Here is a 60948-nt window from a genome sequence, read left to right as displayed (position 1 = left end):
CCACTTTTACACTAGCTTTCTATGCGACCAGTTCTTTGGTTATGTAATGTACTGAAAGTGTACACACTTTGATATCGTACACATTTTGGCAACACATCACATTCTTACGCAATATGTTATATGTACCACGCATGTTTGTCATCATTCATAATTTTTTAAGTTTGTTTTATTGCATTTTAAGTCTCACTGATAATTTTAAGTCAAATGGAGACTTCCTAGTTTTCAGTGGTGGCAGAAGTCCCGATGAGTCCTGCAAGGCAATATTTCGGAACGGACAGGTACCTGGTTAGAACCCCGACCTAACTGATCCAACTACCGCGCTGCACTTTATAATCCACTAACTAAACAAGATGTTATCCGCTTTGTTTTTATTTTTGCAAGCAGTATGTTATTTTAACAATGCAGTTGTTTTTGTTTTGATTTATGTATATAACCACGTGATCTTGATTCAGTATTTTGATATTCAGGAAATTTAAGTCACTGCTAACTCATTAGGTTCATAGTTATTTGCTAAGGTAGCAGATTGGCAGATAGGCCTGTCTTAGATCTGCTGTTTTTAATGTAACTGTCGTTGTGCAAACCGTCTGTATCCTTGTACAATGGACAAACCCGCATTGGGTGCACTGTCTTGTATGTCATATTTGAAAACAAATTACATTGAAATTGAGACAGCTGTAACTGTATGAACGGAATTAGTGTAAACTAACATTAAACAAGTGTCTAATTAGGTTGGTGCATTTGTTTTCATAGACAAACACGTATTCGAAAATAATACCATTTTGTCTGCTCTAACCAGATTTATTATGTAGGCACCTTAGGGACAATAGTAGCGTGTTTATTAGTACATAATCATAATTGTTAGTAGTATTTCATATCGTTATGATTGCTGTAATTTGATTTAAACTTGGATGTTTTATTATTGTTACTCTTTGTTAATTATTATACTGAATATACTATTATCCAGTTGTAATAGGTAAATAGAAATAAACATTTCTTAAAATTGTTTTAATGACTTTTGACTATCGATTTTGATCTATTGTATATATAGCTGGACCATACTCTGCAATCATAGTCAGCAAGCAGCCTGTCAACGCAGACTAAGGCTTACATATAATTTCCAACCTGACATGGTTGCTGTATTTGCATCGGAGTAAGTGACTGTTACAAGGGCATGCACATTTATCACCTACTCGAGCTACTGGTTGATAAAGGACATTTTGCCTTTATTTTGCACAATCCAGACATTAATTACACATCTTTTCTTATATTTTGCAGCATGGTACTAGAAAACATTTTGAAATTTTAAATTATTTTTTGAATACTATGAATTTTATGGCCAAAAATGTTGTACCCTTTGTGAAATTGTTGTGCACTAAATTAAATACGCCTTCATATTTATCAAAATGTACCCATAAATAAAGTCAAAATTGTAATTTTAAAGGATTTTCAATGAAACTTGTCCAATATAGTTTTAAAACTATTTTTGACAGTTACTTTGTAACTTATAAATATATTATAAAAATTTGAAAAAGTTCCTATTACCTTCTTTGGCGTTTGTTAGGATGATATGTAACATGAATGAGGAAACCTTTTCACAGATTTTATCATATTTAAAGAGGAATCAAGACAATTCCTTTTTACCTAAAAGTAAGTAAAACATAACAATGATGCATATAATAAAAAATTATTTTCATGTAACGTTAATCTTGATGAGACCCAAACTAATGTTATCGGTGCAAATTACCTTCATTGGAATAAAACATATTTTGGGTATATGCATATCGGTATGCTTATGAAATATCAGTATGGCAATATAACTAAATATTAGACTAAACAAGATGTATAACTATAAAACCCGCATTTCAGTCTAATCCGGCGAACAATATAGTTTTGTTACTTATTTAATTCAAAAGGCGGCTTTTTTCGCTTTTGATGGTGGTTGAAGAATGCAGGTGTTCAACGGGCATAGTTTAATGTAAGGAAAGGCAACAAGGTAGAACCAGCTACCTTCCTAAGTCAGCTGGATGACATTTTCATATGAAGCATTCAATTAAAGGTAACAAGTAACGAAGAAACGAAAGTCTGAATGTTTTATCCTGCCACCTTATCTCAGAATGTCATTTTAACCCTAGAAAGGATTCAAAGAAAAAAATCGGGAGTTTTGGGGCAACTGTTTTCTATGCTTTGAATTAAGGATCGCGGATATATACAATCCATTTGGTAAACCCTGATAATCAAACACTCCGCAAACAGATAAGTTATAAAGAAGTCACACCACAAATATGCAAAGATAACACGAAGAGCTCATATTAGATATCTGGATACATGATGCAAAATTCTGACAGCCATAGACAAACTCATCCAAAACGTAAAAATCTCTAAAAACAACAGAAACTCGGTGAACACAGAGCGCTTTAGCTGTTATGGCAGTAACCTCACGACGCACTTCGTAGTCTTTTTCTTGACTTAAAGAATAATCTAGATTTTTTCTTTTCAAATTTATGTTGAGGTCTCTTAGGGTCCCTATGAAATGAGTAATGCAGTTTAAAAAGCTATTTTCAATGGACAAGAGAGGTTACTGTGGAAAACCGGTCAAGGACAGTAAAAGGGAAGGGAAGCAATCCACTGGCCAGAGGGATCTTTCCCCCATTTTCGAATTCAAGGTACCTACAAACTATTCCCTGTCTTCTACAGATCAACCTGATCATCACAAGACTGTCTAGACTTAAAGGCTGATCAGTCAAATGCAGATGCATCATTTGCTCTCTTCCATTCAACAATAATATACTGGCGTCCTCATTCAGAGGAAAAATTTGTAGTCTCGAACACTGCGAATCTTTGTGAACACTGTAACAGGTGTGGCAGTACGCAGCTGAATGTGCCATCAATATCAAACATATTACGGCCATTCATCATACAGCGTAATCAAACTATACATCATTATATTTTAGTTTAGAAAACAACCCCGGCTCTGCGGAAAAACGAGTGCTGTGATGATCGAGTATGGAACAATTTCTTAACTGGTATGAAGGACACACGAGCTATAAAATATACCAACCAAAACACTCTATGAAAACGGAGGCAATTAAAGTTCACCACACACACATTTTTTTAAAACTGTTTGGCAGGATCAACTGTATAAAATTAAAAAAAATAATCTTTTGAACTGTACGTAACTTCACCGTTTCCGTGGCAGTCGAAAACCTTATAGATGGTAGTCCTTCATACCTTTTTCAGTTTTGTTGATGAAACAATAATAGTGGTACAAAAATAGTATCAATTGAATAAAATAAATTGCATATTCGTGAATCAATTGAGAACGTTACAAAATGACAACATTTTGTTAAACGTATTGTTCTAAGTTTTAATGTACCAGACGGTTTTTACCTCGTCTTAAAATCCATATGTACCATTTGCAAAGTATAAAAGAAGATTAAAGGAAGTTAAACAGAAAATGGATGAGCTGTCTATTCATTAAAACACATCAACTACGGCACTAGAATGGCGTTAACAACAATATTGTTACTTTTTATACAATAAAATGTAATGTAAGGATCTTTAAGTTGAACAATTCCTGAACGATTCAGTAATTGAAATATCACAGAAAAACACATGTAATTTTAAACAACCTCTTTATCAGCATTTAAGCAAAATCATATACTAAGTATACATTATATAATGAGAAGTAAAACACTTCCATTACTGAAAGAACTTCACAAAAAAATCACACGCTATACAGTCACATGACTATTATAGCAAATTTGAATATGTCATGAAAAGTCAAGTGACTGATACTCAAAAACTGATCCCGACGGCGACGATGTCAGAGAAAGCTGTGAATCATCATGCAGTAATTCCTGCGAGTCGGTTACGTCACATGTTTTAGCACCTATATCAACGGAATCATTCTGACTTGATAAATCAAGACTTGCGTCGTACTTTCTATTAAACGTTTCACTTTGACAGTCCGTTGACAACGATAAGTCAACATTTATAGTGTCAGCATCTACAAGGTTACAAATGGTATCGGTATCTTCAGTCTGGCTGGAAAATGTTAAACTTTCCCCCTTCAAACTCCTTAGAGCGCTTAAACTTTCATTATTCAATTCTAGGCTTAAATTGTCGTATTGTGTGTCAAAGTTTAAAGTATTTACAGATTCGAATTCTAACTCTTGACTTTTCAGAGAAAGCTGACTGCCAAGATCTAAACTTTGACTGCTAAAGCACGACACAGGTACATTTATACCTTCAGTATTTATGCCATATTCAGAATCAAATCCCAAGTCCGCATCAACAGATTGTGGTTGAACAGTATTATCTTTGACAGCATGTGGAATTGTACGGTCGGACTTCTTATTCTTATCATTTACTAGATAATTATATGTTACAGCACAATCTTTACTCAGTTTCAAATCATTTTCGGGTAGTGTAACATCAAGTCTAGTTCTTTTCTCTGGATTGTCTAAACTAACATCTGATTCTCCTGAGAAATGCATCCTTTTAACAGATCTTCTTTTATTCAAATTCCCTGCATTTATTTTTGCTGCTATTATGTTTTCATCATTATTTTCACGAGTGGATATGTTATTTCCTTTATTACTCCTACTTACTATATTTACGTGATCTACAAAATAATGGTTGCCTTTAGTCTCTTTATCTCTTTCAGCAAACAAATTAATATCTGACGTTATAGTTGCTTCATCTTCTAGTGACCCATCTTTATTACGACAATCACCATGTAGTGTTTCGCTTCTGAGTTTGTTTTCATCGTTCTTTTCTGACATTCCACTGCACTTAGTAACTACATTTGTGTCAGACAAATTTATGTTGCTATTTCCTTGGCTGTTCTGTTCTAATTTTCCTGCCTGGCTGTCATGATCAAAGTTGACTTCTACTTCCATTTGAGGGTCTGAAAATCAAAATAATTATTTCTTTGCAGAGAAATCTTTTATGCATGTATGAAAAGTCATACAAGTCATTATGCAATATAGTTACATCCACATCGATCTTGGTTCCTAACCGAAACAGCAAATTGCTACGTTGTTTGTTAAGTATATTTAAAGTTTTTGATAATCAAGAAAATGACGAGACAGTTATCAATACTGAGAAGTTTGTTAACACTAATCAATACAGTATATCCTTAAAATATGACAAATGTAAGAGATATGGCCCTTACTTTATCAACATGGTAAATATAATTTTCGAAAATTTTAGACTTATCGCATTAATAAAAAGAATCAGATCCTTGATATAATTACTTCTGACACAGTCCATTAAATGTTACTGTGTTAGAGTTCCGCTTAATATGGTGCTATGGGATCATGGTGTCCATTAAAAGTTAATTATGACAATATAGTGCTTGGAGGGCATGATGGTTGTTGCACAGTCCATTGCCTCTTTTGAACAGACATAATCAAACAGAGTGGTTGCGTTCTGTATTTCCATTTTAGGGCTCACTGCTTTTTTCAAAAGTTTTATGTAACGGAGGACAGTTTATGTGAATTAAAAATCCTCAAAGAAGAATCAATGATGAAAAGCGAAGAGAAGAGACACAATGCCAATGCACAAATCTACAAATCTATATCGTATACTAACAAAATCATAAAAGGGTCAAAACCCTCGACTCTAAAGTACTTAAGTAATTTTTTAGCTCATAGTTAATCGACTGTATAAGTTTGAAGGAAATCCCTTAAGTAGTATTTGGTGAATACTAGAAGTACAAAACTATAAGCCCCAACTCGCGCAAAACAATAAAAGAAGTATAGCTCTAATAAAAGTAGCCTTATTTAAATTATGTTTCTTGGATATTCATATCTCCATATAATGGCTGATCTAGCTGGAAAAAAGCCTCATAACAGTTACAGTATAAGAAAGACAAGAAGTGATGTAATAAGAGCTGCACTGAAAACGTCATTAAAGGAACATTTAAGATTTTAGGTTCCAAGTACGACTGGAAACAAAGGGTCAAGACTTTGATCAGACCCATTATTAATTCTGGCTGTCATGAGCTTTGGATTTACATAATAATGCACCTAAAAGCGTTCGGTACACAATACAACGCTGTATGAATAATGTACAGGGTACACTAGTACACTCACTACGTACTTAGTATTTTGCTTTTGATTTTTCGTTGTTTTTGCAAAACAAGATAAAGTAAATGCATTGGTGAACCCGAGCGTTCCTAGACCAGTGGTAGATCAATTGATAGACAAGAATAATAAGTCTTTTGCAGGAGTTTTTATGTTCACAATGAAAAACATAATGAAAGAAACCGATATAAATACGTAAAAGAAAGTACACTGTGATTGTGGTGGCTTCCTCATACTACACTCATACCTTCATGTGTTGAAAAGAAGTCATTCAATGAAGATTGTTTAGTGGCAGTAAAAAGCTGTTTTGGGGGTGGTGAGTTTGTGATCCGTATACACGTCGATTTCACTGGCTTTAGATTAGATGACCTCATTTTCTTTATCCGGTGTTGCGGTTTTGGTACCTGTATCAAAATAATAAAAAAAAACAAACACACTACAGAATTATTCTTTTTCTTCTTTCAGTATCATTCAACATCTTACTAAGGGCCTCTGTAGAAATCTTAGATTACCTACCATTTACAATACTGGGTAAACGTGTTCATATATTGTAAACATTGCAGTACTGAGTTTTGTTTTTATAAAAGAACTGCAAGCGAGTTTTCCCAGAAGAGATTAAAACATTCCCATGACCTGACCCTTATCACAGGTGCTAGTAACTAAATAGTTTTTCTTATGTTCTATAGTCCTATATATTTATATACGTACACATATCTAGGACTACAGAACAGAGCTAAAAATTTCCAGCTCAGAGATGTTTATATGCTGTTACGGATCTCTGACCATCAGAAAATAAAAACAGCGTCAGTTAAGTTATGGTAGCCAGAACTATATAGAACATAAAATTCAAAGGATCCCTATATATGTATATACGTATAAATATACACAGATAGGACTAAATTTGAAAAGGGATTTAATTACTAGCATCTGTGACCCTTATGCTACCTCATTCTTGTTATTTCAGCATTTTAACATTATCAGGTCCCAGAAAAGCCAGATATTAACTATATAGCTAAATCTAGCTATATATTGCTAGAAGCAGCTATAAAACCAATAACAATTGTTCAAAATATGTCAGTATCAAATAGTTATTATCCCATTCAAATGGTTTATGAGACAAAAGACAATCACAAAGAATGGAGATCTATGTATTTTCAGTTTCAATACATGTTGCGAATTTCTGCGATAAGTCATTTATAATTTTGAAAATTTGTCTTATACTATAACAATTTTTTTTTGTAATTTAAATTTCATTTCCAGAAAAACTCCTTTTACATGTTCACATAATATAGCATGAATCTTTCAGTAAATCAATAGCATGATATGTTGAATTACTAACAGATGACTGCACATAATACATAGTGACAAAGTCAGTGAATAACAACAACAAGTCGTGAATATTCTATTGCCAGCAAAGATATCATCTAATATTATAGATTTTCCTACTTTGTCTTATACTATAATAATTATCACAAGTGAAAAATTCAATAATAATTTATCACAAAATGCCAGATGATATTTCAAGTCAGTAGTCGACTCCCTGAATAACCATATAGTTTAGTTTGGTCGCCAATAGCGGATCTTCCCTATAGCGGATCACTTTTGATAATTGTTCCTGCATCTTTTTTTTTTTAAAAGTTTACCTATGGTAATGAAACTTTGTGGTCATGAATATTAATGTTTTACAATTATGAATAAAAAATCTTTATGTAGTTTTATTGCGTCATCACAATCAAGGTTAATGAACCACTTGACCAAGCATTTGCTCAACACAGAAATCAACCCTCATTTTGAAAGTGAAATTTTGCAGACGACTCTCCCATTTCTTTTCAACGAAATAAGGTGACCTGAAACCTACATCAACTAAGAGGTAAACCATTCTAGACCAGTATTACCAAGTCAAGTTAACTGATGCACAAGACTTGCCGGCTCTTGGTAAGAAAGGTGGTGGTGTTGTGCTGCCATGTAACTACATCAAAAAAGTAGATATATTGATCTTTAATTTGCCAAACTCAGTCAGTTAGCTCTGTTTAAAATTATCAAGGCAGGTGGTGTAATGGAACTGGAAAAAATGGATTAGATTACAGTATTGGTTAGACTAAAACTGGTTTCTTAAAGGTTATTTCCATTGTCTTGTTAATTAAAGAATGAAAAACGGCTGATTTCTATGGAAGCCCTGGAGGGACAATTGATTTCCGTACTTCCCACTTCTGACTTCTAACTTTTGCACTTCTCACTTCAAACTTCTTGACTTCCTACTTCCAACTTCCACACTTCTGACTTCTAACTTCCGCACTTCTGACTTCCAACTTCCCGACTTTCGACTCAGACTGATTTCCAACTTCCACATGTACTTCTTACTTCCGACTTCTTACTTCCTTCTTCTAACTTTCGCACTTTTGACTTCTAACTTCCGCACTTCTAACTTCTTACTTCCGACTTCCACACTTCTTACTTCCAAAGAGGGAAAGTTGGAAGTCAGAAGTATGGAAGTTGGAAGTCTGGAAGTTAGAAGTCAGAAGTGTGGAAGTGAGAAGTCAGAAGTGCGGAAGTTAGAAGAGGGAAGTAAGAAGTCAAGAAGTTGGAAGTAAGAAGTGTGGAAGTTGGAAATCAGAAGTCCAAAGTCAGGAAGTTAGAAGTCAGAAGAGCGGAAGTTAGAAGTCAAGAAGTTTGAAGTGAGAAGTGCAAAAGTTAGAAGTCAGAAGTGGGAAGTACGGAAATCAATTGTCCCTCCAGGGCTTCCATAGATTTCTGTTTTAAGATGATCTCCACTCTACACTACTCACTAGCACGTGATCCGGTATTGGTGAATATGATTCGCTATTGGAGAAAACACCGATGACTCACATATCAACACTTCTACACTGTAAAGAAATCTTTTAAAATCTTTTCTATTTGTTTTATTTAGGGGATAATAATGCATATTTGAAGACCAGATGATAAACAGTTTTTGTGAGATGAAATGAATTATCGCTAAAAAAAACTCGTAAGTGATCCGTTATTGGCGACCAAACTGTATTGCATTCTAATTTTCAAGCTTTATTTTGTAACATTTAACTTTCAGACAAAAAATTACAATTATTCTCACCTTCTTTTTGTTCCTTGTTGATAACCAGCCGCTGTCGTCCATAATTAGTAACTATTTCCCTGTGCCGTTGTCTAATTGTTTTGATCGTGAGCAAATGGCGTATTGTAAACAAAGGGAGGTTACTCTGTAACTGGTTAATATTACTTGTACTTCCTCCGTTGTTTGCAAGGTTTTAATACTTGATTTTGTCGATGTAGAGTCAACGGTGGTTAGCAAATACTAATGAATTGACTACAAGCTTTAGTTAGGGGCACAAATCAAAATCAGGATTTTGGTCTTGGGGTTGGAACGAAATTTTAGGCTGTTGGAGAGGGCATCCCCCATCCCTTGGACATTTTTTGCCAAGTAAACATAAAATGGTGCTGTCTGACATATATTTGATATAAACTGAGCAAACTATCTGTATTTCAGACATATTGTCATCTTCAAAACATGTAAATTTGAAAAAAAAAAGCAATTTGAACCGAATGAAAGAAATACTGCGTGAGCTCGCCTCTTTTTGTGTGTGTGTGAATGTAGGCCTACCCTCTTTGTTTGCTTAGCAATTGTAGCCTACTTAGAAGTGGTCAAAAACAAAATGATTCAGTACGTTCCAAACATAATTTATTTACAAAAAAAGTTTTTAAATAAATAATGTAGTTAAAGATATCTGTTGAGATTGTCATTGTAGTATTTAATTGTGGTAAATCTTCAATCAATTAATATATTTAACTTTACATCAAACCTATTTCAAAACAATGTGCACCAACTTCATAATGGTACTACTAATAATCATAATGTAGTTGATATATATGCATTGTATTGATACCTTATAAACAATACTTTGAAAATGATATTGTATCGGTTACGATATAAATTTTGGTGACGTATTTTGTATAATTTTAGGCTGAGTCACGGTAATATATGTCACATTTTTTAGGAACATCATAAAATGTCTCAGAGGCGAGGTAGCTCAGTAAGTAGAGCATTGGAATGATGTTCCGAGGCACGTGGCTCACTGCATATTTTTCTCACCCTGCAACATTTGACATTTGAGCGTAGGCGTTTGGACGTCGTCGACAAGAAATATATATAGTTTAAATACCGAAACCGTTTGAATCGTATTAAACTTAAGCATCGCAACTTTTAGACAGAGCTTTATATTTTCCTAAATATCGTCTGGCAAGTCTTGACTCTGATGCATTGAAGCGCGGGTCTCCTTAAGCAAATAAAATCCGCTAGTCCAAAGGTGCGCGAATGAAAACAAACAAGAGCATGGCATGTGTAATCTTCTCCGACCTCCTTGGTGCGTGCACGTAGCGGAGAGGGCACATATGGCGCTAACTGGGTCAGCGCCCTAACTAGGTCAACGCTTGATCTAGTTAGCGTCACATGACTAAAACCAAGGAGTGTGGCCTTAAAAGGGGGATCATCTAGTCTGCTTGCCATCGTGTTGGACCTCTCTTCTACAACCGGGGTGCCGGGTCTGGTTGATCCCGGCCAACTCGATGCCGGATTACCATCTCTGAGGGATCCTGATACCTCAGCTGGTTCATCGACGAGGCTGATGTCGGCTCGGAACCCCCGACTCGATGCCGGATTACCATCTCTGGGGATTTTTATATTGTTTTACTCCAGCTGGTTCATCGACAAGGTGGGACATCGGAACCAGGCTTCCGGATGCGGCACTTCGGACAAGACAGTTGGTGGAGGCGACGTACAACGTGGTGGCGAGATCCTTCAGACTGGAGATCAGACCGTTTAAAATGTAGACGTAATAACAACGTTGTCAACAACACTTAAGAAGAATCACACAACAGATGTCACAGAAACACGACGACATATACAATAGATGACACATAACTATGAAGACATATAACTACGATGTAATATAATTGATGTTCTATAACGGGAGTGAAGAAAAGACGATGTGACGAAGGAGGAGGGAATAATTGCAGCAACAGTCGCCCATATGGTATTAACCGGTGGCGACTATAAATAAACTCAACACACACACACGCATGTGTAATCCTTTCTCCATTTATTTTCTACATTTGTGAGAAGATAAATTAAATACATGTATAAATAAATCGCTGCTTGTGATTAGAGCAACTGTTAACACAAACAGAGGTCAGTATATTCATCCTTTAATCACATGGTGTAACAGAAATCAGTTGAACGGACTCTTAGATACACAAGTAACCAACGGAAAACTTTCACATTGAACGCAGGGTGTGGAAGAACTAATGAATGTGCTTTGAAACAATATGTTACTATAACGAGCATTTTTGCTCTTTCAGTTTTGTGTGTGTGTGTGTGTGTGTGTGTGTGTGTGTGTGTGTGTGTGTAATCACACAAAATTATGAAGATATTTTTTTCAGGAGAGAATAGCTGATAAAACAGCCAGCCCAGTTAACCTTTGGGTCAGACCTGTCTGTAGCACTAAGAAATGCTGTTAACTCAACAGTATTATTATGATAAAGGCTTACAATACAAGTACGTTTAATAAATTAAAGCCTTATGTAAGTGGAAGTTTTGCCTTTCTTTCAAAGCGTTTTTCTTTATTGTTTTATCTTTTGCAACATCTTTATTTGATACACAGTCAGTCACATAACTCTTTTTCACAATGTGTGTGCAGATAAACTACACTCGCCACTTTCAAGCAAACAAAAATGGACAACAAGGATCCTCAAAACATATTTTGGAGGATGGAAAGGTCCAGTCTTAATTAACCGCCATTTTAAGTGATATCGGAACAAGTAGGTTATTGTTCCTCGTATTGCACTAAAGAACAGTCAAACTTTGTTATCTTGAACCCTAAAGGACCAGCAAAATGAGTTCGAGTTATCGGTAGTTCAAGTTATCGAACACTATCAATTACATAGGGTTGTTTCTGCTTAGACCCGACAATGAGTTCGAACGAAGTGTAGAGTTTGCATTATCAGAGTTCGAGCCAAGAAAGTTCAACCCTATGCACTGCACAATAAATACAGAACAGTAACCTTTACTTATATTATAGGACATTTAAATATAAAACTTTGTATTTTCATTTCAGGTCTCTCTCTTCTCAGCTAATCTTGATGGAGACTAATACAAAACTAAAACTTGTAAATTCTATTGATTTATTTTATTTTCTATCATACCAGAAATTTACAAAAAACTTTACAAGCATAACAATAACAACCAATGCACAGGGTATTACATGCATACACAGTATCTATAGTTTATTTAACCCAGACCTCTTCTACTTTTTATAAAATACATGTACACTTTAAAACACAAAATATCACAGACAACTTTAGTGTGTAACATTGCTCACATTAAAGGCTAATAATGCCCTTATCTTAAACATGCTGCACAAATATCATAATTATGCTGATAAAGCTTTTACTGCAATCAACTTCCTTGTATCTTGTATCTTTGGTTACTGTTACAATATACACATAATTCTTAATTAAATTAAATTTACTTTATTTTAGTTTTATGGCGCACCAACACAGTATTTATCAAATTTACTACTTTCTTATTGCATAAACATGAAATGAGACAAACGTGTAAGAAGAAAGTAACTTTTGGTATATTTTGAGATTCTGACAGTTTTGCAGATTTTGAAAATTGCTTCATCACATGTTTGATAAGCCCAAGGTAATGGCGTAACATCACGTAGCATCCGGGCGGTCTGGTCAGAAACCATGCTGTTCGCTAACGGTTTCTCTAATTGCAATAGGCTTGAAAGTGAACAGCATGGATCCTGACCAGACTGAGTGGATGCGCAGGCTGGTCTGGATCCATGCTGGTCGCAAACGCACTATGATGGTTTTCTCACGACGCGGCTCATTTTATTTCGAAATACTACAGATCATATGTTACTCTATAATCATGAGACGTTTCATTAAAATCAACATAGTAGAAAAAATTCTATTCGCAAAAATATCGTCAAAACTGATTTTACCATAGACTACAAAATTAATGTACCATTATGAAAACTACTGTGGGGTACAAATTTTTCAAAGCAATCTAGCAAAATATCAATTATACGACCCTACCTTTTTTTGCCTAATTTTCAAAATATGGGTTTAATCAAATTCTTCATTGCAGAAAATTTTTTCATTCAAATGTGCAGAACTACTTTTAACAACATAAATAATAACATTGTCTAGACTTGGCATTGACATTAAATTTTATACACTTTGTACTCTTTACTTAATCTGAATTAAAATACAGTAAAAAACAGATTGCTACTGTAAAAGCAGAAATTTTCATGAGGGTTTAATTTTCGCTATATTCACGAGGCCCTGTATCTGGCGAAAATTAATCCTTGTGTAAAAATTTCACCATTAGTATATTCAATTTCAAGTAAGATACAATGTTTACAATTTCGCAAATATTAAACCTTGCTAACATACACAGAAATTTCAAATTCACAAAATTTTGACCCAGCGAAAATATGTGCTTTTACAGTATAAGGTGCAGTGTAGTCAGCAAAATCCAGAGTATCAAGTGACAAAGAATAGAAAATATAAGAAATACTCAAGTGACACACATTTCACTGCTGGTGGTATCAAATAAAAAAAAACTGAAGCCAGAATGTTTCTAAAGGTATACATGTCTCTTGCCTTATGCCACTCTGTGACTAGAACTCATCAAAACATACAACAGAAAAGAACAAAGTAAAATTGAAATAAACAAAATGACTTAAGTTCCTGTGTCTATGTACATGTATATCTTTTACTCAGCAGTCAATATATACATCATGCATATTTTGAACAAGATGAGTATCTATACAATATTGGAGCCCCTCTTTCCTGTCAGTAAAGTTACATGTTACATGCTGACAGTGCAAGGCTATGTCAAATACTTTTCTGAGACATGTTAAACACAGACTGACAGACTGATGTAAGTACCCCTCAACAATTTTTTTCTTTTTTTGGGGGGTGGGGGGGGGCAAAAAAAATTGAGACAATATAGTTTCTAGTTAAGTAACCGATGCAATCCTACAACAGTATCAAACATATTTTATCAATCTAGAACAAAACATGTTAAGCTTCAGCCTCTAATCAATTGAATTTCAATAAATGGAAAATATAAATCCAATTATCTACAAATAAGAACATCAGACTGTCAAACCACCATGCCAAGATGCCAATATTTTTCAATTTTGACTAATTAAAGAGCCATAATTCTGGAGATTCTTAACCAGACTTGCTGGAATTCCAACTGGTAATCCTAAATGTCCAGTTTCACAGGCATATCAAAGTAAAAAAAAAAATTAGTACTAGTCATCTTATATTTTTTATTTTATTACAATCTGTCCTATCACACGGCCATCATTACTGGCAAGGCCAACATCTTCTCCTTTCTATATTTAACACTGAAACTGACAATTTTGTACAGGCTGTAAAATTTTTTGGAAATGATCTTTCTAGCTTTTGATGCAGGAATAAGACCACTTCCTTTATCGCCTAACATTATTTCAAAATATGGATTGACAGGAAGAAACATTGACTGTCTTCAAGCCAACATGAAATATCCCAATCACTGAGGTTGAAATAGATGGATAATATACATGTAATCAAGTTCAGCCTTAACTACTCATTCACAGATGTCCCTAATAATATTTACATAAACAGGTACAGTCGAGACTGTTTTAAGAGACCGACTTTGGGAAGCAGCGAAAAAGGTCACATATGACAGGGAGTCTCTTAAAACAGTCTCACTTAACAGGATGACGCTGGTTTCATATATTTTTCCAATTAAAGTACATGAATATCGGATACTTATATATTGGCCTCTTTTAAGGTAGGGGTGGAAAATGATTAAATACTATTTCTTTAATTGCATATTGATAAAATATAAATTTCAAATAATTTGCATCATTCGTATGATGTTGATAATTTATTAAAAACAAATTTAAGCTCATGATCTGGTAAGAAAATAAAGGGGAGCAGTAAAATATAAATGTTCCATTTGAACTATTTACACACTGAGGTTTATTTTGTTCATTGACATTTATTCGATTATTGACTGCATCTTTAATCTGTGTTTACTTCGTCGTTTCCTGTTAAATACCGTCATATTTTTGTTTCACCAGGAATAAAGTTAATTTATGCACCGACTCCGAATTCTTCAGCGACTTTATACGCTGGTTTTCCCTAATCGAGCAATTCAAGTGCTGTTCTAATGTCAAAACAGTTCTTTTTATGTTTTTCATCAGCCATTTTCATGTAAAGAAATAAGTTCTCGTCTCAAACAACTTTACGCGAGATAAAGAACGGTAACTCTATTGTGTAAAATCTTGCGAGGGAGCGTCTCAAAGTCGCTGAAAACGGTCTAAATATCGATTCGGGAGCCTGATTTCACAGTCGCTTGTCGCGTAAGGCAGGGGTTGCTTAATTCAGGCTCTTTTAATAGTAAATTGCGTCCGGAGCATAAAATAGGGTCGCATATGACAGGGAGTCGCTAAATTCAGGGGGTCATTAAGGCAGTCTCGACTGTAGTTCAATGGGGAATTATGTAAAAACAAGTTACCTAGTATTGCAGTGGCAATAGAAGTCCCCTAGAAGTGTTCGTCCTTTGTGGTTGTTGGAAACAGTGTTAAGACTAAAAATGCTTCAAGGCATTTAGGCACAATTTTTACTTAAATTTCAGTAGTGACCTTGCCCTTTAAGCATACTGACAGATCATGTACACAACAGTTTGTCTCATCATAGGGAAAATTTGTGTGCAGCATTAAGATAATCCATCAATGCACATGAAAGTTATGGAGCGGAAACAAATTTTGACTTGACCTTCAACAGTGACCTTGACCTTTGACCGACAACCATGGGTCATGTGTGCGACAAATAGTCTAATCATGGGAAACATTTCTGTGTAGTAATAAAAATATTCTTCAATGCAATTAAAACTTATGATGCAGGAACAAATTTTCACTTGACCTTAAACACTGACCGTGACCTTTAACCGACAAGCATAGATCATGTGTTGACACACTGTCTCATCATGGGGAACATTTATGTGTACCACTAAGATAATCCATCAATGCATATAAAAGGTATGGAGAGGAAACAATTTTTACTTGACCTTCAATACTGACCATGACCTCTGACCTACAAGCATAGGTCAGGTACATGTACGTGCATTATCTACATATTGCCCTCTATACACACAATAAATTTTATGAATCTAGCTTGAATATTTTTCGAGTAATTGCAGGGTCCAGATTTGCAGACGGGCAGACGGATGGTATTCCTACAGTTCCCTCTGGTGAACAGGTAGGGAACTAAATAATCAATAACCATGCTACATAACAGTTGAGTGTACCAAGAAAATTTTATTTTTGGAGAAAGACTTTCCACAGATTTCAGAACAAAAATAAAAATACTATACATTCAGCTAAAAGTTGTCAAATACGGCCAAACTTGCCATGCTTTTGAAATATTAATATCAACATTTGAAATGAGGGTACTGGGTATATTTTAAATACCAGTTTTTATCTTTAAGTGTGATTTGTCTATGCGAGATATCCTGCTTATGTTAAATGAATAAATCACTGACAGTACCGTACTTGAGTATACTGCACTGAATCTTTCCTTTCCACTGTGCATGTAAATATTCGCAAGAACTACTTAATAGCTAGTAACTCTGGCAAAATGTCTGCAACATTTACTCTGTATTTTTTCTTTATCTGTGTACATTTTTCTGAAATTTCAACTAATTTTGCTACTGTTTCATCCATCCATTTGCCACCACTTGTATCAAGCATGTCTGTGATATGATTCTCTTCCACGTGACTTTTTAAATCTTTTTCTTCACGATCATGGTCAAGGGGAGGTAATGCAGTGAGAATTTCCAATATAACAATACCGAAGCTGTAAGAGTCCAGTTTTGTAGAGACATCAAAATTCATGGCCTCTGGGGCAAGGTAGGCTGATGTTCCAATCACGACTTGTGTGGACATCGGCATCGTAGAATTTCCTCTTGGGCCTGACCTGGCTGTGGCGAAATCTCCTACTTTTGGTTCAAACTTGTCATCTAATAGAACGTTAGCACTTTTTATGTCTCTGTGAACTGTGCCCTGCTTATTGAGAAAGTTGATGCCTTCAGCTGTGCCTTTTAAAATCGTCAAGCGTGTATCATTCGGAAGAGGTGGAGTATTGTCTCTCCTCAGTAGACGATCCTCTAACGACCCGTTACAAAGATATTCGTACACCAGACATTTACCTGGGCCATCAATTGAGAACCCATAAAGACGCACTATATTTCTATGCCTGTATTTTATAAGTGAATCCAATTCTGTTTCAAACTGCTTGTCCACTTCTTCCACATTTTTTAAACGTTTAACTGCTACCTGAAAACCGTTTTCAAACCTACCCAAGTAAACATCGCCAAAGCCACCCGATCCTACTACCCTTCCACCGAGTGCTACCGGCTTTTGATTAAAGTCATCTGTGATGAGTCCTAAAAGGTGGTATGTTAGCTTTTGATTGGCTATTACTTTATATAAATCATCTTCCTTTGAAGCGGACCCATCAGAACTTTCACAAGGCTCTTGTTGTTTTTTAACATCAATCTCGGATTCATCTGTAGTTTCACATGGCTCACGTTTCCTCGGCGGCAGTGCTATTTTGTCAGCGCTACCATTTCTTGGTTCGGGGACTTCCTTGGCAAACGCGTACTTTGGGCCACCAGAATAAGCGTATGAATATGCGTCTTCATCATTCGCTTTCACTGCAGTCCTTTCTTTAAATGATCTTATCTAAAACAGACAGAAATGAAAAGTACAAAATACAGTTAAGGTACATATTCATGAAAACAATGAAAATTAGTTGTATTTACTAATATTTCCAATCAGAATTTAATAGTGTTTGTAACTGGGTACTGGAAGTAAACTGCCCTAATAATAAATCTTTATATTAAACTAGAACTGTCACAGGAGTGACTCATACCCCCACCATACGGTCTTGTCACAGAAGAATGGTAACCATAAGAAATCTTAAAAATACTTAGTCTTTGGAGTACAATATCCTGGGCTTCCACATATAAGTAATACTAGTATAATACTAGTATAGTAATACTAGTAAATATAAAAAGTCTCTATTAGAGATACACTTAAAGTGAATACAAAAAAGTGTCTTACTGACCCATGTTACCACAGAAAAATGTATTTAGTTTTTACATAGGACTTATAATAAAAAAGTTAGAAAAATACCTAAAATATTGAAAATCTAAAAATAGGATTTCTAAAAAAAGACTAATTCCTGGAATTTAAGGGGAAGAAATTCAGTATAAAAGTAAAAAAAGGTTACTTCCCTTTGGCTCTAAGCCAATCAGAATGAGATATAGTGAACATACATCAAAATTAACCTTAAATTCTAGGTAAAAGGGGACAAATTCAAGAAAAATTGGTGTCAGAGTTATGCACCTTGTGTCACATGATGTGGGTGATGAGGTGGAACATCTATTTTAAGTCTGAATCAAATCCATTCAGTAGTAAATGAGATAAAGTGAAAATACATCAAAACCAACCTTAAATTCTAAGTAAAAAGGGGCATAATTCATGAAAAATTGGTGTCAGAGTTATGCACCTTGTGTCACATGATGTGGGTGATGAGATGGAACATCTATTTTAAGTTTGAATCAAATCCATTTTGTAATAACTGAGATATAGTGAAAATACATCAAAATCAACCTTAAATTTAAAGTAAAAGGGGACATAATTCTTAAACAAATTATGTCAGAGTTAAGCACCTTATGTCACATGATCTTGGTGATGAGGTGGAACAACTATTTTAAGTTTGAATCCAATCCATTTAGTAAAACCTGAGATATAGTGAAAATACAACAAAATCAACCTTAAATTCTAAGTAAAAGGGGACATAATTCATGAAAACTTGGTGTCAGAGTTATGCACCTTGTGTCACATGATGTGGGCACATGATGTGGGTGATGAGGTGGAACATCTATTTTAAGTTTGAATCAAATCCATTCAGTAGTAACTGAGATATAGTGAAAATACAACAAAATCAACCTTAAATTCTAAGTAAAAAGGGGCATAATTTATAACAAGAGATCACAGAGTGATCTTGGCGCCCACCAATGTGCCATTTTTGAGTGTTCCAAATTTCAAGACTTATTGGCTAGCTCAAGGTCAAATTTCATTTCCGTACACAACACAAATCTATGCATGTGGTCCAAATTTGAAGCCTGTACCTTCAAAAATGTGAAAGTAGGTCACTAGGTCAATGTCAAGGTCAAAGTTTGTTTCGGCACACAAAACTATGCACGTGGTCCTAAATTTGAAGCCTGTAGCTACAGAAATGTGAAAGTAGGTAACTAGGTCAATCTTAAGGTCAAAGTTCATTTCGGTACACAAAACTATGCAAGTGGTCCAAATCTGAAGGCTGTAGCTTGAGAAATGTAAAAGTAGGTCACTAGGTCAAAATCCAAGTCAAATTTTACTCCGGAATACAAAACTATGCATGTGGTCCAAATTTGAAGCCTGTACCTTCAAAAATGTGAAAGTAGGTCACTAGGTCAATGTAAAGGTCAAAGTTTGTTTCGGTACACAAAACTATGCATGTGGTCCAAATTTGAAGGCTGTAGCTTGAGAAATGTAAAAGTAGATCACTAGGTCAAAATCAAGGTCAAATTTTATTTCGGAATACAAAAACTATGCATGTGGTCCAAATTTGAAGCCTGTACCTTAAAAATGTGAAAGTAGGTCACTAGGTCAATGTAAAGGTCAAAGGTCATTTCAGTACACAAAAATATGCAAGTGGTCCAAATTTGAAGGCTGTAGCTTGAGAAATGTAAAAATAGGTCACTAGGTCAAAATCAAGGCCAAATTTTATTTCAGAATACAAAACTATGCATGTGGTCCAAATTTGAAGCCTGTACCTTTAAAAATGTGAAAGTAGGTCACTAGGTCAATGTCAAGGTCAAAGTTTTTTTCGGTACACAAAACTATGCATTAGTCCAAATTTGAAGGCTGTAGCTTGAGAAATGTGAAAGTAGGTCACTAGGTCAAAATCTATGTCAAATTTCATTTTGAAACACAAAACTATGCATATGGTCCAAATTTGATGCCTGTACCTGCAAAAATGTGAAAGTAGGTCACTAGGTCAAAATAAAGGTCAAAGTTTTATCCAGTGCACAAAATTATGCATGTGGTCCAAATTTGAAGGCTGTAGCTACAGAAATGTGAAAGTAGGTCACTAGGTCAAAATCAAGGTCAACTCATGTCAAGGTTCATCTTGCCACTCAAAAATATACATGTGGTCCAAGTTTGAATGTTGTAGTTACTGACAAGAACATTTTAAAAGCTTTTCCCTATATAAGTCTATATGAACCATGTGACCCCCGGGGCGGGGCCATATTTAACCCTAGGAGGATAATTTGAACAAACTTGGTAGAGAACCACTAGATGATGCTACATTACAAGTATCAAAGCCCTAGGCTTTGTGGTTTGGACAAGAAACTTTTCAAAGTTTTTCCCTATATAAGTCTATGTAAACCATATGACCCCCAGGGCGGGGCCATATTTGACCCTAGGGTATAATTTGAACAATCTTAGTTTAAGACCACTAGATGATGTCACATACAAAATATCAAAGCCCTAGGCCCTGTGGTTTTGGACAAGAGGTTATTCAAAGTTTTTCCCTATATAAGTCTATATAAACCATGTGACCCCCAGGGCGGGGCCATATTTGACCCCAGAGAAATAATTTGAACCATCTTGGTAGAGGACCACTAGATGATGCTTCATACCAAATATCAAAGCCTTAGGCTCTGTGGTTTTGGACAAGAAGGTTTTCAAAGTTTTTCCCTATATAAATTTATATAAGTTATAGAAATAAACAAAGGGCCATAACTCACTCATAAATTGTTGAACCAGTCTGATTTTCAGGGGGACACAACTAGGGTACAAATACATCATTCTGACAAAGTTTGGTCAAAATCCCCCCAGTAGTTTCTGAGGAGATGCGATAACGAGAAATTGTTAACGGACGGACGAACGGACGGACGGACCACGGACGCAGAGTGATTTTAATAGCCCACCATCTGATGATGGTGGGCTAAAAAGTTGGTGTCAGAGTTATGCACCTTGTGTCATAGATGTGGGTGATAAGGTGGAACATGTATTTTAATTTTGAATCAAATCCATTTGGTAATAACTGAGATAATAGATTACGGGACATGACGGGAAGGGACGCGATGCGACGTGACAAAACTGACTCCTATATACCCCCCTCAAACATGTTTGGTGGGGGTATAACAACCATTAAGTACATATTCCTTAAGACCAAGGGACAGCTTTTTTTTGCCCAGGCAGTCAGGGTTCCATTCCTGACTCTGGCACTTATATTTTTTCTTGATTTGGCATTTTGATGCTTCTTCAGAAACAAAAAAGTTATGTTCTCATGTTTATTTTAAGAACAAACTTCAATTTCAAAGAACAATCATTTTTAGCCAAAATCTGGAGGTCAGTGCCTTGAAGGACCTCATAACTTCTACATTCCATTTCAGAAAATTCCATCTACATTTTGTATAAGCATCCAAATCAATTTGAAACTTCACTATGACTATACACATACATGTAACCATAATCCTGGTATACAATCAAGCCCTAATGTAACTTAAAATTCAATGCCACTGTTAACACGTAGTAAGTGTAAAAAACATAGCTGACACATTCAAGTTTTTTTTCAAAAACACAATATGTTTCGTTTAAAAACACTGCTCAAGTGACTTGTTCAGACAGCTTGGACATACTAAAAGAAGAGTAGGATCAAATGACTCTCATCACATTGTCCTATCAAATCATTGACAATGCAAGTTAATTGAACAACCAAACTCCAGATTTAATGTTTTCAAGTTTTTCAGACTGAACAGTGACATTGACAATTTGTAAGTTAAAACTGCAAATTGTTTTATTATTCACGCAAGACTTGAGTTATGTTGATTTCAATGCTGTATCTCTCCACAAACTCAAACTTCAATGAACACATCTTATGCTGACAATCATTTTGTCAAGTTTTATATATCACACTAACACAATTATATTTCATATGGTGATTTTCCAGCTTTTAATGGTGGAGGAAGGTTCTAAATGTCCCTCATATGATACTGTGTCAGGCATACCGACCTTTCGCAGTGATGTATATCTTTCTCACATGGAAGCTCAAAAGAAGTTTCAAACCCATAGTAATGAAGGCAACAGATACCAATCAGAGACCTTAACCAATCGGCCAAGGAGGTCAACATCATGCTGACAAAATTAAACAACTTCAAGATCAATTTAGGTACTGAATTTCAAATTATTTCAAACTTCAACAGCAAATTGTTTATGCTAATGTTACAATGCTTTCAGTTTCCCAGAAAACTGACCAGCTCTTATGTCAATACAAACTGTGCAGATATCTGAAAATATGATCTGCGCCCAGAGAAAACCAACATAGTGCCTTTGTGACCAGCATAGATCCAGACCAGCCTGCACATCCACGCAGTCTGGTCAAGATCCATGCTGTTATGCTGTTCGCTGACATTTTCCTAATTGCAATAGGCTTTGAAAGCAAACAGCATGGATCCTGACCAGACTGCGGGGATGCGCAGGCTGGTCTGGATCCATGCTGGTCGCAAAGGCACTATATTGGTTTTCTCATGGCGTGGCTCATATGATCAAATTCTTAATAAACTTATACCAATTTTCTTACCTGGACTGTTTCCTCCTCATGCTCCACCCCTGCGTCATGTTTGTTCCCGGCTTTCAACACATCCGAGAAACTCCCTCCGCTGTCGAACGATGGTGTACGATAGTAGATGGCCTTGTCCACACCAGGCGAGAGTTTGTTGTATGCCCATTCATCCTCACCAGGCTTCATTAATCTATAAAATAGAAAGTCTGTCTGTTTATTATGGGTTCAACACCGTTTTCATGAGTAATTCAGTTATGTAATGGCATTTTGCTTATCTTTGTTAGTAAAATTTGTATGATATACGTTTGGCACTGGTTTTTTTTTCAACAGTATTTCACTTTATGTTACAGCTGTCAGTTGACCTATGTGACAAATTTTTAAGATACTAAGCGAGTACTAATCTATTCTCTACAAGCAGTTGACAACTTCCCCACATAAATCAATGGTGAAGAAACTTCAGACTGCATTTTACTTGGATGACATTAATGGAATGTGAGCCAAAAACAAACTAATGGCAGACTGGAGTAAGTGCTGTTAAGAAGCCTATATCATGAAATCATTTAAGGTATCCAGTCCACAAATAAGCAAGTTTTATATAACAGTGCTATTAAAATATATCAAATATAGATGCCTGGAAAGCTTATAATCTAATTTCAGTATCATTTGAAAGTGGATTGACTACTGAAAAAGAAAATTTAAACTACATCACAAAATATGTTGAAGAATTTTTTTTTTACTTTATAATTTTCAATGATACTTCAACAGAAATCCAGTTATTACAGTGTAAGATTTATAATTCTGCAGTCAAAATACATGACTGTAGTGATTCGAGCATATCATTATGGCCATCTTATTTACTTATTCTGGTTCAGAAGACAGAACTCTTTCAAATGATACCAAAAAAACATGGTGTCACCAGGCACTGAAATGTTACCTATCTGTGGATCTGATACCTGAATTCTGTGGGCACGAAACCACATGTTTTGGCCAAATGGCTATTTCATGGGGATATAAATTCAAAGACTTTGACTTTTGAACATAAAACTAGAGCTGCTTTTGAGAAAAGCCCATGTCTCCCACAACTGCCTAATCATCTGAATAGTTATGTATCTGAGTCAACCATGCACAAATGACTTAGAGTGCGGATACTGGCATCTGTGTATGCACCAATGACTTAAGAGTGCAGATACTGGCAAGCAATTTTCGGTAGTTCAAGGGCCATAATTTCTGAAGTGCCTGGGCCGATTTGGCTAGTTATTAAACTTCGCAGAGGACTTATTGGCAAACACATTTTGTTCAAGTTTGGTGAAGATCGGATGAGAAATGTCTGACTTAGAGCATGGACAAGATTTGTGACAGACAGGCAGACATACACACAGACAGGAGTAAATCAATATGTCTCCTACCACAGTGGTGTGGGAGACATAATGAATGGGACTGGGAAATGTAAACTGAACAAAGTCCAAGAAATCCAGTCCCCTACAACTATTAATGATCTCTAAGTAACTCTTTAGTTAACACTAAATGTCTCAATACATCACTTGTTTGGAAATGGGTGTCATTTACAGACTTTACAGCCAAAATGTACAATCCTCTATATGAGCCGCGCCATGAGAAAATCAACATAGTGGCTTTGCGACCAGCATGGATCCAGACCAGCCTGCACATCTGCGCAGTCTGGTCAGGATCCAGGCTGTTCGCTAACAGTTTCTTTAATTGCAATAGGCTTTGAAAGCGAACAGCATGGATCCTGACCAGACTGTGCGGATGCGCAGGCTGGTCTGGATACATGCTGGTCGCAAAGCCACTATGTTGGTTTTCTCATGGCGCGGCTCATATATCTTTTAAAGTCTTCACATGCATTCTTGCATAAAACTGCTGCTCTTGTCAATTTTTGGGGGTGTTTTAACAGGAGAGTAAACGTGTGTCAACAGAGAGATTCTCGAACTCACATGCTGCTAAAACACCTTTTTATACATGCAAGTTCCATGGCAAAGTGTATTGCGGCCCCAAAACGGATAATCCAAATGGAAATGACATCAAAACAAAAACATGAGGGCCCTGAAGGCCCTGTATCGCTCACCTGACCTATGGACCTAAAGATCAGATCATCAAGATTAACATTCTGACCAAGTTTCATTAAAATATGGTCATAAATGTGGCCTCTAGAGTGTTAAGGCGTGGTCACACTACACGTAGTTAATCGTAGTAAGGAATGATCGTAGTTGATTGTAGTTGATCGTACTAAGCGTAGTTACACGTAGATAATCGTAGTCAAACGTAGTAATGACGTAGTTCGAACTTATGATTTGTCCGTAGTAAGCAAATAATTTTTCGACATGTTCAAAATCTGACTACGATTAACTACGGTGTTTTGACCCTACTGTGACCGTAGTTTGAACGTTGTTGATCTTAGTTAAACGTACTTGATCGTACTTAACAGTAGTGTGCATCGTTTTTGAGCGTAGTACAAGTACAAACATGACATGAAACGAGAGCCGATTACACAAAAACTTTACTGTTATATAAATTAATTTCAATTCTAGTATGATAATATCGCTAATTATAAATACTTAAAAAATTAAATAGACTTTTTTTTCGGTATTCATGCGAAATGAACAACAGATTTGGATCGGCAAATACATGTACATGAATTGCGCTAGCAATCAACTGTTCATTTACCATGAAGACCGGGAAAAATCCATTTTATATATTGCATTTAAATTATATTTTCTTTGCATTAGTTAGCAAATCTGTGGTATAAATTGCGCATTTTTATGCATTTTACTTTTAAATTCAGTTTTTCGGCAATTCTGTTTTATAACATCGTTTTTTCCTAGGCGCATACTGAAGCTTAAATGATGCTGTCTCGTCAACTTCCTAGAGCAAAATGACTGTAGCTTTCCCGTCCTGCGCAGGCACAACCACAACGCTTTTCCGTAGCTCAACGTAGTTGATCGTAATTTGTCGTAGTTGTTCGTACTTCGATCGTAGTATATACGTAGTGTAACGTAGTAACTCGTTGTAAGACGTAGTGATACCCTAGTTAACCCTACCCGATTTACTCGTAGTTGAACGTAGTTGTTCGTACTTACACGTACTTCAACGTACTTAGACTTTCCATATTTCATCTTTTAAACTTAGTTCGAGCGTACTTCAACCTAGCTGACCGTCTAATTACTACGACAAACTACGTTTAAAATGAACTACGACCAACTACGTGCGTGAACGTAAATGTGACCATTGCTTTAACTAGCTTTTCCTTTGATTTGACCTAGTAACCTTGTTTTTGACCCCACATGACCCAGATTCGAACTTGGCCTAAAGATCATAAAGATTAACATTCTGACCAAGTTTCATGAAGATACACTCATAAATGTAGCCTCTTGATTGTTAACTAGCTTTTTCTTTGATTTGACCTATTGACCTAGTTTTTGACCCCATATGACCCAGATTTGAACTTGACCTAAAGATCATCACGGTTAACATTCTGACTAAGATTCATGAAGATATAGTCAGAAATGTGACATCTAGAGTGTAAACAAGTTTTTCCTTTGATTTTTTGACCTGGTGACCTAGTTTTCGATCCCTCATGATCCACATTCAAACTTGACCTAGAGGTCATCAAGACAAACATTCTGATTAAGTTTCATAGAGATACAGCCATGAATGTGGTCTCTAGAGTGTAAACAAGCTTTTCCTTTGATTTGACCTGGTGACCTAGTTTTTGACCTTAGATGATTCAATATCAAGCTTTTCCAAGATTTTATTCAGAATAACATTGAATGATTCTGACCAAGTTTCATTAAGATTGGGCCAAAATTGTGACCTCTAGAGTGTTAACTAACTTTTCCTTTGATTTCACTTAGTGACCTAGTTTTTGTCCTCACCTGACCCAGATTGGAATCTGACCTAAAGATCCTAAAGATTAACATTTTGACCAAGTTTCATTAAGATATGATCATAAACGTGGCCTCTAGAGTGTTAACTAGCTTTTCCTTTGATTTGACCTGGTGACCTAGTTTTTGACCCCACCTGATCCAGATTTGAGTTTTGCCTATAGATCATCAAGATTAACATTGTGACCAAGTTTCATTAAGATATGGTCATAAATGTGGCCTGTAGTGTTAACTAGCTTTTCCTTTGATTTGACCTAGTGACCTAGTTTTTGACCCAACTTGGCCCAGATTTAACCTCGACCTAAAGATCATTAAGATAAATTTTCTGAAAAAGTTTCATTAATATATAGTCATAAATGTGGCCTCTAGAGTGTTAACTAACTTTTCCTTTGATTTGACCTGGTGACCTAGTTTTTGACCCCAGATGACCCAGATTCGAACTTACCCTAAAGACTATCAAGATTAACAGTCTGACCAAGTTTCATGAAGATACAGTCATAAATATGGCCTCTACAGTGTTAACAAGCTTATCTTTTGATTTGACCTGGTGACCTAGTTTTTGATCCCAGATGATCCAACATTGAACTCGTCCAAGATTTTATTGAGGGTAACATTCTGACCAAGTTGCATTAAGATTGGGCCAAAACTGTGACCTCTAGAGAGTTAACGAGCTTTTCCTTTGATTTGACCTGGAAACCTAGTTTTTGACCTCAGATGACCCAATATCAAACTTGTCCAAGATTTTATTGAGGGTAACATTCTGACAAGTTTCATTAAAATTGGGCCAAAATTGTGACCTCTAGAGTGTTAACAAGCTTTTCCTTTGATTTGACCTGGTGACCTAGTTTTTGACCCCAGATGACCCAATATGGAACTTGCCAAGATTTTACTGAGGTTAACATTCTGACCAAGTTTCATTAAGACTGGGCTAAAATTGTGACCTCTAGAGTGTTAACAGTCAAATTGTTGACGTCACGGACAAAGGACACAGGGCGATCACAAAAGCTCACCTTGAGCACTTTGTGCTCAGGTGAGCTAAAAACGCAGAAATTCCCGTGCATGTAATGGAAATTTCGTGATATTGAGAGACAATATATTCATTTATTAGCTCTTACATATTTTTTTGCTAGAATAGCATGAGCACATGTGCATTTCTTGTTATAACATCTTCGAAAACCCTCTGGATACTTTGGTACCCTCACCGTATCGGGCTTGGGTACCAACTAATCCCTTGAGATTCTGCACATGTTATAGCATTAAAAAACATGTGTTATTCCTACAGTAAAAAACTTAGACTAAAACTTCTGCAATCTACTATATAAATGCATCCTAAAGGTCATACTATTAATTTGGACACTTCAGACAAATTACCTATTGTATGTGGAGTCTGTTGGACTGTTCACCCCATTCGAATATGCATTCCCAAGTGGTTTCTCCCTTTCATAGATATTCTTCTGGCATTGTGCATCAAAGTTATCCTTTTCCTGCACTTGTTTGTTATCTGAATCTTTGAGTTTCTTGTCGTCCCATGAAGGTGCTGGTAGACTTGCAGTATTTTCTGTCTCTTCTTGAAGTCTTGGGACCTGTGTTAAACAATCAAAGAAAACAGTGCAACTTCTACTAAATAACATCTACTTTTTATAGCATATAAACTGTCGCAGAATCTCTAGCTGACAATTTTATCCCTGCAAAGGTATCTCTAATTTTGAGTCATTGGTAAAGTTCCGTATTATGGCTTGTTTTTACAAAAGAAAGCGGAGGTATTTTATTATCTAGGGCATGTCTTTCAGAATGAAATCTACATTTCTACTTGTTTGTGTGAATATGGTACATCTCTAAACAGAATGGTTAAGGAGCTGATTGCCCAACTGGCGGTAGCCTTACTCATTTGGCTTATCGGGATGACTTATAAAATATGATCTGATATTTTGTAGTTGCCATCCATCTAAGCAGAGATGGGACAGCAACAGCCAAAAGTTATCACACTGTCCCGAAACGTCCTATTATTTGGACTAATCTGCACAGGTACCCCTGTCAATATCTATTTTTCCACGTTGAAAAATCCTCATAATTATTTTTATGCTCTTGTTTGATATCACTTTATCCGGGTCAGTAAAATAGGGCCATTATAATTATACAGGACCTAGATCTGCAATGTTGCATTTGACTAATGCGAAGTTTGCCATATCTGAATCACACAAGGCCCAATTGCATCGTGTTTTGTCTGACTTTACAAGAAGAGCTGAATGCACCATTACTGATTACTTTATACATTGACTTTTCCTATTTCAATAAGTATCTTAGCCAAAACTGACTGTAACTTTAGGCTTAAAAGACATATTTATTTAGCTTTTTAATGTATGGAACATCAAGACATCATCATTATATCATTTTAGATGTCACTTTTGACAACTAGCAAGGATTCCAACTATTGGTTATGCTTCCAACAATCAATTTCTAATAACTACCACGCATGCATAGAATGAAAACCTTATAATAAGGTCAATTATTTTGAGAATACTGAAAACAAGTATGCATGTTTGTACCTTGCCTTGATGAAGTACATTTTCTGATATGTAATCAGCTGCTTCGTACAGTGCTGCCTCTTGTAGGATTCTCAGTAAATGCTTCACCTTGGTGTTTTGCGTCCCCCAGTCATCTGAAACAAAAAACAATAATTTATATTATTAAATATCATATTAAAGAATTAGAAAACATGTTCTATAGATTTTCTCTGGTAGATTGTGAAATTACTTTTGAAGTTTTACAGTTAATTTGGGTTGGAATATATATTGGAATGATGATGCTGAAGTCATGACTGTGTGAAGTTTGAAAGCATTTGGGCAGGTAATTTTTGAGAAACCTGCTAAATACTTGCAAAACTTTAACCTGAAAACTTAAGTTAAAAAGGGGCATAATTTTGACAAAATGAAAAATTAAGAGTTATGTAATTTGTCCTGTAAGGTCATTTCATAATGCCGAAGACATGTACAATGTAAAAATGCATTTGGCCAAATTGTTTTTGAGAACAGTAGCCTGATGGACCTGAAATTCTATGTTAAAAAGTGGCATTATTTTGACAAAATAAAATACTATTATGACACATAGTGTATAAAACACAGGATACCCTGTAAAGGCATTACGGCTTATTTCCAACAGGGTCCTTGAACATATTGTCTTAATGAAAAAAGTATTTAAATAATGATAATATTAATTACCGTTTGTGCTATATTAGTTCACAAATATGTTGTCAACACTTGACATGCATATTATGTTACACGAACAATGTTATCACAATAAAAATCATACATTACATAAAATCTACATTTGACTATTAATTATATACTTTAAAAATAGATGTAACTGGAATCCTCAGCCAACTTCATATTTAAAATCAAATGTTGAATCTTTACTTCTTTTTTAAAAGCATATTTACTCTTTGTGTTCTGAATACTTTGTGGTATTTGGTTCCAGTCTAAAATACTATTATAGTTAAAGTTGAAGTTGTAAAACCATTTACAGCTGGTACATAAAAATTGGTACTGCTACCTCTACTATTATACTGGCATTGTTCCTTACACCTTTTAAAATTTGTCCTAAGATACAACGCATATTTATCATTAAATATTTTACTGCTACTGTTACCCATTTAAAATTTCTGTGTAAACCTGTTGTAAAATCATGTTGCATCTATAGTTCATTTTTTGTCAGATCAAAAGAAAAATAGATTTTAAAATATATCAAGGACTTTAAAGTAAAAGGTAAGTCCATTTTAAATTATTGGCAGTGGCTAGGTAGCCGGTTCCGGCTACCTAGACCTTTAGTCTACGTAGCCGGTTCCGGCTACCTAGACTAAAGGTCTAGGTAGCCGGCTCTATATATAGATATCGTATATGAACATGTAAGTCAAGGTAGCCGGATTTAATAAACTGTATTATAAAGAATCATAATATCAGTTTAATGAATTACATTTCTTGTAAGTCATTATTTATTATTTGTGTTTAACCGGTATATTTCGTATTTACGCGCTCATATCATATCGGGCGACATATTCAATTTGTTATGTTAAAACGTACTCGATACATATATGAGATACTGTGATTCATTCTTAAAACAAAACAAAACAAACAGTAATAAAGGGCAAAACAAAGAGCATCAATGTACATTAAATGATGAGGCTCAACTGAACATACTGGCGTTTGATCCTTTCCTGCGCCCGTTTAAGTGATAATTGTAGGTGATCATCACTTTCGCACCTCTATGATTGTGCGTTTTTAATTAATTACAAATAATACTAATACAACATACTTTAATTAATTAACTACTACAAAATTTCTCCGCCAATTTGTTATTAGTCAATAATCTTGATTGGTTCTAATTGTTTGTTTGAACATATGAGCTCTTTATCTAAGACAGCATAATATTCTAGATACGAAAGATAATAACTAATGACCTAATGCTAAAGAATCGCCGTCAGTTGACATCATCTATCAAATTTTTTTTTCATTATATAACAAACTACAAAAAATCATTAAAAAGAATTTATAAACGCGGCATTTAAACACGCCAGTGACAAAAACGACATGATGACATAACAAAGTATCGACAAATATGATATAAGTGCGTAAATACGGCGAAATAAACAAGTAAGTCATAAAATATAAATAATAAATCACAAGAAATGTAATTTATTTAACTAATATACTGATCCTTTATAATACAGTTTATCAAAACCGGCTACCTTTACCTTACATGTACATATACGTTATGTATATATAGAACCGGCTACCTAGACCTTTAGTCTAGGTAGCCGGAACCGGCTACCTAGCCACTGCCTAAATTATTATAATTGATGAAATTAAGGTGCAACAAATTTCTCCAGCACAGTCCTGATTAGGTTTCATTATGTGGTTTGTTTGTAAAGGATATAAACAACCCTGAAGCTTAAACTTTTCAGCTGGTCAAAATGATTTGTTGAAAGTAACAAGGTGTCAATATTATTACATAGCAATATAACACCACCAGAATAGCTAAGACAATTATTCATTTTCAACAATTTCTTTAAATGGGCACAACCTATATAATTTAGCTCTTCATTGGATACAGAATTAAGACATAGAGTAAAAAATTTCTCGAAGTCTATGAGACATGACAGGATACTGATCAACAGACATCCAGTTATTCACTTAAAATGAGTACGAAACTGTTCGAGTACGAATAAATTTACTGTTTTCTAATATGCTTACCCATGATCGTTTTTGTCGGACTCCCATCTGGTCTTTTGCTTTTATCTTCAAACAATCTGACCTGTAGATATGAATACCTCATTTCAGAAGTATCTCGACCCACATCGTGTAACCGTTTTGGGATTTTTAGCACAAACTTTTCCCACTGCCTATCTACGTCAAGCAGCAAACTGATATACTTAACAACAGAATAAGGTAACTGTCTAATATATGTTTCTTCTGTAACTGTTTTTGAACTACCCCCAGTCATATTCAAACTTCTGCAAACAACAGTCGTATGTATTTTGGTAGATCTACCCAAAAAATAAACACGGAAGTCCGGAAGTGTTGGGAAAAACCCATGTGACGTTCTGTTTCATTATCCAATCAAATTTTAACAATGGTTTCCGCGTCAGCGCTCATTAACGTATATCAATCCAGGAACCATATAACTTATTTTAACTTCATCAAATTATTTTATTCTTCTTTTTTCATCAGTTGGAGTATAGGGAGCTAAATTTATGGAAATTAGACACTGAAATATATCAAATTAACTGTGTAATATTTCTACCGACAGCTTAATTTTTTGAATGGGTATCTATACAGTATTTTTGTATGATGTTAGCAGATGTCAGGATGGCCGAGCGGTCTAAGGCGCTGCGTTCAGGTCGCAGTCTGGTTCTCCAGGCGTGGGTTCGAATCCCACTTCTGACAAATCTTTTCTCTTTTTTGCGACAGTATCTTTGATGCGACTTATGTATAATCATAACTGCCACCAACTTTAAAAAGGAATATTGTTTCTGCGATCTTTGCATTCCTTTTGTTGACATTCTTTCAGCAGCTAGAACCAATCCTAAAACAAAACACAAACTTACTTTTTATAAGCTGGAGCAATGATATACATTGCATCTATCTTCCCAGTTATAAGGCAATCTGTCGAAGTCAGACATGCTTTCAAAATCGTCTGCAATGTTTAAATTTAAATGCTTACAAGATTTTACAGACTCCCTTTAGAATAAGTCAGAAGAATTAGTTCAAGCCATATACGTAAAAACATTCCCACAAAATCATATCCGTACCACAGACGAAACTATAGCAAAATTTTTTAAAATCATAACCACAGTTGGGGTACGAGTATATGCATTCTTCGGATCTGCTATTACAGTGTCGTATTCATTAATATCTATGTCACTTGATGTAGTGTTGATATCACGCAAACTCTGCTACCAAGAACACAAGGTCAAAGCAATCCTGACATAAGAGACCACCAGTTTCGTCAAAATCCGTGCATTTATTTTAGGACTTCTCAAGGAAATAACTAGCAACATTATATAAGCGATAGTACTTTATTCCAGGTCAGCACTTCAACATACAAACAAGCTACACCAAAGGGTATTGAACAAAATTGTATATCAATCATATCAATAAGTGGCAGAAAAGGCCGCATAATATCAGGCCCACTGACTGACGAGCAAGCAAGCGCATGTTTTCATCAATAAATTGACTAAAATAGCAACTGCAGACTGCGGACTTGTGAAACTAGGAATTACGCTACGTAGTAATGGGCAAAACCTAGTTCACACTGTAAACTGACCTATCCGTTAACCGACATAGCGGTAACACACTTTAGATCGACACAGCTGTTAACACACTATAACCGACCTAGCGGTTAACACACTTTAACCGACCTAGCGGTTAACACACTTAAAACTGACCTAGCTGTTAACACACTTTAAACCGACCTAGCGGTTAACACACTTTAACCGACCTAGCGGTTAACACAATTTAACTGACCTAGCGGTTAACACACTAAAGAGTTAACAGAGCTAGCTGTTAGTATCATTTTAACAACAGACAAGCAACCAATGGTTCGATATACTGTCAACCGACCTAGCAGAATACATCACAACAACAACATACAACCACCGAAAGATTGTAACATTAAATCTGACCTATGTTCTACAAGAGCATGCGCCTGCCTGCCCGCCCAGTCATAGAATTTTTCGCCACAATAAAATTGAAAAATTTATTCCCCCAAAATTCTAATGACTACTACAAACCTAATCAAAGTTGTCTTAGAAACTTGCAGCCTTTGACAACTTCTGTTTATTTCAAAATTAATGATGAAGACTATGACATCTTTTATCTTGCCTTCAGAGCAAAGTCAGCTATGTTGCCCAATTACTTGATCCTGTACTAACTGTATTCATACTGATACCCATTTTTTGAATTATTATTATTATTATTATTAAATGATACTAATGGATGTACTAACTGACATAATGACAAAATATAAATTGTCTAACACACAAATTAGACCTTGAATGATATTTCGTGCACTCTATTTCTGATGTAAATTCTGTGTTATTGTTTCTTTTTCATACAGTTAAATTTTTCATACAAACAGTTAAAATTAAAGTAAAGCAATGATTCAATAATTTCTGTTAATTAAAGCCCTTTAGTCACATCCATTTTATATATTTACCATTAATAGTGAAACAGTTTCTGTTTCAATTGTAAAACCATAATGTGGAATTCAAGCTCCGACCTGTCACTACTACACAATTTATATTACAATCATCCCCTATTTATTTTTATTTTTTAATTTATTTTTTAACCAAGCTGAATCATGGAAGATTTTTTGTTTTTGTTGCTGTTGTTGTTATTGTTTTCTTTTTCAGTTTTTGTTGCTGTTGTTGTTGTTGTTTATAAATTATAGACTCATAGCATAAAAGACAAATTGAAAATATAAAATTACTAACATTTCTAATTATTGTACGCTAGTTTATTTGTGATTGCCAGATTATTTGTGATTGCCGACCTAAATATATATGTATATAAAATGCTAAAATTGTTTTTAATTGCTTAACTATAATCTGTTTAGGGATTTTATATGTTTGCAACATTGGACTTATGAATTTACGGTTTCCTCCATATCCATTAACCTTTAACATGCTAGGTAAATTGTCGTCTGCTGGAAATGTCGTCTGCTAAAATTGTTAAGTTCATTTAATTTGCTCCAAAATTGGAAGAAATATTGTCAGAGTAGCAAACAGCTTGGAACCTGATCAGACGCCGATTTAATCGAGCAGGAGACCACAGGCACAGGGACCAGTTCTTTGCCCAATCATCCCCATTAAATGTGAATCAGGCTTAAAAGTTTGCACATGAAACACATTGATTTTGCCCGTAATAGTACCATTGTCTTGCAATATAAAACTTGGTGTTGGTACCATGTTAAATACAGAACTTTGTAATAAGTTAGAAGTTGAGCATTTTCGCATTGTAACAAAAATTGAACAATGCAGTTATGCAGAGTGTATTTCCTTAATAAGCAAATTTGTTATTATTCAGTTATCCTGTTTATATAGAGTGTAGACGTGCAGTTATACTAAAGCTAATTTGTAACATGACAAAGTAAAAAGCAAGCTTTTTCAAACTCCACTGTGCAATATTTTCAGCTTCTTTCTGCTTTATCTACATGATCTATAGATATAGAAACTGTACTGGGTGACTGCATGATTAAACCATGCCATCCAATTTAGCAGACATAATATTATATGCTAGATGTAAAAAATATCTGTAAAAAGAACCTTAGAACCAAGTGATCATGCTAAATATTTATTAATTAAGAGAATTAGCTTAATAACTGCCGACAAAATTACTGCCTGTACGAAATTACAATCCCTTCCTCCTATGAAGACCGATTGAAACGACTGAAGTGTACAAATACTGACCTCAAATAAAATTTATCTATATATTCAATTAACATACACAAAATTAAATTATTCAGCCATAAATTACATGGATTACTTTCAAGGCAAGTACTTATCTGCCATGCCAGATTATTGTAGTGGATAATCATGTCGGATTGCTATGCTCATTTATAACAAAATTGTGTAATTGATAATAATCTTGTTATATATGATATAATCTTTGTAACTTTCCCATGTGAAATTATATTTGTATAAGCAGCTAAATTCTCCACACAAATTCTATCACTGATTTTACTAAAGGCCTAGGACATGCTAGTCCCAGTAATTGTACCCAAGCCTTGAATATTATTATTATTATTATTATTATTATTATTATTATTATTTGACTGGTAAATATTCCTCTAGGCAGACAACGTAAAATATCAGAATGTAAAATCGATCTACCCGAGATCTCATTATTTAGACTAGTAAGGACATGCAGGATGTCTATTTAATTAAAATGCAAGACAGTAAACAAATGGTATATTAAAAACTTCAATGATGACATTTACATCAGATCGTTGTGCCTTAATTCTGACCATAGACAGAGTACTGTGATAGGCGGCATTAATATCAGTGATCACAAGTGTTTTGTTTCTTTATACAATGTACAGTATTTCCGTACAAACACTCTTTCAGACTCTACAACGAGTATAAAAATAACAATTACTTAAATGAAATTAAATCCATATATTTTCCTGGCAATTACCCTATTACGTAAGTGTATTAAACAAAGTTTTTTAATACTTCTATCCTGACCTAAACATGAGTATGTGAAACCGTACGTGTGCGAGAGTTATCTTTCCTGTGTAGTAAACAACAACAATTGCCGAGTACAAAGGAGGCAGTAAACAGTTTTCTGAGCTTCTCGGCCTAGAGTCGCTTACCTAACTTTCAAAACCTCACACAAAAGTCTGTAACCACACACAAATTTTCAAGATTTGCTCTTAAGGAGGCAGTAAACAGTTTTCTTAGCTTCTCGGACTAGAGTCACCTACCTAACTTTCAAAACCTCACACAAAAGTCTGTAACCACACACACATTTTCAAGATTTGCTCTTAAGGAGGCAGTAAACAGTTTTCTGAGCTTCCGGCTCGGCCTAGAGTCGCCTACCTAACTTTCAAAACCTCACACAAAAGTCTGTAACCACACACAAATTTTCAAGATTTGCTCTTAAGGAGGCAGTAAACAGTTTTCTGAGCTTCTCGGCCTAGAGTCGCCTACCTAACTTTCAAAACCTCACACAAAAGTCTGTAACAACACACCTTTGAAATCCTGGTTTTCGCCGCCAATATCCATTTACGATAATTGACAGCATTTTGTACCAATGCCAGACCTAGCTAAGCATTCTACTTGAAGCAAAATTACGATGTTGACAGATATATTTTGAAACCATTTCATTTTCTGTTGGTTGTACACATGCCGACTATTGACTGACCAGTGGTCACACGCTAATGATTACTGGATACGGAAAATGCCGAGTGTATCCAAATACCACATTTAATTTGGTAACCTTGGATACACACCAAGCTTGATGCGCCAAAATAAATATTATTATTTAATAATAAAATGATAAGTCTTATTTTACTTAGTTTTGTATCTTTAGATAGAAAAGTCATTCAAGTAATGATACTGCATAAATAAGGGTGTGAAGTTGGCGAGAAGTTCGACCTTCGACATTGAACATTCGATCTCAGAACGACATTGGACATTTGAAGCGTGAAATTGACAATAAGTTAAACTTTCGATATTGAACATTCGATCTCAGAACGACATTGGACATTCGATACCAGAACGACATTCGACATTCAATTTTAAAACGACATTAGACATTCGAATCCAGAACGACATTGGACATTCAATTTTAGAACGACATTAGACATTCGAATCCAGAACGACATTGGACATTCAATTTTAAAACGACATTGGACATTCGAATCCAGAACGAAATTGGACATTCGAATCCAGAACGACATTAGACATTCGATACCAGAACGACATTGGACATTCGATTTCAGAACGACATTGGACATTCGATTTCAGAACGACATTCGACATTCGATTTCAGAACGACATTCGACATTCGATACCAGAACGACATTCGACATTCGATTTCAGAACGACATTGGACATTTGATTCTAGAATGACATTGGACTTTCGATTTCAGAACGACATTGGACATTCGATTTCAGAACGACATTGGACATTTAATACAGAACGACATTGGACATTCGATTTCAGAACGACATTAGACATTCGATACCAGAACGACATTGGACATTCGATACCAGAACGACTTTGGACATTCGATACCAGAACGACATTGGACATACGAACCCAGAACGACATTGGACATTCGAACCCAGAACGACATTGGACATTCGAATCCAAATCGACATTGGACATTCGAACTTAAAATGACATTGGACATTCGAATCCAGAACGACATTAGACATACGAACCAAGAACGACATTGGACATTCGAATCCAAAACGACATTATTAGTGTCAGTTACCACCGATTCCTGAAAGTCTGTGAGTGCTCCTGAAAGTGTCACAGACCACTTAAAATGATTTAAAAAGAAACAGGAACTACTTGGTTAGTGTTATCATTCCTGACACCAGTTCTTGAAAGTCTGCGAGTTCTCCTAATGTGTCGAAGACCGTTCTGAATGGTTTGAAAGGACACGTGGATTGCTGGGTCGGTGTTTTCTACCTTGGCACTGATTCCTGAAAGTCTGCGAGTGCTCCTGAAAGTGCCACAGACCGTTCTAAATGATTGATAAAGAAACATGGACTATTGTGACGATGTTTTCTCCCTTGGCACCGTTTCCTGAAAGTCTTCGAGTGCTCCTTAAAGTGTCGTAGACAATTCTAAATTACTTAAAAAGAAACATGGACTATTGTGACGATGTTTTCTCCCCTGGAACCGTTTCCTGAAAGACTGAGAGTCCTCCTGAAAGTGTCACAGACCGTTTATAATCGGTTGAATTAATACAGAAGCTAATGGGACGGTGCTTTCTCACTTGGCATCTATTCTTGAAAGTCTGCGAGTGTTCTTGAAAGTGTCGCAGACCATTTTTAATGATTAAAAAAATAACAGGAACTACTTGGTTAGTGTTATCTCTCTTGTTACCGGTTCTTGAAAGTCTGCGAGTCCTCCTGAAATGTCACAGACCGTTCTTAATGGGTTGAAATGATAGTTCTTGTGAACTTCCAAAAGAAACAAGAACTATCATTTCAACCCATTAAAAACGGTCTGTGACATTTTTAGGAGGTCTCGCAGACTTTCAAGAATAGATGCCAAGTGAGAAAACACCGTCCCATTAGCTTCTGTATCAATTCAACCGATTATAAACGGTCTGTGACACTTTCAGGAGGACTCTCAGACTTTCAGCAAATGGTGCGAAGGGGGAAAACATCGTCACAATAGTCCGTGTTTCTTTTTCAATCATTCAGAATGGTCTGCGACACTTTAAGGAGGACTCTCAGACTTTCAGGAAACGGTGCCAAGGGAGAAAACATCGTCACAATAGTCCATGTTTCTTTTTCAATCATTCAGAATGGTCTGCGACACTTTCAGGAGCACTCGCAGACTTTCAGGAATCGGTGTCAAGGTAGAAAACATCGACCCAGCAATCCACGTGTCCTTTCAAACCATTCAGAATGGTCTTCGACACATTAGAAGGAATCGCAGACTTTCAAGAACTGGTGCCAGGAGTGATTACACTAACCAAGTAGTTCCTGTTTCTTTTTAAATCATTTTAAGTGGTCTGTGACACTTTCAGGAGCACTCACATACTTTCAGGAATCGGTGCTAATTGACACTAATAATGTCGTTTTGGATTCGAATGTCCAATGTCGTTCTGGGTTCGTATGTCTAATGTCATTCTGGATTCGAATGTCCAATGACGTTCTAAGTTCGAATGTCCAATGTCGATTTGGATTCGAATGTCCAATGTCGTTCTGGGTTCGTATGTCCAATGTCGTTTTGAATTCGAATGTCCAATGTCGTTCTGAAATCGAATGTAAAATGTCGTTCTGGGTTCGTATGTCTAATGTCATTCTGGATTCGAATGTCCAATGACGTTCTAAGTTCGAATGTTCAATGTAGATCTGAAATCGAATGTCCAATGTCGTTCTGGTATCAAATGTCCAATGTCGTTCTGAAATCGAATGTCCAATGTCGTTCTGAAATTGAATGTAAAATGTCGTTCTGAAATCGAATGTCCAATGTCGTTCTGGTATCGAATGTCCAATGTCGTTCTGAAATCGAATGTCGAATGTCGATCTGGTATCAAATGTCCAATTTCGTTCTGAAATCGAATGTCCAATGTCGTTCTGAAATCGAATGTCCAATGTCATTCTGGTATCGAATGTCCAATGTCGTTCTAGATTCGAATGTCCAATGTCGTTCTGGATTCGAATGTCGTTCTAAAATTGTATGTCCAATGTTGTTCTGGATTCGAATGTCTAATGTCGTTCTAAAATTGAATGTCCAATGTCGTTCTGGTATCGAATGTCGAATGTCGTTCTAAATTGAATGTCGAATGTCGTTCTGGTATCGAATGTTCAATGTCGTTCTGAGATCGAATGTTCAATGTCGAAAGTTTAACTTATTGTCAACTTCACGCTTCAAATGTCCTATGTCGTTCTGAGATCGAATGTTCAATGTCGAATGTCGAACTTCTCGCCAACTTCACACACTTTGCATAAATCATATTTTAAATAATTGTCACCTTATGTGTTGGAATCATTGTTACAAGCATGTTTTGTCAAAATGCTCGTTCTTTTTTGTTGGGTTTAACGTCGCATCGACACAGTTATATGTCATATGGCCACATTCCAGCTTTGATGGCGGAAGAAGACCGCAGGTGCCCCTCCGTGCATAATTTCATCACGAGCGGGCACCTCGGTAGAACCACGCACTACCTTCCGTAAGCCAGCTGGATGGCCTCTTCACATGAAGAATTCAACGCCCCGAGTTAGGCTCGCACCTACATAAGTGAAGGACAAGTGATTTGAAGTTAGTGACCTTAATTACTCAGCCGCGGAGGCCACCTGTTCGGTTATTGGATTGGATTATGTCGTTGTTGGGGCGGGTAGGCAGGCGCGCTTTATACCATCTGTTGCTCAAAATGACAACGAGTTAGGAATAATGCAATGAGCCTTGGTCAGTAGCTTACTCAATAATGTTACTATTACTAAGAATAAAGCCTAAGGGCCATGATGCCATGAGATTGCGCACCCGAGTCCAAAGCTTGACTGAGCAATTTTGGTATATGGCCACCAATGGAAGATATCTGTTAAATTAAATCAAAGTCGGTTCAGCGGTTCCTGAGAGGATTTTCATTTTTTCCCCATAATTTTAATCATATGCAGAAAACTCTTCCGACCCTTGGCATTCATATTTTAACAAATCATACTTACTTGAAAAAAAAAATTGATAGATGGTCACCTAAGGAACATTATTTGTTTCCAAGTAGAAGATTTTCAAAGATTTCCTTGTAGTCATGTATGGAAAACTATCCCTAGGGAAAAGTCAAGAAAACTAGTGACATAGTTTTGACCTAGATGTTATTGTTTCAAGGTTTAATTTTCCAGAGACATACATTCTGATAAAGTTTTATGAAGATCAAGTAGACAAGTTGACCCCTAATGAGTTAACAAAATTTTTCTATCATTTAAACCTAGCGACTTAGTTTTTACCCCACTTTTAGACTTGACTTAGATATCATAGAGACGAACGATCTGACACAGATGTATGATGATCAAGGGAAAAACGTGGCCTTTAGAGTGGAAATTAGACTTTCATAGTTTTTCACTATAGCGACCTAATTTTTTTTACCTCAGGTAATCCTCTTTTGAGACCGATGTAGATTTCATAGGGATGGGTATTCTGGACAAAAATACATGATCAAGTGGAAAAAAGCTGTCTCTGGTAGTGTTAAAATATATTCCTATGAGTTGACCTAGCGGCCTAGTTTAAGATCTCAGGTAAACCAGTTTTTAATTTGACATAGAATAAGAAATATACATTCTGACAAAGGTTTAGGAAGATCATGCAGAAATTATGATCTTTAAAGAGTTCACATTTTTGTTTCAATGATTTGATCTAGTGACCAAGTTTAATAGCTCACGTAACCCAGTTTTAAGTTAAATTTGACCTAGATTTTAAAGAGGACACATTGTTACAAATGTTTATGAAGATCAGGAAAAAATGTGAATTTTTCTGCGTTAACAAGGTTCTTTTTCAATTTTACCTTATAAGCTAGTATACATTTACCTCAGGTAACCAATTTTGTTCTTGACCTAGACTCTATGTAGGAAAACAGTCTGAAAAAGGTTTACGAAGGTGGCATATAGAGTGTTAACAAGGTTTTTCTATGATTTCACTTAGTGATCTAGTTTAATATGTCAGGTAATCTAGGTTTAAGCTCGGCCTAGATTTGATAGAGTTAAATATTCTGACAAAGTGACAAAGGTTTATGAAGATCAAATAGAAAATATGGCATATAGAGTGTTAACAATGTTTTTTATTATGATTTTACGTATTGATATAGTTTAATACCTCATGTTACCCAGTCTTTAACTGGACGTAGATTTCATACAGACAAGTATTCTGTCAAAGGTTTATGAAGATCTAGTAGAAGATATGGCATATATAGTGTTAACAAAATATTTCTATGATTTGACCTTATGACCTAGTTTAAGATAATCCGATTTTAAACTTGACCTAGATTTTATAGAGACAAACATTCTGACAAAGATTTGGGAAGACCAAGTAGTAATTTGGCCTCATAGTGTTTACAATGTTTTCATATGCCTTTACCTACATACCTAGTTTTTCACCACAGGTTTGTTAGTTTCAAATATTATCTAGATTTAATAGAGTCAAACATTGTGATAAAGTTTTATTATAATGAAGTAAGGACATATGACACAGGGTGGTAATAAAGTTTGCATATTAATTGCAGTATCAAACTCCCCCGAGACTTTATAGACAGTAACATTCTGACCAAATGTCTTAAAGATGTGTGTAAAATTGTGACCTATAGATAAAAGAGTGTTAACAGTCAATTTGTTGACGATTATGGACGAACGGAGGACAAGAACGGACACGAGGTGATCATAATAGCTCATCTTGAGCACTTGGTACTAAAAACAGCAACAGAGATTCCTTTAAATTCCCTAGATCTAATGGATTTAAAATTACCAAGACAACACATTCCTACTAGTTTCGACTTTTATGTTTTCGTCAGAAATACAATACAATGGATATTTATTTATTTTAAGTATTCAAAGTTCTGTCTAATTTAAAGGCATTCAAAAATGTCAATTCAGTTACAAAAAGGTTTACCTTTAGTAAAAATTAAACAAAATACAGAAAATTAACAGGACATGTTTGCACGTTTTATTTTCGGCATAAAATACTTTAAACAAAATACTAGCTTGGATAACCATAAAATCTTGAACATAATTCAAACTTCCATGAGGCCTAATTTGCTACTACTGATAAACCTTTAACAGAAACAGAAGTAAAATTCTTCTTTTTAATTTCTTCCATTTAAAAGTATGTACATGTATTAGTATTTATCAAAAAATGAATAAATATTTCAAAATATATACATCGACATGCAAAACACAAATAGTGGTACATTATATGTTTGCCTGCTTTATCGGCATAAAAACGGTTTAAACAAAGTACTAGTATAGTAGTAATGCTTGCTTTTTATCGAAATGAAAATAAAACATGTGAGGTGCACTGAAATAAAAGAAGATATAATTCATATTTCCACTTTAATGTTCAAAAGCACTCCAAACCATCAACTTATTTTATTTCAGCCATCGATCCAACTTTTTGTTTTGGTGTTTTGCCTCTTTTTCTGCAATGAAACAAAGGTCATTAAACAAGTATCTTTTATCAGTTATTACAATCTCCAAAATAAATTATTTTAATCAAAACTCTTTAATTAATAATCAAAACATTTCTTTTTAGGATTCTATTCAGAAGTTGTCAAAGTGTTTAATGTTAGCAATAGTTTATTTATGCTCCCTGTCTTTAAATGAATTAACACCAGATGTGGAGAACAGCGCAAAAGATGCAAAATAAGAATGGTGTTTATTTTATATCGCCTATTTGGATTTAGGTTCATCTACATGATGGATACATTGAAATATAAGCATGCATTTAGCTATTCCAATGTGTATGACCACTCCATTAAATAAAGAAATACGTTATGAACGATAAGATTTTAGACAAAGTCGAAAATTAACAAAATCACAATTTTCACCCTATATAACACATCACAGCTACTGTAGTAAGCATTATACAAACAAATGGTCCAAGAACAGCTCCGATAATCCAAAGTTTCCCAGTATCATCTGGCTTGACAGGCTTCGGACAATCTGCAATTTAATTACAATATAATAATTTCAAATAGTATTAGATGTATCTACCCTATTAATGGCTTGATATGCGAAAAGACGAAACGTCACTAGTTAGATATATAAAACATCATTCGTCACCTATTTATAAGCAGTATAAAAATTTTCCACATTTAAAACTAATATATATTTACAATTTATGTTATTAAATGATTCAAGATTTTGGTCTTGTATCACACAGACGTTAGGCAGTATAACAAAATATATTAAAACTCGAAATAACTATTTAAGTTTATTTTCATTTTTTATGGATAGCACGACGGATAGTTGAACAGAACAAATGATATTAAATTTTACTTTAAAATAGTAGAAAGTGAGTCCATTTGTTTTTACTACTAAAAGATTTCCTCTTAAGCCCATGATGGGTGTTGCTTATTTCACTACCACTCATGAACAGACTCAGTCGCACAATTCTTCTATTGTTTTGCTTGGTTGCATTAGATGCTTCCAAAGGATTTTCCTTAGGATTTTATCCACTTTCGCAACAGCAGTTTTTCAGCGTCGTGTGGCGGCTATAAGGTCTACCCTTGTTGGACACAGTGTTGTTATATTTTCTGGTCCCTTTGGATCATGGAGTACATTCAGATTTACTATGGTAGAATTCCGCTTAACTACCTCTCATGATAGGGAACGTGAGGGGTGTTGCTTATTTCACTGCCTCTGGAGGACAGACTCAGTCAAACCAATTCTTTTATTGTTTTGTTTGGATGCATTCTACGCTTCCAAAGGATCTTATAGATTTTATTACGAAAAAAGTTAGATATTAAATAACTGAATTATTCCGGCGGGAAGTACCACAGACGATATTATTCAGTGTTTTGATTTATTCTCTTTGCTTCAGGTTTGCATATGCCAAACAGCATTTCTAACATATTTAGAATATTTTTTGTTAATGTGGAACGTTTTTTGTTAGCTTTCTTTTCCCGTTTCGCCTGGTTACAATACTGAGAAAAAACACACACTGTTCATATTTAGTGGTTGTGACAATAACAACATTTCGTTACTGCCAGTCTAATGCTCAAAAGAAAATAAAGAATGCATTGTATTACAAAGAATCACTACGACAAATAGTTAACACACTTGTTCTTAATAACCCGTACCCATTTATTCCTGACCTATTAATTACGTGAATATACAGGAATAACTATAAGTAAAAAGAACCGTTCGTTTTCGATATTTACCTGGTCCAGCTTCCCAAGATAAATGACCTGAATAATTTTCTTTGCATATGTGACAACCTGACATTTCTCCTGGGCTGAAACATTTGCCTCCTTTCATGCAATAGCCACTCTAGAAACAAAGAAACACAAAGAAAATATATAAAAAAAGAACTTTTGAACAAGACTGATACACCAAGGCTAATTTTGTTATACAGAATAGAAAGTTATTGCAATTGGACGTGTAAAAACATGAAAATGTTAGGGATATTAACCAACATGTGTTATGTTACGACGCACGGAAATTAAAAGAGTAAATGTTAAGTGATATTGATGATACTTTTAGCTAACTTTTTTACACTCTTAAATTTATGCTGTTTACAATAAGCCATTTGCATATCATGTACAACATGTGCAATGCTGATATCTTCTACCTTTACAGGGTTTTCCTCTCCTTACAGCGTTTTGTAAACTGAAGGAGCAATCTTCACCATCTTGTCATGCAAAAGTGAAAAACATGATTTTTTTTTATAAATATGATTTTCTTTCTTAATATCTAGTTGTCTTCTCTATTGTTTAGATAGATTGAACTAGATTTCGTTATAAAAGCATAGAAAACAAGAGCTGTCACTAATGGTGACAAATGCCCCGCAGCACCTTGACCTTTGACCTGGTGACCCCAAAGTCACTAGGGGTGGTGTACTCAATAAGTACTATCAACATGTGAAGTTTGAAGGTCCTGGGTGAAGTGGTTCGCATGTAAAGTGCCTTCATGCAAAAAGTTAACGTTGGCCCCTGTGACCTTGACCTTTGACCTGGTGACCCCAAAGTCAGTAGGGTTGGTGGACTCATAAAGTACTATCAGCATGTAAAGTTTGAAGGTCCTGGGTGCAGTGGTTCGCGAGTAAAGTGCCTTCATGCAAAAAGTTAACGTTGGCCCCTGTGACCTAGACCTTTGACCTGGTGACACAAAAATATCAGTAGGCATGGTGTACTCAATAAGTACTATCAGCATGTGAAGTTCGAAGGTCCTGTATGCAGTGGTTCGCGAGTAAAGTGCCTTCATGCAAAAAGTTAACGTTGGCCCCTGTGACCTTGACCTTTGACCTGGTAACCCCAAAGTCATTAGAGGTGGTGTACTCAATAAGTACTATCAGCATATGAAGTGTGAAGGTCCTGGATGCAATTGTTCGCGAGTAAAGTGCCTTCATGCAAAAAGTTAACGTTGGCCCCTGTGACCTTGACCTTTGACCTGGTGACCCCAAAGTCAGTAGGGGTGTATACTCAATAAATAATACCAGCATGTGAAGTTTGAAGGTCCCGGGTGCAGTGGTTCGCGAGTAAAGTGCCTTCCTGCAAAAAGTTAAGGAGACGTCACGACTGAGATAGTTTAGCATTATTACAATACACAGTCGGTATTGAAATTGTGTTTCCAATACATGTGCTAATTAGATAAATCCTCAATATCTATGTGAAAATAAGGGATGTGTTTTGTATGACTGCAACACTGTGAGTTGCTCTAATTACTGACAAATGACTGAAACAATAGGAATTCGTACGAGAGATGGATAGACAAAACAACAGTGAGGTAACAATATATTATTTTATTGTTTAAATGTATGAGTTGTAAGCTACATTAAAGAATACCCGTTTTATGAAAATCAAACTGGAAGTTAGAAATAACAGAAAAAAATTAATTAGGTCACGAGTCATCATTTGTCATTAGTTTTCGCGAGCTGTCAAACTTATTTTTATCTCTCTATTCTGCAAATGCATTGTTTTTGAAAGTATCTTGAACGGATATTGTAATGTGCAACTTACTTTATATTCCACATTAATATTTTTGCTTGAAATTGCTTTGTTGAGCTCACCGACGTCACATATGAATGTCTATTGTTTTAGTTTATTGTCTGTTATAAAGGTATCAAATCTCAATATTAAGATATAAGAATTGTTCCTTTCTGGTAGACAAAGGAAACTATTTGGTTGAATCATGATATAACGGTTTTTGGAAAGAACTGAATATTCTTTGGTTTTTTGTTATTCACAGGAAATTCAAAAAGTGACATCACCTTAACGTTGTGACTAACGAACGAACGAACTAACTAACTAACGAACGAACGGACGGACAGTCGAAAACTAATATGCCTCCCTTCGGGGTCATAAAAAATATCAATTCGGTCCCCTAAGAAACACAATCTTATTGAACCGTATGATTTCTCAATTAGTCTGTACTGATAATTTTTTTATCATACTTCTGCTAGCATTTTATCCATTTCTGCGTCATATTTTTTTAATCCATTAAATCCCATTCATATGTATATAATATTTGGTCTAGTTTAGTTACAATCTTTAGTCAGATTGGTTTAGTTATATCCCACGTTCTTCCTTGAACCTTTTTGTTCAGAGAAATTCTGCGCCATTTAATATAAAAAAATAGTAAAATGCAAGTGAAACATTAGATAGGCCAAAAATTATTCGAACTGTTTATTATACCGTAATAAAACTTTGGCATATATGCTACTTACACCTGTAGATGAGGTATTTTTAAATTGTTATACTTACAGACTGTCATTGAATTTTGCTAATGGTGTAATTATATAAAGAGATGTATGCTAAAGAATATAGATTACTAACATAATGCTATGTAATCATATCGATGAACCTTTTAAATATCAGAATTTATGCGTGCATTTAGTGACAATTTTCATGTACTTTTGAGGCCCGATTTGTTGGTGTATTGATATAACACTAGGGCTATTTCTGTTCAATTCTCTTACATGGTAAAAACAGATCCAGTTTAAAATAATTATAGTGTAAAATATTTAAATGAAACGTATCAATTCTGTTTCACTGCAATTAGGACAGATATGAACGATGATATAAATATGCAGCGTGTTTCATTTTGCCGACAAGGATGAATAAAGAAAATATAGCATAACTGACACACGGTGAAATATGTGATGATCATTGGCAAGTTAAAATTAAGAGCCGTCGTCAGCGTTATGATTGTTGTTACACCAAAAGTCATGGCTAACCATTTAATCTATCCGGAAACCTAAGAATAAAGCCTGGGTCCAGAAAGACGGAAATTTAAGGTAGTGGACCCGTAATGACGATCGGGAATTTCCGTTCGTATACGTATTCGCCGTATGCAATTCGACAATCTCCGGCCGTTCGTATACGTATTCGCCGTATGCAATTTCAACAATCTCCGACCGTTCGTATAAGTATTCGCCGTATGCAATTTCGACAATCTCCGGCCTGTCGTATACGTATTCGCCGTATGCAATTTCGACAATCTCCGGTCGTACGTATATGAGTTCTCTGTATGCAATTTCGACAATCTCCGACCGTTCGTATACGTATTCGCCGTATGCAATTTCGACAATCTCCGACCGTTCGTATATGTATTCGCCGTATGCAATTTCGACAATCTCCGGCCTGTCGTATACGTATTCGCCGTATGCAATTTCGACAATCTCCGGTCGTACGTATACGAGTTCTCTGTATGCAATTTCGACAATCTCCGGTCGTACGTATACGTACGTATACGAGTTCTCTGTATGCAATTTCAACAATCTCCGACCGTTCTTGTACGAATTCTCTGTATGCTTATACGAGTTCTCTGTATGCAATTTCGACAATCTTCGACCGTTCGTATACGAATCATCTTTGTATGCAATTTCGACAATCTCCGGTTGTTATAAAGATAATTTTCTGTTATGAGCGAAGGCTGCCGATATCGCATAGGGGAAGATAACGTAATCATACGGAAATTGCCGATTGTCATTACGGGTCGATTACCGAATGACAATATTAACCGTTATCTTACAACGCTTACAACTCGTTATTGTAACAGTCAGCTCGGAGATCTGACCTCATCGAGATAGCTTTCAAGCGTTGCCATTTTTAATTTTAATTTTTTTACTTTGTAAGAACTGTTTCAAATGACCCTGTTTTAGATACTCAGTATATAAATGTTCGATCAATACCACAAAACTATATAAAAATGCTAAGAAATCAGCAGCGATCATTTTACCAACAAGCATGAAACGTTTATACAAATTAATATTACAGCACAATATAACGCAATCTTAGGTGTAGTGCACATTAATATATCTAGAGGACATCATCTACAAAATACTGATTACTAACCAGGACGAACCTCCCTCGTCGTAACATTCTGCTCAAGTAAAATCATGTAATTCACGAGAATTTCGCGTAGTGAGCGAGGAAGGTGTACGCAATAAATAGACTGTCATTTGTTCAATAATTCATTCGCTTGCAAGTCTATGCGGGTATCGGACAGATAGATTAGAAGGAATTCATTAAAGGCGTTATACTCAGAAGGTAAGAACTTTGAATTTATTTGCGGAAAATCTACAATGCTGTATTTTAAAAATATTGTACCAATGATCTTACTGATTATGATATTCTCAATACACTTCACAATTGGGTTTAAAGGCACTGACCTCCAGATTTTGGCTAAAAATTAGCTTTCTTTAAAATTGAGGTTTGTTCATCTTAAACGCGACCAGTAATGAAAAAACCAAAACGTTTTCACAAGTAATATTTTACTTTTATATATTCATTTTATTTTTAAATCTTAAATTAAACTTTAAAACAAAGAAAAAATAAAGAATCTTTTTACACATCAATTGATGATGATATTATATACAGCTTTTTATTGCTTTATTTATCACTTTATCTTTAAAGACTTTGTACAAAAAGCCTGAGAGCACAATGTTAACGTTAATCCGGTTTTAATCAGTGACCTTAAAAACGCTCACATTTAGGCCAAAAACAGTTACGGAAAGTTAGTTTTTATTTAACTATTAAAAACGAATTTTAATGTACCTCTTAATCGCTTCGGAAAACATTGCAAAATACATCTGTTATGGCATTTGCAACCATAAATAGCCTTAATAGGCGATGTTGTGTACGAAAACATTAGTGTACGAAAACATAAATTTTCGAACCTTCCTGCAACAGTTTTCTTTCAACACTCGGGAGATCAGAAAGAATACCAGTATATAATTTCTTGAAAATGAATTGTTGAATGATAGGATTATTAGGTTTTTAACCATTTTTAACTATTTTTAGCTTATATTTTACCAAAGAAGTAAAATTGTGGACAGTTTTTAGGTTATCTATGGTTATTTTTTATTTTTTTATTTTTTTTAAAGTGACCAAGATTCACATCCTGTAAACTTGGTTCTCATATTTTTGGACCTTTCATTTGTTTATCATTTTACGAGGGCATTTTCAAGAAAGGTAACATGTTCTCTTTTCTCTGTACGGCTGTGAAATGGTGTACGTTTTATTTTCAGCACTAGAACATCATTCATTCGAATTTTGATATTTCTGTGATGGATGGGAAGACTTTTATACAACTATGTTTCTGGATCATTCTTGCCAGGTGTTGCCATACTTTGAGTATGTAAAACTTTTTAGCTCGACAATTCGAAGAATAAGTAGAGCTATCCTACTCGCCATACTGAAGAATTGGATAAAAATCGGTACTATTATCTTCCCTTGTTTATTAAGATCAACGCTATACACAGTTGTCTCTCTTCTATTGTCTAAGGTCAATAAACAGATTTACCTACCGGCTTCTTTGTTCCGATGAGGTCTATAAACACCTTATAGACCGCTTATGGGGTCTATAAGAATTTCCAGACCTGTCCTATTTCATCTGCCTACATAAAAATCTCAAGTGCCTGTCTTGGGAATCGAACCCGAGTCGCTCCGATGCTAGTCCAGTGTTCTAACCACCTAGCCAAATTGTCGACACACTTACGTTCTTGTCAAAGATTAAATTTAAATTTATGCGTAAGCGACCGAAACAATGCAGTAGAATCATGAGAAGTCCGTGCGTGACATTTAAGGTGAACGCGTAATCACTCAGTAAATATAGTATCAATTGTTTCAAAAAAATCGACCAATTTTACTTATCTTGAAAATTGATCTAAGCATGACTTTACATGAACAGGCTCAATCAAACCGAGCTTGCAACATTTTCCTGTTTGTCGTATTGGGCGACCTGTGAAGTTTCCACTTTTTTCTATTTTACTGTAAAGTTTTAACATTCAATTCTCAGCAGGTTTTGATATTTGTCAGAAAGTTAAAACGGGCATACTCTTCCGTCAGAGTGGAGAATGCTTCATGAAACAGGACCTTATTTCAAATAAAAAATATTGACAATGATATAATTGCAAAAAACAAAACCAAAAAACAAACAAACAAAAAAACAACAAAAAAAAAAACAAAAAAAACAGAAAAACTACAAACTAGACACATTTGCTCCAAGTTAATGAATAGTCTGTTAATGAAAATTTGACAATTTTCTGTACAATTAACATGGAACATATTTTATATAGTAACGAAGTTGTATTTTTGAAAGCCACCGAGTTAAATTATCGTAATACATTCCGAGCGTGTCTGAAATAAGGCTGACAGTTTAAACATAATTTAAAGGCAGTTTTTAGGTACTGGAAATTGATGGGAAACTGGTTAAAGTGCATTTCTTGTTTTCTGAAAAATGTTCTAAATTTGCTAAATGTACAAGGTTTCTATACTTGAAGGACTCTATACTTGTATTGACAAGTATATGACAACTTCTACACGTGAATCAGGTGTGGAGAAACAAAACGACATTAAACTGTATAACATTTATTAAAATCGTTGCCATGTCAATCAAAAAGGAAGCCTTTAAGTACAAACTTAATTCTAATTAGTTGTACTCATTACTTTCATTGTCAAGAAAACTGAAGCTTTTTGTATCTTTTCGATGCTGTCCGCACAGTTTTTAGCACATTTTGTTGTGTCTTTATGGCGTGTGCTAAATCATTGTATATTATGATACGCATTTCTTGTGATAATGTAATGATAAATCTATAACAATATTTTTTATACGGCAATGTATATTTAAGTGTCAAATTATAGAGCTAATAACTTTAAAAAAAAATATATGAAAAAATAAAAACAAAAAACACAACATTAAAAAAAAAAAAATACCATTCGCGTCATATTCTTACTGATTTACTAGACACACATTGATGATCTCAGAGAGAGACTATTTCACAAATGTGCATGGATTTTTCATGCAATACAAAATGTCATGTCCTAATTGCTATTGTCCGTAAGTATTGACCTGGCACTCATGAATATTCCGTATATTTCCGTAAATTAATTTTCGGTGTCCGAACATAAATAGCGATATAACTAAATATTACATATATCGTTCTTAATTGATAAACTGTCACATGTGCAGGTAGTTGTACGGACAAAGCGTTTACCTGTCAATACCACAATATCGGCATAATAGGACGGTAATATTAAATGGCTGTGGCGTGCCTTCTGGCCATGATGGTAAGAAATCGTTTGATGGTACAACTTCATAACTTCAGATGTTACCTTTTATATTGATATATTTTAATCCATTTTTTTCTGTGATAAAAACCTAACTATGTAGCAAAATTCGAAGACGAGTTTTATATTTTATAATTTTCTAATTCAAATGGGTACGGCTTTGCTAAATACTGTTGTCACATGATTCAGATACTCTTCAAATTTGAGAATCTACAGTTATTTTTAAAAGAAACTGTATTTGCACGTGTTTTAAGTAAAAACTTATGCTAAAATTTATCAATTTGATTTTTTTACAGATTGTGGTAACTTGGCTCATCCACAACACGGCGATGTTACCCAAACAGGAACAACTCTCAATGACACGGCGACGTACGTTTGTGATGAGTATTTTACCCTGCAGGGAAACCCAACACTTATATGTGAGGGTAATGGCGCATGGAGTGGTAGTGAACCTAACTGTGTTTTTATAGGTTTGTTTTTACCACTTAGAAACATTTCAGATAATAATATTTCAATCATTGCGAAAAAGCATTGACCGATAGCCACGGTTGTCTGCTTGTCTTGCATATGAAATACCGACTTTACCCGCTTAAGGACATTTTGTTTGAAACTGCTTCATCAAATATGTGCCTTTCCATAAAATGAGACCCAAATATTAATTGTTACTGCATTAGTTATTATAACAACAAACTAACAAAGTGACCTCTTAAATTAGACCGTGAAAAAGTGTGAAAATAATTGCCAATAAACGTGTGAAACTTAGATTTGGCAAACATTCTAACATGGCTCAAATTGATTTCCAGTTAAACAAAGAAGAAAATCAAACGCAATATATCCTGCGATAAACAACGGTTGACGCACGGACCGGTAAGAGATCATTATGACGTCAATTTTGACGTCATGTAGCCGCCTGACGTCCGATACATTACTCCTCGCGTAAATGAATTCCAGCATAATATTTATTGAAATATATCAACGTGCATGTCAGAATGAAAACAATCAAGGCCTTCTTGTGATTTAACGTCTAATTTACCACGGTTCATCGTTCAGATGCTTTAGTATTTAACCACTCAGGCTGACGCCCTCTTGGTTCAATTCCTACGCATCTGAACTCTGAACCGTGGTAAATTAGACGATAAACAACGCGAAGGCCTTGATTATTTGTTAAATATATATCACTGCGAAAAACATGAGTATTTTGTTTCAGTGTAAATGTTATGACGTCACTTCTGCTTACGGACGTCAATTTCCCGCGTTTTAAATAGTTCCATATTTTCATGCTTGTTTGTTATCCCCCGACGAAAGTCGGAGGGATATAGTTTTGGCGTTGTCCGTCCTTCCGTCCGTCCGTCCGTCCGGAGCCATATCTAGGAAATGGTTGGGAATATTTATATATTACTTCATACACATGTTCACCACTATGAGTTTTGCGACCCGCCAAGATTCAGTCAGATTGCCCTAGTAACACCAGAGTTATGGCCCTTAGAACTTTTTAGTGTTAACTATATAGGGTACTATAAATATGGCAATTTCTGCATCATAACTTGTGATATATTTGACCTAGAACTATGAAACTTAAACAGACTTTAGATCACCATAATGTGGTTTTGTACACACAATTTCGTTCAGATTTATTTTGTAAATTAAGAGTTATTGCCCTTTAATTGTATAAAAATTCACATATTTGTACATAACAAACTTACCATTTGGTAGAATTTCATTAAATTTCTTTCATTCTTTTCCATGAACATTTATTGTAAACATGTGAAGTTGTGTACCCACACCTGGTCACCCCCTTACCTCCATCACACCCCATCCACCCCCCCCCCCCCCCCCCCCCCCCCCCCCCCCCCCCCCCCCCCCCCCCCCCCCCCCCCCCCCCCAAAAAAAAAAAAAAAAAAAATTCTTATTTTATATTTTTTTAAACAAACGTCATATACATGTTCACCACTCTGAGGTTATGGGGCCCATCAAGTTTCAGTCAGATTGTCCAAGTAAGACCAGAGTTATGGCCCTTAGAAGTATCTAGTGTTAACTATATAGGGTACTACTAATATGGCAATTTCTGCATCATAACTTTTGATATATTTGACCTAGAACTATGAAACTTAAACAGAATTTAGAGCACTATAATGTGGTTGTGCACACACAGTTCCGTAGGGATTTCTGGATTTCTTTTGTAACTTCAGAGTTATTGCCCTTTAATTGTCTAAAAATCCAAATATTTGTATATAACAAACTTACCGTTTGGCAGAATTTCATTAAATTTCTTTCATTTCATTTCCCTGAACATTTATTATTAACATGTGAAGTTGTTCACCCACACCTGGTCACCAACTTGCCTTGGTCACACCCCCTCCCCCTCCCAACCCCCCTCACTCCTCTAAAAAAAATTTTTTTTCATGCCTTATTTTAGATTTTTTTCTAACCTTCCTTGAATACTTATCAACATGCATTCCCCCACCTCGCATTTCAATTAGGCATATCCCATTCAAAATAAATTCTTTAGTCAGGATCAAAGTATCATACATTTATTATGTACTCTTTAATTAAACATTTGTTTTCTGTTAAGTTGATTTTGACTAATGAAATTATTTGCTTCTTATTAACATCCTTAACTTTTTGCCGCATCTATTTTTTTGCCATTCCTCACCACAGACCCTTTCGGCGGGGGATACCAATTCGTCGAATTTTGCTTGTTTTTATTGTTTCTGTTGTGGTAAGTGAGAAATAGAATCCATCATTGGTGTTCGGTGAAGATCGGAAATCCCAACCCTCGGGCGCACCTCTCAAGTCAAGACATGAGCGGTGCGCCCTCGGGTTGGGATTTTCTGATCTTATCCGAACACCAATGACAGATTCTCTATTTATTTTATGCTCTTCTGTGAAATACTGAAATTTATCAGTGAAATAAATTTGATATTTTCACTGTTTCTATCAGTGAAAATATCATTTTTATTTTTCACTGGTACGGAACTACATTTAAATGCGAAATGATATGAATTATAAATGATAGGAAATTCATTGCAAAATATTCTTCAGTAAAAGTAAAGATGTATAAAAATGATAAAAGGATCATAAATATTTACATTTCATATAATCAAATTAAAAGAAATCAGGAAACGTAATAGAACTATTTATAGTTTTTTCTACAAAGACATCCTGACGTCACGACATTATGACGCGATGCTCGTGACGTTGCGCGGACAAACTGAATATAAATTTGTTAAAACCATTAAAAATGCATAAAATAAATAGAAAATTTGTTTGTTTCAGTGTAAGATCGAAATATATTTCACTCGTGAACACCATAATTTACATTTTCACTCGTGGCTGCGCCACTCGTGAAAATATTGCATTATAGTGTTCACTCGGTGAAATATATTTCGATCTTACACTAAAACAAACAAATATCCTCTATATCTTTCACTAGTAAACACCAGATGCAATATTTTCATGAGTGGCATAGCCAGGAGTGATATGTATAAGATATGGTGTTCATGAGTGAAAGATATTTTGATCTTACATGTAAAACAAATAATTTTTCTCTTTATTTTAGGTTTTTGACTATAGTTACCCATTTTATAGTTTCTTAACAGTGCAAGATATATTTATTATCGCATAGTGCGGCAATTTTCCTTTGATCTTTGCAGCATGTTATACATAGTAACACACATTATTACTACAAAACTGTGCTGATATCTTACAAAACTGTTGCGATATATATCAACACGGAAATCTCTATGGAGTTTCATAAGAAAAAAAGTGTTCCGATATATATCAGCACAGTAAAACTGTTCCGATATATATCGGAACACTTTTTCTCTATTGAGGTCCTATCAAGGGAGTATAATTTTTTCCTTTCAAAGAAAAGATGATTTTAGCTCCAATTTACAGTTCACAGAGAAAGAATTGTCACAAACACCTACATTTATAAAGTAAAAGAATAAATAAACTAGAATATTTCAAAAAATTGATAGTTATTGCCAAATTCAGAAATACATGAAATATATGAAATTCTGATATTTCTCAAATGTTTCTTTTTCTTTGTTTTTTTTACAAACAAAACAACAAGTTTTACAATATGTCTGGCCAATGAAATGCAAAGATTTAAAACCAATGCAGAAATTTGTTGGGTACTTTTATCTGGGGAACACATTTTCTAAAACAGAAGTTTTAGTGTTTCAGTCAGCGAGGCGCAGAAAGGGAATCAAAATAGTAAAAATAATAATAAACAAATTTAAATGAAAATGATATATAAATTTTAATGATAAACTATGCGATAAAACAGTTATAATATGTAGTGCTCGTGTGTTACCAGGATATATCAGAGCTAGGGGTACATCTCGTTATTTTTCTCTTCACATATCTGTCTCGGCCTACCGGCCTCGACGATATGTGCAGAGAAAAATACCCTCGATGTACCCCTAGCTCTGATATATCCTGGTAACACACTCTCACACATACTATAACTATTACATATTTTTCACTGTGAAAATACCAGATACATTTCACTCTAATATTTCGATATTTCTCTGCAAAGCATGTAATAAAGCTCATGTTTTAATTAGTCTTTTATTATCATAAAGATAACTGAAGAATGTCTAAGATACGAAAGCTCGGTGGCAACTCAACCGCAATAGGCTATTAAATAACGACATTACATTGAAAAATGGGTCCTCAAACGAACATTAATTTGTTTCTTTTAGCCCAGACATTTCACTGTTCAGACGTCCACAGCTATGAACAGCATGACTTGTATGAACACGGAATTAGACTCGACTTGATAACAGCCATCGTCTTTCAAACAAAAGGCAAGTACTTGTTTTTACAATTCTGTTGCCCGAGGTCTGAAGGATTTTTGTCACCTCAGTGACCAACAAGGCATTCAATAAGTCTTACATGACATCAAAAATAAGTATTCACACTATTTTCTTACAGTGGGAAATACATGTTGAATACAGCAAGGCATGAAGAACAAAGTATGGATCGGATTTTTTTTTATAAAATGTCATGTAATTGTTAAGATTATGCTATGGCATGCTATATGGTGGCTTATATCTGCCATTTCATTCTGGCGTGTTGGCACGTTTGAAGAGGTTGTATCTGCCACCATACATGCTATGACATGTCATGCTGTACTACACTGCACTACGCTACGCTGTACGTGTATTAATACGTGCGTATGCGTCTTTGTTCTAAACAATATTTTGGCCGTAAATATAAACAGCCTGATTCTGGAACAAATGAAAACGACATTTAATACAACTTGTCAAAAGATTATACGTAACAAAACTGTAAATGTCCCTCGATATTGTCTGCCCTAGGTGTCGAATATCCATGATGCATATAGCATTTGAACGTCCGATAGTCCGTATGTGCCCTAAAATACTTTTTATGTACTCAAATTCTCGTACAGTTTTACCGACGTGTCTCGACGGGTCGGTATGGCGATAAACCGAAGCTTTTGAATGCCATGAAAGCGTTTTTACCTTGCTTTCTGTGCGAACAATTTCAAATGAATTGGCAAGCTTAGAACCAGCTTCTGCACTATATTAACCCAAAGAAATTCTTTCTAAATGGAAGTTGTTTCCTTTTTGTGTAAATGTTCAATGGTATAACAATATATGCACCTTAAAATTTTTAGTCTCAATTACGTTGATCATAAAATAACATACGGGTCGCTGACTGGCTCTGACAATAAGCTAACCTCTTTGTATACTTTATCAGCATGCATTGGACAGCTGCATATTTCGGTACATTTGTACGATTATGTCTTCTGGAGTTATCGCCTTTTTAGCTCGACTATTCGAAGAATAGGGGAGCTATCCTACTCGCCCCGGCGTCGGCGTTAGCGTTAGCGTGGGCGTCACACAAATGTTAAAGTTTGCATACCACCCCAAATATTTTCAAAGTCCATTGAGATATTGCTTTCATATTTTGCATACTTGTTTACCATCATGACCCCAGTCTGTAAAAAGTAGGAGGCAAGTCTATCAAGCATTTTGACTGAATTATGGCCCCTTTTCGACTTAGGATAAATGTTAAAGTTTGCGTACCACCCCAACAATTTTCAAAGTCCATTGAGATATTGCATTCATATTTTGCATACTTGTTTACCATCATGACCCCAGTCTGTAAAAAGGAGGAGGCAACTCTATCAAGCATTTTGACTGAATTATGGCCCCTTTTCGACTTAGAATAAATGTTAAAGTTTGCGTACCACCCAAAATATTTTCAAAGTCCATTGAGATATTGCTTTCATATTTTGCATACTTGTTTACCGTCATGACCCCAGTCTGTAAAAAGTAGGAGGCAAGTCTATCAAGCATTTTGACTGAATTATTGCCCCTTTTCAACTTAGAATAAATGTTAAAGTTTGCGTACCACCCCAAATATTTTCAAAGTCCATTGAGATATTGCTTTCATATTTTGCATACATGTTTACCATCATGACCCCAGTCTGTAAAAAGGAGGAGGCAACTCTATCAAGCATTTTGACAGAATTATGGCCCCTTTTCGACTTAGAATATGCTTATTGTAATGTTAAAGTTTTACTCATTGCTTATATTATACTATCAAGCACTGAAAATAGTCGAGCGCGCTGTCCACTGACATTCGAAGAATAGGGGAGCTATCCTACTCGCCCTGGCGTCGGCGTTAGCGTTAGCGTGGGCGTCACACAAATGTTAAAGTTTGCATACCACCCCAAATATTTTCAAAGTCCATTGAGATATTGCTTTCATATTTTGCATACTTGTTTACCATCATGACCCCAGTCTGTAAAAAGGAGGAGGCAACTCTATCAAGCATTTTGACAGAATTATGGCCCCTTTTCGACTTAGAATATGCTTATTGTAATTTTAAAGTTTTACTCATTGCTTATATTATACTATCAAGCACTGAAAATAGTCGAGCGCGCTGTCCACTGACAGCTCTTGTTTCATCCAGTTAAAATGAAACATAGAACATGTATACATTATGAAGTGGACATGCCCATATTGTCGGGACTTTCATGTCAAACCTTTATTAGCTCAAATATTTGAAATTTTCAAATAATGGAGCTTTAATTTCACCATTTCATCGGCGTCCACTAGCCTGGGAATCCAGTCTGACAATTTCTAACTTTTTTTCTAACTGCAAATTACTTTGATATTATCTGAAACTCTCGATGAATGCCAATTAACACTAATTAGCGCAAATTAACTGGGATCTGTAATGCACAGATATTAGGTATGTTTTCTTCTGACAAAGCACGAATATTATCCACGGCTTCCCAGGCTAGGCGTCCACCTCCTTGTCTCACAAGTTTTGCATTTAAGTAGTTTTATTATAACTATGTAGCTAAATGCTTTCAAACTTCGAAAAAGTCTTTAGCGTGATGAGGTGTCCTCACTGGACAAGGTTCTTAACTCTAAGCTTTCATTTGTTGAAATTTATAATTTAGAAATTTTGGTAAAAGTTTTCCATTTAGGTGTGTTTCAGAAACATCTTGACAGAATGCTTTCATAATCCACACAAAAAAGATGACCTTCAGATGGGCAAGTTACATAACTCTAGTTTGCCTTTTGTTAGAATTATGATCGTTTTAACCATAGAGTTTATATTTATGTCTTATGGTAATAGATCAGTAATGGTTGTCGTAAATTTCCGTCTGCTTACACATTTTCCGTCTGCTTACACATTTTCCCACATTTTCCGTATGCGATTTCAACATTCTCCGGTATGGACGAAAAGTCAGATGCTCCTGTGAGCTACAATAATGTCCAAAGAACACCGAAACGTTTAACACGAATACGTAATCGCGCGGAATATAACCGATAAATTACTGGTGTATATCTAATTTTTTTTGTATAATTTCAGGCATGAATGACGCCCACGTGTTGTTACAAAAAAATCATAGTGATTTTGACAACGATATCGTTGAAATTGTGCTTGGTGGTTGGGGTAATACCCGATCAGTTATAAGGAACCAAAAAAAAGGTTTACATTTATCAACATATGCCGTAAGTGAACATATTTATATTTATATTTGTTATTTAATTTCAGTCCGTCTTTCCGGGGCCTCCTTGGCCGAGTAGTTAAGGTCGCTGACTTCAAATTACTTGCCCCTCATCGATGTGGGTTCGAGCCTCACTTGGGGCGTTGAATTCTTAATGTGAGGAAGCCATCCAGCTGGCTTACGGAAGGTCGGTGGTTCTACCCAGGTGCCCGATCGTGATGAAATAATGCACGGAGGG

The 60948-nt window shown here is 35.3% G+C and overlaps 2 protein-coding genes and 1 non-coding gene across 3 annotated transcripts; 1 reads left to right on the top strand and 2 right to left on the bottom strand.

The window, feature by feature from the left end:
- Nucleotides 1-3615: 3615 nt before the first annotated feature.
- Nucleotides 3616-9282, bottom strand: LOC123554865 (uncharacterized). The gene is made up of 3 exons (XM_045345251.2): nt 9178-9282; nt 6337-6493; nt 3616-4909 (listed from the first exon to the last, which is right to left on the bottom strand). The coding sequence occupies exons 1-3, from the start codon at nt 9217-9219 to the stop codon at nt 3771-3773; spliced, it is 1338 nt and encodes a 445-aa protein (XP_045201186.2). The 5' UTR covers nt 9220-9282; the 3' UTR covers nt 3616-3770.
- A 7184-nt stretch (nt 9283-16466) lies between these two features.
- Nucleotides 16467-32336, bottom strand: LOC123556036 (interleukin-1 receptor-associated kinase 4-like). Its single transcript, XM_053547626.1, has 5 exons — nt 31996-32336; nt 29296-29408; nt 28121-28332; nt 22869-23040; nt 16467-17911 (listed from the first exon to the last, which is right to left on the bottom strand). Exons 1-5 carry the CDS (start codon nt 32243-32245, stop codon nt 16778-16780), a joined length of 1881 nt encoding a protein of 626 aa, XP_053403601.1. The 5' UTR covers nt 32246-32336; the 3' UTR covers nt 16467-16777.
- A 268-nt stretch (nt 32337-32604) lies between these two features.
- On the top strand, nt 32605-32688 carry Trnal-cag (transfer RNA leucine (anticodon CAG)). Its single transcript has one exon. It is a non-coding gene; the product is annotated as a tRNA-Leu (tRNA).
- Nucleotides 32689-60948: the final 28260 nt, after the last annotated feature.

The sequence above is a fragment of the Mercenaria mercenaria genome, chromosome 7 (genome assembly GCF_021730395.1).
Source record: "Mercenaria mercenaria strain notata chromosome 7, MADL_Memer_1, whole genome shotgun sequence".
In the NCBI taxonomy this organism is placed as follows: domain Eukaryota; kingdom Metazoa; phylum Mollusca; class Bivalvia; order Venerida; family Veneridae; genus Mercenaria; species Mercenaria mercenaria.
The sequence above is the reverse complement of the archived record's forward strand: the minus strand, read 5'-3'. Positions and strand labels throughout refer to the sequence as shown.

Excerpts from the sequence above, each read along its gene's own strand:
- LOC123556036 (XM_053547626.1), bottom strand. The coding sequence starts at position 32,245 with ATGACTGGGGGTAGTTCAAAAACAGTTACAGAAGAAACATATATTAGA. Across the intron at positions 29,409-31,995 it reads TCCGACAAAAACGATCATGG|ATGACTGGGGGACGCAAAAC; the intron begins GTAAGCATATTA and ends TTTTTGTTTCAG. Across the intron at positions 23,041-28,120 it reads ACAGACTCCACATACAATAG|ATTAATGAAGCCTGGTGAGG; the intron begins GTAATTTGTCTG and ends TCTATTTTATAG.
- LOC123554865 (XM_045345251.2), bottom strand. The coding sequence starts at position 9,219 with ATGGACGACAGCGGCTGGTTATCAACAAGGAACAAAAAGAAG. Across the intron at positions 6,494-9,177 it reads CAACAAGGAACAAAAAGAAG|GTACCAAAACCGCAACACCG; the intron begins GTGAGAATAATT and ends ATTTTGATACAG. Across the intron at positions 4,910-6,336 it reads CTTCTTTTCAACACATGAAG|ACCCTCAAATGGAAGTAGAA; the intron begins GTATGAGTGTAG and ends TTTGATTTTCAG.